This window comes from Gossypium hirsutum, chromosome D03 (genome assembly GCF_007990345.1).
Source record: "Gossypium hirsutum isolate 1008001.06 chromosome D03, Gossypium_hirsutum_v2.1, whole genome shotgun sequence".
Taxonomy (NCBI): Eukaryota; Viridiplantae; Streptophyta; class Magnoliopsida; order Malvales; family Malvaceae; genus Gossypium; species Gossypium hirsutum.
The window spans coordinates 5,337,692-5,409,780 of NC_053439.1; the positions used below are offsets into that span (position 1 = coordinate 5,337,692).

Sequence of the window (72,089 nt, forward strand, 5' to 3'; positions counted from 1 at the left end):
AAATCAAAATTTTATCATTTTTAGGGGAGGCCAAAGTGAAATTTTACCTTTACTAATTGAAAATTTTAAAAGGCCTAAATAAAAAATTTTCCATTTTTGGGGGTCGATGTCCCTATCTACCCCTAGTTACAACCCTGAGTACAAAGACTTAGAGCACTTTTTTAACCTAATAATTAATATGTCAAATTATAGGAGGAATTAAAAAATAATGCTAAAAGTACTTTTTAATTTAATTTTTAATAGAATAATTTTTAATTTATTATATAATAATATTATTGTTTTTATAAACAATAGTGTTGATGTAAGGTGGAAAGGACCGAGGGTAAAATGAGTAGATTGGAGAGAGGGAAATCAAGAGAGGTTCACACGAGGATGCTTGTGTAGAGAGCTTAGAAAGATAAAGGAGAGTTCCCTTTCTCCTAGTAAGTAGGGACATGTATAAATGTTCTCGGACAAGTGTCTTTATGCCAGTATTCGCGATATGAGTCATGTGGTTCTGTTGACCCATGTCCTAAGATTTGCTTACTAAGCCATGTGTGACCTCATAAAGCCTTCTGAGTTTGGAAGATGATGGGTCAGTATACTTTACAAGTGGTGGACAGTAGTACATTGCGGGGTTCCTATCATTAGTGAGATGATGAATCTTTGTAGGGTACACATCTAGCACGATTTCATTGAAGTGAGGTAGAGTGGATTTTAGGCATATAATAATCCCCCCCCCCAAAAGTTGAGAGGAAGGTCCCTAAGACTAAAAAATTCTTCTTCTTTTTCTTCTTCCTTTTTCTTTTTATGGGTGGGATTCAATTTGAGCCAAGTTTATAGGGTGTTTGTGTAAGTATTGACGAAGTTGGTGGAGAGTCACGTACATGAGATGTTTGTGTGGTTGGGAAATGCTAGGATATATGTAAAAGTTGCATGTGTAAGCCACAAAAGGAGAACCACGTTTAGTCTTTTTATGGCAACTTTAAATTTACGTTGTGAATGAATGTCGTATTTGGATTGGGCAAATGAAACAATAGATAGGATTGTGTCCTTCGAGAAACACTATGAAAAGGGTATAAATTTGTAGAGGGTGTGTGAGAAAATTTTAGTTGCTATTGTAATAGTGTTTTTGTGCTTATTCCTTCGAGCTTTTCTAGTGCATTTTCAAGTTGGCAAAGGATTTGTCCAAATAAGGAAGTTTAATCTTGGTAAGTTTTCTACTAAGTTTTCTAAGGTTTGTAGGTTTGGAAACTTTAATTGTAGTTTTGCGATTTTAAAATTGGATGTTTGTGAATAAATTGCAAAATTGTACATAAAATGGTTAGGGGCCGAAATATTGAGTGGAGGGTAAAGGTAGAAGGAATGTGAAAATATAAAGAGAAGGGTTTGATGTAGTAGACATGCAGGGTGAAACATAAAGATGTTGGTGTCCCCATTGAAGGAGATGTTTTTGAATGCTACACCAATTCTGATTTTCTGAGGCATATACTGGCCATAAGGGATTGGAGCGAAAGAACCCCAAAGTCAAATTTATTATCTCCGATGGACCCATGTGCTTAAGTTGTACTAATGAATCAAATTATGGTAAAAATGTAACACCCTATTACCGACCCAATCGTCAGATCCGAGCTACAAGATGTCACATTCATTACCTGAGTAAGTACAATCTATAACATTCAATTCAGCACTAATATAGATTCATTTACAAATAAATCATGTGTATTAAACAATATATAATCATTTCCAAGTCTTATACAAGCTTACGGAAGGTCGTTTGCTAACTCGAGGTCTTTATGGGCCAAAATGTAAAATTTCCAAAATGTCGGGTCAACATCGTGACTACGGATGCTCCTTGTCGAGATGCAACATGCTGTCTTGGCTCGTCGCGATGTTGAGATTACGTCGTCGCGGCGTGACTCTCTGTCTTGCCCTCATTGTGGTGTTGAGGAACCTATGTCGCAACATGACCCATGTTTTTCCACAAGTTAATTCTATACATTGTCCAACTAGCATATATAGCATACATGAATGCCTTTAAGGCTTCAATTGATCATTTTCAAAAATTTCAACATGCTAACAACCATTTACCAAAACCTCAACACCACTTTCATGCATAATTACTAACCATTTACAATACCAATTCTCAAAATGACCATTTGAAACAAGTAAAACCTAGGTACATTCCATTTTACCAATATGCGATAAGCTATACAAACTTAGTTGAGTCAAAACCGGCGGTCCAAATGTTAACTTCACTTTTCCGAGGCTTTGAGATTACTTGTACCCGTGCACGGGATAAAAAAACCGTACGCTGAACAATAAAGCTCAGTGGTACTTGCATGATTCAAGATAACATAAACATTTACAATGTTCATGCATAACACAATTACACAATTTAGCAAGTTAGAATCTACCAATCTAACAATATCACATTTTAGATACGAGGGAGTATATGAATATGGAAAATAACTAATGCACTCGTCAATATTTGCAAGGCAAATAATCTATACATACCATTTTACAATTACCAATTTTTCATACCTTATTAGCTAACACTATCAAACATATATCACACATCTTTATATGCTATTAACATTATACTATTCATGTTCCATGGCATTTATATTATTTATCTTGTTTTCATACCATCCAAACTCATTTCTGGAGTTTATTGACTCATTTATATTTATTTCGGTATCATATTCTATTGTCAATCTATTTCTTTACGTATTCAAGTTTTTTTTTCAATTCTAATTAGGTTGTTATGCCCGATGGAACCCTAGTAAAATGGACTCAGATACACGGGTAAACGACACCATACCAGATAGCTCGTAGGAGCTTAAACTACAACATACCAAGGCACCGAAGTGCAAAGCCCGAAGGCATCAAATGCATATCCATATACAAATACATCCCTCCACAACACCATATTATACTCGATGATTTGCAACAAATACTAGATCCCAGTATAACCAGTAATGATCTCTGTACAAACACATATCTCGTACAAGCACGCATACAACCTTATTGGCATACCAATCATATCCTAATATTTTACTAAGTTCACATGGGCATCAATTATATATATAAACATTTCCATACCAGTAATCATCTTACTCGTCGACGATTTTCACTTTTCCTTTCCCTTTTGACGGTTTAATGTTGTCGTTATCTACGAATAATCACATATCACATTGTCAATTTCCAGCTAAATCAGAATCAAACAATTTAGGAGGCATCAGTAGGATTGTTCCTTAATGATTAAGGGAACAGTATGCATAAGAAATGTCTTCCTTTAATATTTAGAGGGAAAAGCCCAAATGGTATAGATGTGAAAAAAGATGGTTACCCAAATAATGGGCAATGGCTAGATGATACAATGGCTTGGCCATATAATGCAACAAACAAGGTTGGAAAAATACTGTTCGAGGTATTGAATGAACTGAAGTATTTCTATAATATTTTTTATAAGTATCCCGAACGTTCTTGGAAGTATAGGACTTCAAAGTATAGATTTGTAGGTGGCGAGGTTTTAGAAGAAACTTTAATTGTATAATTTTAGAAGCTAATTTATATTCACTTTGTTTACATGGCATACATGTGATTATCACATAGATGACACATCAACATTTAATTAATTTTTTTAAATTTAAAAAATATTTTTTAATAATTTTAAATTTTTAAAAATAGTTTTCTTTTTGAATTTTTAAATTTTAAAAATTAATTAAATGTTGATGTGTCATCCATGTGGCAATCTAAATGTATATAACATCAGCAAAGTTAAAAAAAGTTAAGTTTTCCATTCATTTTGGGATAATTTGACAAAAAATATAAATTTAAGAGATAAAAAGGCAAAAAATTAAATGAAAGACAAAAATGACTTTTTTTTATAAAGTTGAAGGGTTAAATAAGTTATTATACCTTTATAATTCCTCTCTATGACTATGGCTTGTTTTTTTCTCATATTAATTAACCTTAAAAAATAACATCAAATTTTAGTTTTTCACTTATAACAATTTATTTTAATTGAAACTGTAATATTTTTAAAGGTAAACTATACCACTAGTCATTAAATAATGGGTAAGTTTTTGCTCTGGTTACTTAACTAAAAAAAGAGTTACAATTTGGTCATTGAATTACTCAAAATTTAAGTCACCGGGTTATTAAAATCGATACTATATGGCTTCTGTGTTTGCATTGTCTGCTCTAATAAAAAGTTCTCTTTCCCCTTCTCTTCTACAGTTCATTTTTTTTTCATGAAGCAACTTTGAACGTCATGAATCTGCGAACCAAAATTCAAATAGCTTTTTTCTTCGATCTCCAACTTTAATTATCAAATCGAATTGGATCTAAGGTATGTTCTACTCATTGATGGGTATTGATCCACCGTATTGATCGTTAAATTGTCACTTAAAACTCACTAGCAGAACTTTAAAAATAAAAAACTTAACAACCTAATAGTTTAAATAAAAATTTCAAATAGTTTAGTAACTAAATTATAATTTATTTTTAATTAAATGACTAAAATGAAAACTTATTCATAATATAGTGATTAATATGTAGTTTAATATTTTTAATTATATTGTTGATTTATAGGCATATTAATTAACCTTAAAAATATCATTAAAATAAAACCCCCAACATAAAACTGAAAAGCGGTATTGACTGTTGAAGCCTCCTTTTTTAGACTCTCCCCACAAAAAAAAAAGGTTTTTTCCACACATCATGCCATTATGACGACGTCATGGCATTTGTCATTTGCCATTCGCCTTTTGCCCCAAATGTTTCACTCGTTTTATTGTTTCTTGACTTTTGTGTCGAAGAAAAAAAAGCAAAAAGTGATTGAGTTTGAAGATCGAGAGAAGCAGTTGATTGATTCTCTTAGCTACTTTGATTAAATATAAGAACGTGGAGCCATGCATGCGTTATCTAATCTTTCACCCAAATTAAACAACCACCATTTCATTTCAACTTATAATGTGTGTATATTTGATGGAAGAAATGTCGGCAAAAAAATAAATTGTTCTGTTTCATTTGGTTAATAGTGTAATAACGTAAGGAAAAACTTATTTATTACATATATTACAATAGTTAGACATAAAATAAAGAATAATTAGTACAATTTTAAACTTGTAATTAGAAATTCTTGTATAAAATAAGACTTTTTTTAAATAAGTGAAGATTTTTCCTTCTCTTTAATAAAAATAAGTCACGAGAATGGTTAAATATTACCAATTAAATTAGTTTATTGCTACCTTATATACTAAGACATTTGCAAAAAATAATACTCCCACCAAATGTAGCATTAATATTTGGAAGGCACATTGGGCCTTATAGACTCAAGCTAGGTTGGACTCCTAAATAGGGGAAAAGCTCTTCCCGTATTACTTTTTTCCGATCACAAACTCAATATTGAAAATCTTAAGGGACATCGAACTCCTTACTACTTGACCCGACAATAGGGGTGAAATCAAGAATTTTGTATTAAAAGGTTGAAATAAAATAATAAAACTTTTGGGTGTCCAAAACTTAAAATTTAATGCTAAAAGAGTTTAAATTAAATTATTAATTTCTAGAAGGATAAAAATGCAATTATTTTATTTAACAATTTAATAACATAATTCATGGTTGATATCTAATAACATGATTTAATAAAGAGATTAACTTTATTTAATAATTTTTTTTAACAATTTTATTATAGGTTCTGATCATATTTCTTTTTGACACAATGCTTAGAATTATTTATAACTCCTCCCCAACTCATAAATAGAAGGATAATGCACTTCAACGCATTTGAACCCACGTCTTATTGCATTGGCAGAAATGTCCAAGCCAATTAATCATATAAGGTGAAAAAAAATTAGGGAATATTTTTCAAAAGAAAAACTAAGGGAATAAAATTTTTTAAGCAATCGACATCCAACCCCATTCAATATTATCTCTTGTATTGATAGTGAATCTCGCATTGGCTACGCTTTTACTTACAAATTTCTAACAACGTTGGACCTACCAACCCAACACAGAAGAGTTAAAAAATAGGGTCGGAGTTTTAAGTTCAAACTCGAAGGTAGGGGCCTCTTTTCGAAGCTAGCCTCTTATAGTGGTGAATTGCCCATCACTCATCCAATTGTGTAGGCTCTACAAGAAATTACTGCTGCTTTATCGATTAGGCGCAGTACATCTCCAGTATATGTGAAAATCAGAAAACGCCAGTTTGCGAGAACCTTGGTGGGGGCTGATATTTGCATGGATATGGCAACTAGCTCTACTTATTGCTTGGAATTGGATATATGTTATCAAATCAATGATGCTGTAGCTGGAGATTTGACCTGTAGGGTTCCTTTGTCTGCTTGGTTAAGACAAAGCATCTCCTACCACTTCTTCCTAGCCGCACATAATGTTGCGTATATGAAACCCACACCATGACATCAACCAAATCCATCTTTCATTATGGGTAACCATGGGTCATCAACAAAACAAGCAGCCTCCACCTAGCTGGATTTTAATGTTATGGAAGCCATTGACGTAGGTCCAATATATCTGCCAACAAAGTCACAGTTGCATTGATAAGATTGTTGTATATTGGTATCATACATCGTCCAGTGTAGTTTATTCCCTTTAAATATGTTTTCTTTTTCTATAAAATACATAATTTTACCCATAAATTTTCCTCAATTTGTAATATAGAAGAAAATGCGACTAAATGCGGTTAAACCTAGGGACGAAGCCAAAATAATTTTCTGGAGATTGAGATTAAGTTAAATATTTGTATGGGGGCTAAAATATAATTTTAAAATTTTAATGGTTTATATGACCTCAATCAAATTTTGGCAAAGTGTAATTTTATACTTTAGAAAATCGTATATGTAATCGTAATCCAATCTATAATTAATTGTGTTTGATTTCTTAAGAAGGTTTTTGTTATTGGCTGGAAGCAAAACTATGGGCGATAGAATGATTTAATTATTTTGATGTAAGAGTTGGAAGAATAGCATGGAGTTTTAAGCAGGATTGTCCCAAATGTTGGCATTAGTTAGATTCTTGGTTAGGACAGATAATGTGGAGTTGTCTGGTTATTGGTTAATTAATTAACATGATGTTGGGGTCTCCATTTATTTTATTACTTTTCCATCTCAGCCTAACGGTGGATACTTTGCATCTAAATAAAGCTCCAAGTTTGAAGAAAATAAATAAAGAAAATGAGGAACTTATATATTGCTAGTGGATGTCAATTTTCTTGGAAACCACTTACCCTTCTCACGCAACACCAATGATTGATTCAATTTTGAATTATGTTATGATATTTTTTTTTTGAGCATACGAAATTTTAAGCGATTTGATTAAATTTTTCTTTATAAAATTAGGGGTTTAATAAATATTTTTCAATATACATTTATTGTAGTTTAAGTCTTCCGGTGGGGAGATCTTATCTAAGGGTCAATTCTTCATTGCTTTTAAAAAGTGCTGTGGAAAAGTGCTTTTGAAAAGTTTAGTTTTAAATTTGAGTGTTTAGCATTGTTGTCAAAAAGTGTTTTTGAAAAATAAAATGTCCATTTTAGACATGATATTATCAAGTAACAAATATGCACTTAAATAATATTTAAATTAGTTAATATTATTATATTTTAGTAATAATATAAAAAAATTATTATAACTTGTTGTTAATATTTTAATATATAAAATATAAATTGTAAATATTTTTAAGCAATAAATATTAATTATTTATAAAATTTAATTAGAATATATAAACTATGTTTTAAATATTTAATATTTGTAATTAGTATTTTAAAAAATATTTTTTTTATTTTTAATTAATGATTTTAACACAATTGTAATTAAACACCAAGAAAAAAAAAGAAAAATACTATGTTATTGGAGGGGTGAAAAACTAATTAAGTATCAAAAGTGCTTTTGGGAGAGGAAAAGCTAAAATTTTTAACTTCTCCTTTTCAACTCCTTTTTAGAAGTATTATTCAAAAACACTTCTAAAAAGCTAAAAATTTCGGCCAAAAACAGTTTGTTCTTCACAGCTTTTCTTTCAAAAGTGCTTTTGGAGTCAGAAGTGCTTTTTTTAAGCAATGAAGAACTGGCCCTAAATCTAAATCTAATTATAACTTTAATTTTGTTTTACAATTGTTTTATATATTTAATTATGTGATATCTATAATTACAATTGTGATTATACTTGTAACTTCTAGAAACATCTGAATTATCGTTGTCAATTCATAATCACAAGATTGCATTATCATGATGTACACAAGAATTTAGGATGCATTTGGAAAATCCTATTATGATTAGATGTTAGTGTTATTACTTGTAATTACATATGTCTGTCATATTTAGGTACTCATTATAATTAGTGGCTCCTCTAAATTAATTGCAATTTTAGTATCTCAATTGCACTATCTAATTTTTAAGGGAGGATAAGAATTAGAGTATGTATGTGAGTAACAACAAACAACTAGATTTAAATCCAATTATCATATGGCATTCCAAACATAGGCATACATGATTTTAGTTTAAGATATTGCTTTCAAACATTAACAATAGTATATTAGTTTTAGGACTTATATATTTTATTTTACCTAAGTATTTAATATTAATTATTTATACCCGAGCATATGTTTGATGTTAAAGATGTTAAAGAGTGAACAATTAACCTAACAAATATGAAATGTTATAGTAATTAGCTAAAATTACATAAAATATTTTTTTTGTTAATTTTATTAGTAATCATAACGATAATTTGATTTTAAGTTTTGTTACGGAAATTTTTTTTAAGTATTATTGATATTTCTATAGTAATTAATATTCTTTATTCTTTGGAATTTAAATTTATGTAGTTGAGTAATTACAATTTATACTACCAAACATGACATAGTGAATTATGATGTAATTTCACTCTATCAGCCGACACGCTGTGGCGAATCTTGAGACTAAGTTTTGGGCGCTATTAAAATTTTCAAAAAAAATTAGAATTTTAATGAGAATTTTTTTTAAAAATTTTGGGGGTCTAATTAAATTTTTTGTGAGATTAACAAAAATTTTAAGAGAGCTTAATTAAATTTTTCTAAAAATTAAAAAAAATCAAGATTTCCCGAAATTTGGGGTAGACCCCAAAAGGATCCGCCTCAGCTAACATGTCTACTAAATTAAAATTTCTTCTTATTATAATATGGTATAATTACTACCTTAATAATTATACTTTCATTTAATTATTTTGTAAGGTTCAAAGTGCAAGCATACCCTTAATAATTTTTAATGTAATGCTTGGAAACTTAAATTAAAATTTAAAATCCTATTTAAGGGTTAGGGAGAGGTTATCGATAGTTCTCCATATTTTTCAGTACTAACAACAATGTAAATGCCAACTAAATTAATACTCAATCAACAAATAAGTGAACTGAAGAACTCAAATTCACAACTCCAAAAGAATCATAAAAATGTAAACAAATTGCAATAGCAGGATTATAATTTTATGTTATGAATAAGAAATTAGTGAAGAAACTTAATTATTATGTTAGTATCCAATTTGAAGTAATTTTTTAATTAATGAAACTAATGAATAAGAAATATAAGGTCATTTTTAAATGCCATATGTGGTGTGCAACATTAGTTTATTCAAATTAAAAAAAAGAATGGTTGCACACCTGAGACTAATCATTATGCATATCATCTTAGATTACAACTCTTTAATTTAATGCTCTTTCAATTTGATACATCTTTTAAGTCTTTGGTCCAACCAGTAAATATAGTCATCATATAATAAATTATTTAATTAAATTGTATGACTTATAATATTTAGGAACTAAATCTCATTATTTCAAGCTTTTCTTTAAAAGTATTAAATTAAATTTTACTTTGGATTATGTTTACGATGAGCTGTTATTCATTTTAGAAATAAATACCATCTTCACAATTTTATCTTGTAAAATAATATCTTATGAAAGGAAAAAGTTTTAATTAGAGGTGATCATGGGTTGAATTAGGTCATGTACGGATAAATTTAGGCATGATATTAATATATTTTATGTTTATTCAAATCCTATTCAACTTGAAATATGGATCTGACATTTGTTTAATTTGTAAATAGTTAACTAAAGTCCATTTTATTTTTTAATTAATAAATATATTTATATTATTTTTAATTTAATATTTAATAATTTTATTTATTAAAGTTTATATATAGTAATCTTCACATTTTTTTAATATTTACGTTATAATAGTATTATAGATTTAATGTTTATGTGTTAGAAATTTACATAATATATATAAATAACATGATATAAAATATTACAAATAAAAAAATGGGTTAGGCTTAGGTCTTAAATGTTCAAGCCTCGATCTCGAACCATATTTTAAATAGACCTATTTTTTTTGCTCAATTTCGTTTTTCGAGCCTAATATTTTTGTTTAAATCCTCTCAAATTTCAAACAAACCTTTAGGTTTGAACAGATAACCTGACTCATGAACATATCTGGTACTAATTAATGAATGTGAGATCATTTTCTCTCCTCTAGTGTGGGTTGTATTTTTATTGAAGTTTAAATGTATGGAAATGGGATTTCCATAGACAATGTCATTAGTAACAAATTGCCTTTGCAACCCAAAACCTTAGTAACAAATTGCTAGTTATAAACTAGGCCCTGCTACTCATTTGGGCCTATTGATCCCACCTACACAAATTGGCCTGACCAACGTTATTTTTTCTTTTATCCAATTAATATCATCCAAAGGAAAAGAGGGCATTTTTTTTTTGAATTACAATAACATGATAAAATTCGAATAATAAATATAATTAGTTTGATTTGAGCCAGGCGGTACCTAAAACGATGAACACCCTTTAGTTAATGAAAAAATAGTAATTTGGAAATTATTTGTAAAGTTATATCACACTTTTATGTTAATCTTGTCTAAGAAAAAAAAAGGAAATCAAACTACTGCATACAAGTATATAGGTGATGGATGAGAGTATTGATCCTTGTAGTTAGAGACTGACATCATCTTATCTATAATTTTTATGGTTATATTTATAATCAATTCATTTTGTTTCGCTATGCTATATTTTAATTTATTTAAATAAAAATATATTATGATTTAAGAAAGGGATTCATTTACACCCGTGTAAAATTTTAAGTGATTTTATATATTTTCATAACTTTTTATACGATTAATGTTTTAACAATTCATCCGTTGAATTTATCAATATATCTATACTTGTCATGCATGTAAGTTTTTGAATTGATTTGATATCTCTACCATATCGATCTAAAATATTATCTATATTAATATATATTTAATAGATGAATTTTTTTATATAAAAAAAACAGTTGGAAATTTTTAATTTATATCAAATTTAACATACATGATCTAAATGAATAGACCATGAAATATGACAGTTGGTTTGTTAAAATATTAATCGTATAAAAACTTACGGAAGGATATAAAATCACTTCAGTTTTACACCAATTTAAGTAAATCTCCCTAAGAATTATTTATAAACATAATTTTAATATAAATTTATTTATAATATTATAGATTGAATAAAATATATATATGTATTATTTTAGTATATATCTTATATTAAAAATATAAACGGAAAATAAAATGCTTTGAGGTAAGATGTTAATTTAAAAAAACGAAAAAGGATGGAAAGGAATAAAATAAATAGTTTGAATAAATACTGAAGAGAATTATAAGGTGAAAAGTAATTTAGTCTTAAAAAGAATGGTGAGGTATTGTAACATCTCGAAATAGGGCCTAAACGGAATAGTGGTTGCGAAACCACGAATCTGAGATAGAAAAGTTTATTGTGATTAATTTTTATGATTTATTGATCTATTAGATGCATGTGTTAGTGTCACGGGGCTAGAGTTTCATCCCGCAACCCGTGCGGCCTTAGGCGATCCGTAACTCAAATGAGGATTCCTTAAGAACTCCTCCAAGGCACCAATTGAAGAGCGGAAGCGATTTATGCCAAAAGAAGCTAAGCCAAAGAACAACAGAAAGCCACAGAAAGAATGCATACAAGGTGTTTGAGTAAATGCTCTCAGAACTCTATTACTCTTAAGAATTCAGAATACAATGGAATGAGTACAAATGAGGGGGAGGCTCTCTATTTATAGTTGAGCTCCCCCAAAACCGACGGTCAAGATACATTTACATCGACGGACGAGATTAACCATATCCCTTAATTTTAGGGATTTACAAGATATGCCATATCAAATCTAATCTAATCTTTACAAGATATGATTCCCTCTATCTTCTAAGATTAGTTACTATATTAGCCTAAGTTGCCATGTCTTCATCATTGGGCCAACTAGGCTTCAATCTGATAGGCTTCTCCAATAGTTCTCTGAATCGGGCCAGCTCTCGTGGGCTAAATGTTCCCCATCTTATCGATAGACCTCTATGGGGCGCATCTTGGGCCATGGTCACGGGCTTTGCACTTTGGCCCGTGACATTCTCCCCCACCCATTCTCGCAACACCCTTGTTGCAACTTCCGAATGGCACTGACTTGATTCACCTTTGAACCCTCTCGTTGCCTTGGCTTCTTCCTGACTTGTCTTACAATCAGGTTGTCCCTTCCTTTGGAACCTTTGCCTCGGCTTCCGTCGCATCTTTACTTGAACCGTTGCACTCGTTGGTACATCTCGTTGGCAAGAAGTCTCCGCACTAACTTGCTCAAATTTTGACTTGTTTCTTTTTGAATCATCTCGATTCTCACACCTTGGCTTCGTATTGCCCAGTCCCTTGGCCTCCTTGCTCATGAACTTTGAAAGGGCCCCTACGACCTTGCCAAGCCAACAAGTCAGAATTCAAAACACTATTAACGTGTTCGCAATGTACCTTACTCGTAGTATTTACTTGTCTCGACTGTTTTTGTATCACTCCCTTTTTCTTAATGCCCGATGCACAACCCATCTTTCCCAAAGGTGTCGGCTTCACAGTCGAATCTGCAGGCTTCATATCGAACTCTTGCGCCACTAACACTTCTGAAGGAGCTTTCGTAACTTTTCATTCTATCGAGTCAATGTTCCCCCATATGAAACATCCTTGACTAGTTGGATTGACGACAACACCTTTGCCCCCACCTTCATATCTCGATGCACCGGTATAACAATTTTTGTTAACAGACCAGTGCTAATATGAATTTGATCGGCGCATGGATACAAAACTGTTTTAATCCTGTCAAGGAAGTTTAAGCCAAGTACATAATCTTAATCATCTAATTCGATTACCTCAAAGTCTTCATTGCCCTTCCATTCACCGATTTGTAGTTTCACATTCTGAACTACTCCCAAAGTTGGGGCCTCCTCAAAATTTACTGTCTTGATCTTCCTATTCGATTTCCTAATCGACAGACCAAGCTTCTTTGCAGCCTTCTCCGCTATGAACAAATCCGATGCTCCCGTATCAATAAGAGCACTCCGCTTCTGACCCGCAATGTTGATGTTTACAAACATCAACCCTTCTTTTCCATTCTTTTTTTTAGGAATGAGCACTATCGAATTGACCCTCGATGGCTTTCCCTCAATAGGCTTCGCCTCTTCCGGCTCATCATTTCTCTTGATAGCCGAAATTGAAAATACCTTTGGGCAGTCCCTCTTCATGTGCGGTCCCTTGCAAAAGTAGCATCGTAACTTTCCCCTCTTTTCTTTCGGGCTATTAGGTCTCCACTTCCCATTTCGTGGTTCCCTATCATCACCATCGCTACTACTACCGTTGCCATCATAGCTTTGTTCCTCTTCATCCTCCTCATAGTACCCACCATTGCCCCTCCTGTTGGGCTTGGAAGATTCAAACCTGTCCCTTCTCGGAGCAAGTTCCACTATGAACTCCGCTACCATCATGGCATTGGTAAGTTCCTGAACTCTTCAACGTTGCAATTCTTGCTTCGCCTATGGTTTCAGCCCATCTGTAAAAGAGAAAAATGCTTCCTTCTCACTCAAATCAGAGATCTGGAGCATGAGTTTATTGAACTCCCGTACATACTCCCTAACCGTGCCTCGTTGCGTTAGCCGTCGCAACTTTGCTCGAGCTTTGTCCTCGGCATACTCGGGGTAAAACTGTGCTTTAAATTCACTTTGGAACTCCTTCCAAGTCCCAATCTCGGTCCCACTACGTCTCACATCAGTGGACCTACGTCGCCACTATAACAAAGCAACATCAGTGAAATACATAGCAACAATGTTTACCTTTGTGACATCATCTTCGATGTTCATCGCACGAAAGTATTGTTCCATGGCCCAAAGAAAGTTGTCCACTTCACTTGCGGACCTTGCCCCTTTAAACGCCTTCGGCTTGGGCATATCTATTGCTTGTGGCTTCAGCTTTGAAGCTAACATTCCTTTCCCTATGGCAGCCTTAAAAATCTTGAACTCCCTCTTAAGCTTATTGATCTCCTCCTTCAAGGCTGTCACCATAGCCTCGAGAGCATCGTTCTTTTCAGCCAGCTTATTCTTAGAGGAATCGATAGTATCCCACACAAATTCCCTGAGTTGTTCCTGCAATGTTCACAACCAATCATTGTGTCTATCATCGACATCGTCGATCCTCTCTTTGACGTCCCCCATGGACTCTTCGAGAGTGACAATTCGATCCTCCAAAGCTGACAATAAGTCCCTTGATCGACTCACTTTTCTAGCCCTTCCTCGGGTCTCCATTGGCTTATTCTGACCAACAACTTCTTTCGACATCCCAACAGTGACTTTAAACCAACAACTCAGATATTACTTGGTTCAAACCTTGCTCGGATACCACTTGTCACGGGGCTAGAGTTTTCATCTTGTAACCCGTGCGGCCTTAGGCAATCCGTTCATCCAAACTCGCCTAAGTCAGCCTTAACTCAAATAAGGATTCCTTAAGAACTCCTCCAAGGCACCAATTGAAGAGCGGAAGTGATTTATGCCAAAAGAAGCTAAGCCAAAGAACAACAGAAAGCCACAGAAAAGAATGCACACAAGGTGTTTGAGTAAATGCTCTCAGAACTCTATTACTCTTAAGAATTCAAAATACAATGGAATGAGTACAAATGAGGGGGAGGCTCTCTATTTATAGTTGAGCTCCCCCAAAACTGACGGTCAAGATACATTTACATCGACGGACGAGATTAACCATATCCCTTAATTTTAGGGATTTACAAGATATGCCATATCAAATCTAATCTAATCTTTACAAGATATGATTCCCTCTATCTTCTAAGATTAGTTACCATATTAGCCTAAGTTGCCATGTCTTCATCATTGGGTCAACCAGGCTTCAATCTGATAGGCCTCTCCAATAGTTCTCTGAATCGGGCCAGCTCTCGTGGGCTAAATGTTCCCCATCTTATCGATAGACCTCCATGGGGCGCATCTTGTGCCATGGTCACGGGCTTTGCACTTTGGCCCGTGACATTAAAATACTGATAAGAAATTTTAGCGATTGCATGTCTGAATTGCATATTAGGGTTTAATTGCAAAAGTGGGTAAATATGATCTTTAGATGATGAAGGATTTAATAGAAGTGCATAATTGAAGTAGAGGTCCTTAAATGGTAATTAGACCATTAGATTTTCATGGACAAAAATGGGCATGCATAGATAAAAATAACGAAAGTTTTAATGAAGGGCATTTTAGTCATTTGGTAATAAAAAGAATTAAAAGGGAAAAAGATGGCAAAATGTGCTCATCTTCTTCCACAAGGGCCGAAAATTCAACGGACTCCATAGCTAGGGTTTCTTCACTTTCTCAAGCACATTGTAAGTGCATCCAAGCCCCATTTTTAATTTTTTTAGGTTTCTTGAGTCCTCGTAGCTCAGTTTAGTTTATTCTACCATTAATTCTTGTTAGGGTTCATATTTGGAAAAATATTCATAGGTTAAATTTGTTTATTTTGATGTTTTATGATAGAATATGAAGTTTGAAATTATGTTAAACAACTTTTGATAGGCGATTTTAAGTGAAAATGAGTAAAACGACATAATCGGTAAAAATACCTAATGTTCATAAGTAAATGTTAGAGTGGGAATTTGATTTTTCCATAGAAGGGAAAGATGTTCAGCATATCATAAAACATAAGAATAAGGGATGTATTTTAATTTTCGAGCTTTGGGGCAAAAGTGTAAATATGTAAAAGTTTAAGGGCAAAATCGCAATTTGCCAAAGTTCGAGTCAAGGGCTGTTTTGATGAATGTGAGTATTAAATAAGCTAGATTTTCTATTATAGATCAAGAGGAACGAAATCCGGAATTAGACCGGGGAAAGAAAAAGGTTGAGGACTAAGTTGTTAGATTGATAGTATTTTATACCTTGGTAAGTTTACGGTAAATAAATGCAATATTTCAATAATTATTATTAATGCTGTTATTTTTTAGAAATTATGTACTTATTTCATGAAATTGTTTAATGTTGACTCAAGTATGAGATGATAGAGAATCAGTGTTAAAAAGTCTCGTTGAAACATTATGAATGTATCAGATACAAATGTCATGACATTAAGGAGATGAGACCCCATGTAAGACCATGTCTGGGACATGTCATTGGCATTATTAAGGTTATGAGAGGTCCCACGTAAGACCATGTCTAGGACATGGCGTTGGTGCCGAGATGAGATGTCCCCCGTAAGACCATGTTTGGGACATGGCATGGGCACCGATATGAGAACCCTCATGTAAGACCATATCTGGGATATGACATTTGCAGTACAGGAAACATCCCATGTAAGACCATGTCTGGGACATAGCTTTGGCATGTTATTATCAGATAGGAGACCCGAATATCCTTAGTATTCCAAGTGGTTCAACGAGCTAGTAAATAAACTATGTTACATGAAAGTTCAGGTAAAAGCATAATAAATAGATTCAGGTGAGTTATAAGGGTTAAGAATATCTCAGTTATCAGTTGAGAAAAAAAATTCAGCAAGGGATGAGTAAGTTATAATCATGAGTTATTTAAGTAAGCAAGTAAGTAAACAAGTAAGAGAGCAAGTAAAGAAGAAAGTAAAGATCATGATACTTGATGATAATTTATGAGTATAATTATTTATGATAAATGTTGTTATTTATTTGCTTGTAAACTTACTAAATTTTATGCTTACCCCATTTATTTTCCTTCTTTTTATAGTATCGCCAAGCCAATTCGGGGATCGTAAGGGCGTCGGAGATCGTTTCACACTATCAACAGACCATTTCATTATTTTGTGATTTAAAACGTTTTAAGTTATGGCATGTATAGGGACTTAGTCATTTTGTGTATGTGTCCTTATGATATGGCTAATGAATAGCATGTAAATACTCGATAATTATTAGCTATTGAAATGGTTATTTAAGAACATGTTTTGGTGTTATGTATACCTAAATGATAGTTAATACAAAGAAATTATAAAAGAGTAAAAATTTGCAATGGAACAGTTTTTGGACAGCAACATTGATGTGAATTTGAAAAATCACCAAGGATAGTAGAAATGGAATTAGAGAGTTAATGAGATATAGAATTAAAGCTTATTGAGTCTATTTTTACATGAAAGAAACAGTGTAGACAAATGAATTTTATATTTTGTAATATTTGAATTTTAGTGAGATAGGGTCAGAATAGTTTTTGAAGTCCTCGGTTCTGACCTTAGGAAATCATTAAAAAATGTACAGAAAGAATTATGAGTAATAATTTATATATCTAGATTCCTTAGTGAGTATATTTTCAATAGAAACAAGTAGAAGCACCATATGAAGCCCGTACAATGAGATAATTGATTTCTAGTGAATAGAGGTCAGAATCGTCGGACAGTGAAATAGGGGAGACTTTAACGAATTAACTGTACTATTTGGCTAACCCAAAAATTCTGAAAATTTTACGATAATAAGATATATGAGTCTAGTTTTAGGAAAAATTTACGGATCTAAATTTTGAGTTTTGTAACTTGAGTTGTAATTAAATTAGTGACTATCACGCAAGTGGACAGTTTTATTGTGAATAGTGAAATAAATTATTTTGATTTATTTAAGTATTTGGAAAATTTTTAATGTTCTAGGTTTGGAATCGAATCGTTTTTGTTGCATGTTTTAGGGTCTCAAAGGCCCTTTTTAGGGACATATTGATTGAACATGAGCAAATTAATTTTAAAAGAAAATTTTTATGTTCCGAATTACTAAGTTAAGTCAGATAACGCCTCGTGCTCGACTCCGGCAACGGTCTCGGGTAAGGGGTGTTACAGGTATAGTTCATACAAGATGAGAAAATAAAAATATTGATAAAGATGTTAACTATTTTTGTTAATAATTTATAGGGTAAAGACCAATTTAGTGATTGTAAAAATAAATAACGCAATTTAATTCCTTATAGTTTAAACATCCTAACCCCGGCCTAGACAGGAAGATTAAGTTTAGAATGTCACGTTGTCCCATTAAAACACAGTCATACTTAACCATTGTTAAATTATAACATCTAGTGCCCAAAACCTATTCAAATCCTAGTAGTTTAAAAGTACGAAGTTAAAAACATAGATTCACACACATAAATAATAGTCCGATTGATGACCGAGTTCCACGTCCGCTGGCCGCTTATTCCTGAGAGTTTCCTGAAATTTATTCAAGTATTTAGTGTTGCATTGTAAAACTTAACATAAGCAAATTAGCCTATCTATAAGAATTCAAACATTATTGATTATTCGGATAACAATTCGGTATTCTCAGACAGATCAATAATTTGATCGGATCCAGGCACAACAATCGTGATACGTAGCAGATTGATACATATGCACGAATAACACCAATATGGTTAGGTGCACATATCATACAGTACAGATACAGATGCAAATTCATATTCCATTCATTTTACACACCAATAGGTATATAATACCCATCTATCCTTACACACCACATAGTGTCAATATGACACGTTGCAATGTTAACAGTCTCATTGCCATATCAGATAATATCATAGGTGGTTTGACCACCAGATCGTTACAGAATACTTCCTTCAAACCATAACTCCTGCCCCATGTAAATGCAGAACAATAACATATATCAATATGTAGTTTAGATACATATACAATCACACATTTCAGTATAACAGAGTATAAATAGAATCAATGTATAGTCACAATAAGCAGATCATACAGCTTAATATAGTGTTACCTTTCTTACAGGTAGCCTACACTTGCCTCGTACTATAACTAGGCATTACCGAAATTGGCGATTTGGGCTCACACATCCAAACGGTGGTTTGTCACACTCCACACGGCCTAGTACACGACTGTGTGATTATCCGTGAGCCCTTTTTATCAAATCAATGAGTCACATGCCCCGGGCACACGCCCGTGTTCTAGCCTCTATACCTCACGCGACTCGGCACACGCCCGTGTCTCCTGCCCGTGTGACTCTAAAACTTAACTCAAGGAGTTACATGGCCTAGACACACGCCAGTGTGTCTTGCCCATGTGACTCCAAGTCTTAACTCAGGGAGTTACACAGCCTAGAAAAACGCCTGTGTGTCTTGCCCGTGTGACCCTTGCACCTTACTTCACATACATAGTCTAACACACGTCCATGTGACTTACCCGTGTGGCTCCAAATTTAAACTCAAAGAGTTACACGACCTACCACACGGGCTTTCGCACGGTCGTGTGACCCATATAGCCTACACACATGCCCATGTGGTAGCCCGTTAGTCGTCGACAGCCCCATTCTCGTCGGAGAAAAATACAGAAAACGCAAGGGTTTCGATACCCACCTGTTACTCGACGCTGTAAAAGTACCACAATGCAATTTCTAAGCCTAAAACAAGTTCCAATGTCCAATTCAAAACACATTCGTATTAACAACAACAACCAATTTCGTCGAAACCTTCGACTCACTTCGCAAAACGAATGAAACTAACTTTCCATGAATTCTTGGTACACGGTTGATTTCTAGGCAAAACGAGATGTGTTATGCATCTTCTGAGTTCTCCCTAATGTATCGATACACAACAATAAGTAAATTAACAACAACTCAAAAATTTAACAATTTTCCCAATTCGCACAATGATAAAATAACGACAATGAACCTGATTTACCTTAAGACACAGCGGAGCATACAATATCGCGAATCAACATAGCAATTATGCAGGATAAACGGAACTAAGCAAGGATTTTGGAGATGAACGCAAGCAAAAAAAAATGAGAAGAAAGAAAAATAACTTCTAACGCATTTAAAAGAAAATAGCATTTAAAGTTTAGAACAGTTTCGCGAAAGAATGCAAAAACATAAATTCTTAAAGTATTTGCAAAGACTTGAACATAGGATCAAAGAATAGGCAAATGCTTAACCTGTAAACCAACAGGCTCATTCTTGACACACAATGCACAGAATTAAACTTAAGTAAGGAACCTAAGCTAAAGGTTCAAATAAGGAATTTAACAAATTCCAAAATTCATGTGACTTGAACATAAGATCTCAAGTAAGCAAACAAAACACACAACCATAGAAGCAGACACATATTCACTAACATGACTTAGTAATTAAAACTCAAATTTTGAGGTGTTACAGAATAGTTGATAGTTAGCTTAGGTTTTTCTCTATACCTTTTTAAATTCAACCAATTATGAACTTACACATGTCTGTTTTTAACAATTGTATTTATCTTTTTTGTTATGTTACTTGTATTAACAAATATTTTAATATCATCTTCAATTTCTTAGCTAAATTTTGAATACTACATAGACTAAATTACCTCATTTATTTTGTGAAGGGCTAAATTGTTGACTACCCCTATAGTTATTAACATAAATAATTAACATCTTCAATTGTTTTTTTATTTAGAAACTAAATTGCTTCATTCATTTAGAAAGAAATTAAATTGAACTAAACTATGTGAAGTGTTGGGGCATCGAAAAATAATCGGCACAACATAATTTAAAATCCAACAATTTCACACCATAGACCCATGTACAAGATAACGAATCTAGGATGATAAAAATTCAAAGTATACCTCTAACTTCTTTTTGAGGAAAGAAATATACCTTTAACATAATTTAATTGGCCCTTTTAATTTTGCATCATGCACAAGTTTATTTTGTGTTCAAATTGAATCTTAAAAAATTAAATTAATTATATAAATATTTCTATATAATTTAACTTATCTGATAGGTTAAACATAATCTCAATATTTTTCGAATGCCAATTGTTTAATTATAGGGTATAACTCTATAAGATTTTGTAATGTCAGCAATGATATTAAAACACTAAATAGAAATTCATCATTATTACCTAAGTTGCAGGAAGTTATGGTTCAACATGACATTTCTGTGATAATATTACTATGCAATCTATCCCTTTGTTCATGATATTTTAGATTGAACACAAGTGATGGAACAGTTAAACTTGTATAGCCTAATCTTTTATTTCCTGAATCTTGAATAGACTTGGTTATACATATGAGCCTGGTATTTCATATCAACTTATTTGAGCACAGACATGCATATTTAGTCAAATTCTATTAGAGGGCTTAAGACACCACTTCTATTATGTAATGGAGACAAATTTTATATTGATCATTCACATTCCACTACAATTTGTGGTACATCCAACAATAGCCTTTATTATATCTATTACGGAATACAATTTGCGTCAAACATATGACTTTCAATGTTAAAAATGATGGTGACCTCAGGTTTAAGGATCACATACACCATTATCACTACGAGAATTGATGTAACTATTACACAATAATCCAAGAAGTATTCTTATAATGGATCAGTCTAGTACATTATTCTTCTAACATGTACCTATTTGTTGGCTCAATATCTTATACCCATGACAACATCTTGTCCTCAATCAACTGGATGTTAGTCTCAACGTATTATTATTGTTCCGTCCCACAATAAAACTCGACTAAATATAATTTAATAATAATCATATTATTCAAGCGACTTTATTATTATTAATTAGTTTATTTAATACATAGAAGTAAAGACTGAATGTAATAATGATAATGCTTTTATTAATAAATTAATATGTTATTATCATTTTCTTTTAATTAGTTTTTGGGCATACTCCAATACAAGAACCTCTTGAATCTTTACTTGAAATAAAAATTCCTATATTCGAAATAGGTTGATCAAAATTCCTTATAGCCTTATTTAATGGTCGAACTACAACTCAAGCTTGAAGTGTGGTCCAATATTTAAGAGGATTAAGACTAAAATATTAGGCTCACAAAATTGACTTGGGTAAAAAAATTAGACCCTCTAAAATATAAATCGGACTTGAACTTCAATATTCAAGGCCTAAATTCAACCCGATCAACTTGTTTTTAGTATTGCAATACACTATCTTATTTTTATAAATTATGTAGTTTATATCACATAAAAAATTAGATCTACAATAGTATATAAGATTATATTGTAAAGATTTAAAAATATATTAAGTTGTTTGTGTTCAGATTTATAATAAAAGTAAAAATATATAAAACTATTAAATATTAAATTAAACATTTTTTCAAATTTTTTTAAATATATGATTAGACCTAAAATGATTTCGGTTAGTCATTAAAGAAATGAACGAGTTTAAAATCCATATTTCAAATTGACCCGGATTTAAATAAACATAAATTGTGTTAATACCATACAATATCTAAACTTGAACTTGACCCGGTCCGACCATGAACACCTACTCAGAATGTGTTTAATATTAAGATTGAAAAATATTTTCCAAGTCAAACCAATTTTTTAAGCCAAAAAATAATTGGAAGTAGATCGCTTTTAAAGTTAAACTAATTTTTCAAATTGACTTTTCATTAGTTTTTTCAAAATCTAGTTTGGAGTGTTAGATTATAAATTTATCTCTCATTTGTATAAATAATAAAATATGATTTATATGTTAAATTAAATTTTATAAAAAATTTATATTAATTTTTTAAAAATATTTAAAATTTAAATTTCATATAATAAAATTAATAAGCAGTTACCATAAGTTCTCAATACCAAAATAATAATAACATAACATCATAGTAATAATAGTAATAAAGATATGGCAAAATATAAATACTGAGTAAATTATTCCAGCACTTATTGGATAAAGAAATATTCTATCGCTTATGAAAATTTTAATTAATTTACATTAATTATATTTATATGCTATTATAATATCTAAAATATTATTCACGTATTCAAATTAAAATTTATAAATAATTTATATTAATCGATTAAAATATTTAAAATTTAAAATTTTTATGTTATATTATTAATAAATTTACATTTAATTTAAATTATTTTATATTTTATATTTTTTTTTGTGGAAAGAAAATGAAACAATTTAATCACATAAAACTAAGCCAACCCTTTCAAAGGGAGTACTCAAACAACCGTAATCCTTCCTCTTATCGTGGATTATTTTATCTAGCTCGTCAGCATCATTATTATCCTCTCTAGAGATATGCTATAGATTCTAATACCTTACATTTATTAAAAGTTGATGAATTCTCTCGATCAAAACGGAATTAAAACCACTTCAGGACATAAAATCTTATATCAAATCTCTCAATAGCATTTTTAAAAAACATTTTCTCACAATTCATTTAAAATCTTTGAATAGTATCCAAATTGGTCATTTCTAAATAAAAGATGGGTCGAGACCCTTAAAAGGATGACAAGAGAGATAAGCAAATAGGATAGACGACATAATTTGGTGTCAAAAAAGGTCGGTTGCATAAGATTCCTTTTGCCTTTCACTCCATCAATTATTCAACCTTTTCTTTCCCCCCTTTAACAAAGTAAAGTAATAAGTATAATTATAGGTATACATAATTAACCTTCAAATAATTATACTTATAATTATAAAGGAATTAAAAATTAAAATACGATAAATTATTTCGTTAATCACTCTAAATAGGGGTCGTTCTTATTTTGGTCATTCCGTTTTTTTGTTAATTTGGTCGCTCAAAAAAAGAAATTGATCATATTGGTCACTCCACCAATCAATGGTAACGTAATGCTAATTGTACGTTTTCATGTTAGTCACTTTAAAATTACAGTAAACTACTCTTTAGTCACTCTAACTAGGAGTTGTTCCTATTTTGGTCAGCCCAAAACAATATGTAAAAATACACCGTTAGTTTTTCTGTTAAAGTGACCAGTTTGATCAATTTCTTTTTTTAGAGTGACCAAATAAACAAAAAAAATAGGATGACCAAAGTAGGAACACTTACCATTTAGAGTGAATAATGGAGTAGTTTACCTATTAAAATATAATAATATGAACATAACTATGACATAAGAAACATTAATGCCTTGTTAGGTTATTAGTGTAATTACATGAGGAAGAAACTTATTTATTACATATGTATGATAACAGTTAGGCATAAAATAAAGAATAGCTAGTACAATTTTAAACTTGAAATTAGAAAGATGAGTAAAAATTTGGGTAAAAAATAAGACCTCTTCAAACTAAAGAAAAAAAATTTCCTTCTCTTTGTTAAAAATAAGCCATGAGAGTGACGAAATATTACCAATTAAATTAATTTATTGCTAACTTATATACTAATACATGCATAAAAAATAATATTCTTACCAAATATAACTTAAAACTTAAACTAAAATGACAGCAAATTTAGGGACAGGTAGGGACTTTATCCTCTCAAAAATAGACCATTCGCCTTTTAATCTCTTAAAAAAATTTATAATTAGAAGTTAATATATTATAAAATTATACTTTAATCCCTTAAAAAAATATTTAATTTAATCCCTCAAAAAAAAAAAAAAAGTACATTTGTTTACTTTTCAAAATTTATAATTTAATATTAACCCTTAAAAACAATATTTCTAACTTAGCCAAACCTCCATTAAACCAAGGGCTATTTAAGCTCTCTTTTTTTCTCATAAAAAATAATGTGCGGATCTTACAAGTGTAACATTTAGAGTTAATAATAGATATGCTTTTTACTAATTTGAATTTCTTGTCTTCATATGTATTAAAAAATAAAAATAAATAGTCTAAAAGTATAATTTGATAATTCCAAAAATATATATTCAATTTGATAATATTGTTTTAACATTAAATTTATTATAGATTTTTCTTTATCATATCCATAGCCCTTCCAATGCGTTGAAGTGCACCTACTAATAATAATGATACATTTGAAATGAAATGAGAAGAATATAACTTGAAAATAGTTAAGACTGGGTTTTGAAGACGGGGTTTAAAGACTCTGGGCATCAACATAAATATAGAAAATAGGAACTCTTCTTTTCTATGTGAATGTATAACGGGAAGTGGTGGGAACCAACTTCCTTATCTTTTTGCTCTTTTAAAGGCGTTTTCAACTTCAAACTGTAATCTTTTGTGCTTAAAAGACCATACTTTTTTCTTAACTCCAAATCTAAGCAAAGGCTGCTTCCTTTCTAACCCCTTTTTCTTGGGTTTTGTACCTTTAAAAAATGTGATATCAAGAGAAGCTTTCAGGTTCCCCTTCTTCTTTTTCTTATTCATTGGCAACTGTAGAAAATTGTTCTTTTTTTTCTTCTTCTGTTAAATATTTTTAATGGGGTTCCTTTTTTTTTTTGTTGTCTTGATATGGGGAGAAGATTGAGTTTTTGATACCAATGCAATATATTTATGCAAAACCCATGTTAAATAATTAAATATTATGGTTTACACGGTTGAATTTTGTATAGATTGGTTGATAGGAAGGGATTATTATATATTCTCTCCAAGTGGATGGTTCTTTTTTTTCCAGGGAGAGGGAGGTTTTTGCTTTATCTCTCCCTCTCTCTTCCTTTTTTCCTTTTTTTTTCCTTTCTGTTGGATTTAATGGATTCCATGTTTTAGCTTTTGTTTGATGCAGTTAAGAGGCTGCATTCTTGATGGAACTTGTCTTTAGCAAATGGGTATTTGTATTTTCACTCTGTTGTTGGCTAATCTTCTCTGTAGCAGTTGCAGGTCAGAGCTTAAAGCTTGGTTTTCTTTTCCTTGGATTACTTGTATCTTGAAAAAAAAAAAAACGAAAATGCTTAATTGTGTAGAAGACCAAAATTGTTACAGAAATTCTCTTTTAATTTTGTAAGTGGAGGGAGTGCATGGAGGTTCTAAAGTGAGAGGGGTGAACTTAGGAGGGTGGTTGGTTATAGAAGGTTGGATCAAACCTTCTCTATTTGATGGCATTCCCAATGGAGACATGCTTGTGAGTATTAAACTTTGATTTTTTGATGATTTATGGGGTTTTCTTAGTTTTTTCCATGAAAATTCCAATCATATGTTAATGGATATTGAAATGTAGGATGGAACACAGGTTCAATTCAAGTCGGTGACGTTGCAGAAATATGTTTCTGCCGAGAATGGAGGTGGGATGGACATTTCAGTTGATAGAGATGATGCATCTTCATGGGAAACCTTTACCGATCAAATTTGCTGGTCTCTATCTCACAATTTGATCATGTTTTGTATGCTAAACTTGAGCTTGATTGACTGTTTGGACCTACTGGTGTTATGATTGCTTGCGGATATTATAGTAAGTGAAACCATTATCTATTCCTGTTTACTTAGCAATGTCTAATGCAGCCTATTACATTGTTTTATTCTGGTTTAATATGCAGAGTGAGGCTTTTCAATATTGTCATATACTAAAACTCATCTATGTCTTATCCTAACAAATTGGTTTCCTGGTTACCTCGATGAATGAAAGTCTATTACAAATTTACAACCGCATGCCTTCATTTTCCTCAATTCTCTATGAATGTAATGGAAAGTGATTTTTTGTGAAACAGATAGTTGTGCATCATTTTTGTTACTTCTCTTAATAAGTTAAGCATTGTAGAGTTTCATGTCATTCATCAGTCACGATTAATGATTGTGAAAATGGTCATTCTTGTTTTGTTGACTGGTATCATAAGAGTCTGCAATGAAATTTATCATCTAAACAATTTTCTTGTCATGCAGTTATGGAGAGTTTCTGAATTGGAATTTCAGTTCCGCACCACACAAGGTCAATTCCTTACATGTTATGGTAATGGATGCTCTGTATCTGCAACAGCAACATCAGCTTCTTCAACTGAAACATTTCAAATTGAAAGAAATAATAACGGTAAAGTTCATATCAAAATAAAGAGTGGAACCTATCTGCAGGTATGATACCAATGCTCTTCATGTTTGTCTTGATGAATCAACTATTACCCTTCAGTATGTTGGCTGCAAATAATGCTGGAAACAGTTTTTTTGCCACTGCCTCTTGAATAATATGGTTAAAATATTCTAACACCCAATATTTTAGCCTATATTGCTGGTTAATCACAGGATTAAGGTCTCAGTATTGCTTGTAGTGGGTGTGTATTGAGCCAGGTTTAATTGTCACATTTGAAAGATTAAGACAAACTTCTTTAATCACGGTTTTGCTATGGAGAATAAAGCTATCAAATTGTAGCATGACCAAAATGTGTGCATTGGCATATGACATATAAGATTACTCGGTGTGTCTTTCCCAGGTTCATGATGCCAAAATTTGAAGCAGCAAAACTTGATGAAAATGTTTTTATATTAAAGGCCACCATGGATAATCAGCTGACAGCAGATTATCCAGGAACCCCAGGATGGGATGATAATGCAGCCACATTTGAAATGACAATTGTAGCTAATAACTTGCATGGAGATTATCAGCTTGCAAATGGATATGGACATAATAAGGCAAAGCAGGTTCTTGAGGTAACATAAACACTTTTTCTATTCTTTTTTTCTCTTTTTTTCATGGGAGGGGGTGGAGACACAGCTAAAACGTATTACATTCGCCAATCACTCTGAATCATGTCCAATTGGTTTAGCACTCAAGTATGTCAGATACATATCATTTGGTATTATACTACCATCGTTTATTCATTTATTCTTAAGGGTTGTAGAGATTATATGCACTAGGCTCAAATTCAATCTTTTGTTTCCTTAACTATTGCTTGTTGGGTGAAACTGCAGAAGCACAGAAATACTTTTCTCAACGTAGGGGATTTTGAATTTCTATATAGACATGGAATAAATAATGTAAGGATCCCTGTTGGTTGGTGGATTGCTTACGACCCTGATCCTCCAGCCCCATTCATTGGAGGGACATTAGAAGCTCCTGATAATGCATTCTCATGGGCAGAGTAAGTCCTTTTTTTTTTCATTATTATTTGTTAAGAGTGCTATAATTTTAGCTCTTCATTTCATTTGATAAGTACGTAAATGTGTTGATGCAGAGACTATAGCATAAAGTGCATCATTGACCTTCATGCAGCACCTGGCTCCCAAAATGGAATGGAACATAGTGCTAGTCGAGATGGCACAACAGGCTGGCCTACATCCTCTGATTACATTTCACAGACATTGCATGTTATAGATTTTCTAGCTTCCAGGTAACTGCCACAAATTATAGGATTTGCGCCTGAAAGTGATATTAGCTATAATGAGGGTTGAAAAGAAATGTTCTAGGGATATAAGCTTCCATTGAAATGTTCTAGTAACTGAACAAGAAAATCCTTCCAATCCTAACAAGCTAATCGTTATCCTTTGACTCTTTTAAGATTAGTGGCAAGTTTATTCCATTGAATCATCTTGTTTATTGCAGGTATGCAAAACATCCTGCCTTCCTGGGAATCGAGCTATTAAACGAACCCTCTGCTGCAGAAGTTCCATTGGACATGTTAGTTTCATATTACAAACAAGGCTATGAAGTGGTGCGGAAATACTCTCCATCAGCGTATGTGATAATTTGCCAAAGAATTGGCAGTGCAGATCCACTGGAACTTTATCAAGCTGATATAGGCTCACACAACCTAGTTGTGGATTTGCATTACTACAATCTCTTTGATACTTTCTTTGTTAACTTGAGTGCTATAGATAATATCCAATTCATCTATAAGAGCAGGGAAGCTCAGCTACAAGCTTTGAATGGTGCCAATGGTCCCCTCGTTTTTATCGGTAACTAAGTTTCATTTCTTTTCCCAACTAAACAGTGTTCGACTTAAAACATTATGTTCTATGATTAGGGTTTTGTTTGTTTCAGGTGAGTGGGTGAATGAGTGGAATGTTACAAGTGGATCTCAATCAGAGTATCAAGACTTTGGAAGGGCACAGTTAGAGGTGTATAATGCAGCTTCCTTTGGGTGGGCTTATTGGACACTCAAAAATGATAGAAAGCACTGGGATTTTGAATGGAACATTAGGAACAATTATCTCCGATTAAGTAACATTCTAAACCCATCTCCATTTTGTTTCCAAACATGGATATTAAATCCCTTGGTTCTATCGCATTTCACGTTGACGTACATTCATGCAGGTAGTTCAGAGAAGAAAGTTTTCAATAGCCTAAGATGGCTCTTACTCGCATCGATTTGCTTCTATCAGTGTCAAATATTGGAGTTGGTTGAGAACTGGATACGAACCTGCTGAAGATGAAAGATCAAGTGCGGCTTTTTGTTTTCTGTCTTCCTTTTTCAGAAACCCTATCTTAAGCTCTTTGCTACTTCATTAGTCATGTCATTGCATTCATTCTGGGCAAATGTGCAAGTCCAATAATATTTTTAGAGTAGAAAATATCCAGAAGTCATTACCTCTTGTTCAATTCTTCCCGGAGAGCCATATAATTACGACTCGTATAATTACCATTTCACCTCTGATAATGAAACCTGATCCATAGTCAATCCCCACTCCGTCAGCTTCGCGTGACACTGTGATTTACTACCTATAACGTTCGTTGCCCTCCATGCCGACTACTAGTCACAACTCTTGATGCCCCAACCACTTGTTTTCAAATCGGAAACGTTTCCTTCCCCACTGCTCAAAGCTAACCTCCGTTTACAAAATAATTGGTGCATGGTCCGATGTCGTAGCCACCACAGATAACACTTCTGAGTTCGGGAAACAATTGAACCAACTCCTATTAGCCACTGCTCGATCCAACTTCTTTTGCACCCATGCTGCTGAGCCCCTACCTCTCTCCCATGTAAATCTATAACCCCTCCAACACACATCACGAAGATCACAGTCATCCAAGGCTCTCCTAAAACCATCAATTAAATAATGTGGGTGATCGGCTTCCCCCCTCCTTATCCTCCATGCTCGCTATATCATTAAAATCGCCAATCACAACCCACCGCTCCCCTCCCAACGACACCAAAGATTTCAGTAACTCCAATGACTCCCTCCTACTACTTCTTTCCGAAAACCCAAAAAAGCAAGTCAGCCTCCATTTCAAGCCATCCACCTCTTTACAAGCTTCGTTGATAAATTGAGGCATAATTAATCACCCGAATATGAACTCTGTTATCCTACCATTTTGTGAGCCCACCTCCTCTACCTAAACGATCCACCCCGAAACAATTAACCGCCCACCATAAACTAAAGTTTCTACTAAAAACATAAAATCCGGCCTATGATGACGGATCAACTCTTGAAGGGAACGAACTTCCCGGAGGTTGCCGAGACCTCGACAGTTTAAGCTTAAAATTTTCATGGCTGCCGGCAGGCCCGGCCATTGGATCCCACCGATAAAAATTTCCATTACCAATAATAGTCTCACCCACCATTAATTCATCTTGGTTATTGCCCAGCCCATTAGTCCCTTTCTCAACACCCATCCTAGGCCTCTTCTTACAGTCCATAATATTAATGGTCTTGTCCTCATTCAAACAGCCTCATATCCTCACATTCCTTTATATGGGCAAAAGAAATCCATGCTTTACCAATCTGATAATTGCCAGCCAAATTAATCCCTGGCGCTATACTGATTTATGAGATTGGATTTAGAATAATCATCTATAATCTTTCCCTTTCCATCCTTATCCCCCCGTAATTTGCTCTTCGTAGACATCACCTTCTTCACGTAACCACGGCTGGTAACCGGCGATGACCTCCTCCTCGGCGCTTTCAGAAATGTACCCTGCTCCAGCGGTAATTCCTTCTTACCATGTATATTGCACGTACATGACAAAAACTTTCTGCATGGTCTAATCTCCCGCACAAGAAACAAAGAAGCGTAAGTCTCTCATAGAGAAACCAAGCATATGCCTGAGACCCTGAGGCCAGCAAAATCTTCTTTTTCCTCTTCAACAGCACTTGGAGCATCTATAGCTACCCGGATACGTATAAACCCCTTACTACTAGCTTTAGCATTATAACTTACGAACCTCCCCACAAAATTACCGAATTGAGTTACCATTTGCTCGGACATTAATCCCTTTGGCAAGTCATGCACTTGTACCCAAAAATTCACAAAGAAGAGCAGGAGTTTTTGAGGATCATCACCTTCCTTCACTGGAAAACAAGGAGGTGATTTTTAAAGGTCCAAGGACCCCCATCAATCGCTCTATCAAACCTCGTAATAGAACTTAAAAGAGGAACCGCTTCTCCCCCAGATCCAATATTGTAACCCCTCCATTCGGATGCCATAAGTTAACAAAAGTATTCCTCATAGATTGGAAGTTTATAACACTCGCTGTCAGAAAACAACTAACCAAACTATATTCAACCGAGATCGGCGTACTCTCATCTCCAGTATTCATTTTCCATGGCTCCTCCTCACCCTCATCTATAGTCAACGCTGCTATCCCTTCCTCCATGAACCACCACTCTCAAAGCAAAGCCAACGAAGAACGAAACAACATAGACCAAAACAAAGAAAATAATCAACACATGCCACTAAGAGCAGCCATTTAATTGTTAAAATTAATAAAATTCGTATTTTATCTTATGAGATAATTTTAAAATTTTTCAGTTGAGTGTTTGGGAACCAAACAATTTTATTTTTGGTATGTTTCAATTTATCAGTTATATTAATTAGGCATATTTTAAGTATTTTATTAAATTAAATTTTTTTATTCTTATTTTTGGACCGATTTAACCTACAATTAGATTAATAAATTGTCGGACTACGAATCGATGGTCTGACCGGTTCGATCTTCCTTTAAACTTTACAATACATTATGTGTTGCTTCAATACAACAAAATCTCATTTCTGTTTTCCAGTTTTGTAAGGGTGACTTAACATCTATTGAATTTTTTCCATTTAACTTTCTAGAGAATGATCTAATTTCATGAACACAGTTCATTTGGCATAACTTTATCTCCCCCTTAGTCATACCTTGTTGCCAACAAGTGTTCCCTTTCCCTTTGGCATAAACTTTCGAAGTGAACCACATTCAACTTCCCAAATTAAATGTTGTTCCACAACCCCAAATTTGAGGGTTTCATTTAAATAGTTGGAATAATTGATGAAGTCTTCACTTAATTTTAGTCTATCACTTTTATTTGTTATTTATAATTTGAATTTATTTTATTTTGCTAATTTAAATAATTGTTGTTATTTCATTCCATTTTCTAGTTGTATAAATTCATAGAATTATCAATGAATTAAGTATGCTTTGTTCTCCATCTTTTTCAAAACATTGGCAATGAATGTACTTCTCCCAACAAACTAAATGGATAAAATTTGTTGCTACCTTGGCTTCTATTTCTCTAAGAATTCTTACAAAAGTTGCAATTTGGTAATACTAGAATTAATCGCAACTTACTATAATCAGGCTGCCTTTGAAATCAATCAATACAGAAAATGGAGAAAAATCCTCTTACCCTCGTAAATTTAATTTTACGGTAAAATGAAGAAAATAAAAAGATTTTAGTTGACAAGAAAACCCAGATTTCCAATTTAACCCACATTTTTTTAGTTAACATAAATTTTGATTTATTGTGTAATTGTATACATGAATTTTAATTTGGTGCAATTATACCAATAAAACTCTAATTATGAGTCAAATGTATACTTGAAACTTTAATTTTGATTTAATCATAAAATAAATACATCAATTTATTTTTATATTAGATAAATATAATTATTTATGTATGCAAAATATAAACATAAAATGATGTTATATCAATAACTGTGTTAATAATTTACAAGAATTGGATCAAATCAAAATTTCATGTATACACTTGTACATTAAATCATAGTTCATGTATAGTTTTGGTATTTATCCCAAATTTTAAAGAAAAAGGACCAAAGATCTTTAAAAATTCTAAAAATGAAAACTATATACAGAAAAAATTTCCCAAAAATACGAAGATAAATTTTTGTCCCAAATGGAATTGATGGAGAATAGAGAATTAGAGGGTTTTTTTTTTAAATGTTAAGATATTTGTACTTGTCAACAATTAAAGTAAAAGATTTCTCCAAATGGAATTGATTGGCGCCCAGATTTTTCATACGACTCTCTTTTTGATCCTTCATCAATTAAGGATTATTAGTATATTTGTGTTTTCGATTCCTACTGTAAATTGTTAGTTGAATAATTTAATTTTCTTGTTAAAAAAATTCCAACCAAAAAAAGTAAAAGATTAAATTACCATTTTTTTGTTAGAATTGTAAATAATATCTAATATAAAATTAGAACTGTAAGCCAGGATCTGTTGGAACGCCGGCACCCCTACGGCGCAGCGGAAAAATAAAACATCCGCTGATCCTAACCATGGATCCATGTGTGAGGAACGAATCGGGGTGAAAAATGTTTCGAAATTACCGAATGGTGATTCTGAGTAGATAGCGACGCCTCGGCAACGAGTAATCTGGTCCGCTATCGAATCTAGTAGCAATCTATCGTGACCCTGGCCTCTACGTAATCCACCCTGTTGAAAATAAACGAAAAAAATCCCAAAAACTGTTTTTGAGAAGATTTTGCTTTGACGGCTACTAGACTCACCAAGCAAAGAAAAACGAGATTTTATATCCCTTTTTAGGGTTTCTTAAAATTAAATAAATATATCAACATTTTTTTTAAATCGAAAATTATAATTACATTAATTATAATAATGATTTCGGTAAACTATATATTTATTTGAATTTATATACTAACCAAATTCATGTTCTCATTATGCGTACAACAACCTTGTTCATATAATATGTTTGATATTTGATTACCCAATTAATTAATTCTATAATTAATTTAATTCAAGTGATAACCAAACACAATACCAACTATGTTTTATTCCGTTCATTTCAACTATAGGGTGTGACCTTGTAGGTTCTTGTAACGTTAGCAGTAATACTAAAACGATTCCAATGTTACAAACAATGAGTGGCACCTAGCAATGCATCATTGCTATCTAAGTCACAAGAAATCATGATTCGACATAACCTTTTATAATTAACCTTTCATGCAATAATCTTTAAGTCCTTTATCTCTGGATTGGACACAAGTCATGGAATAGTCACACTTGCATAGTCCATTCCATGTTCCTTGATATCTTAAGTAGACTATGATATACAAATAAGTATGACATCTCATATCAACTTATTTGAGCATGACCATGCATTTCTAGTCTCACTCAATCAAATGGCCTAAGATATTACTCCCATTATGTAGGAGGGACTTATCCTATATCGATCTACCATATCCCTCTACACAGATTGTGGTATATCCAACATCAACCTTTATAGAACAACCAGTTACGGTGTACGTTTGACTGTATCAAAATACACAACTCACGATGTTGGGATTATGATGATCTCAAGTCTGAGGTTCATATACATATTAATCACTATGAGTAATGTTGTGACAATTACATAATAATCCAAGAAACATACTCATAACGGGTCAGTCCAATATGTTGTTCTTTCACACACATATTCATGCATCGATCTTGACATTCCATATCAATGACAACACTTTATCATCGATCAACTACATGTTAGTCTTAATGCATTATTGTTGTCCTAGCCAACAATAATACTTGACTAAGGACCTTTTAAGAATAATCATATTATTCACAGGACATTATTATAAAACAGTTTATTTATGCACACAGAAAAGAAACTGAAATAATAATGGTAACGCCTTATATTAATAAACATGATAAATCAAGTATGTTATTATAACCATCTCATGATTGATCTTTGGGCATACTCTAATAGGATCTGTCATGTCAAATTATTAAGAATAAATCAAGAACAAAACTAGATTTGGAAGTGTACCTAGATTCATTGATTTCTTGAAATCTACGGATCTTGGGGTTTTAATATTCCAAATTAGCACACAAGTAATCTAGAGAAGGCGACTCTCTCTTTTCTAAAAAAAGGATATTAGAAAAGTTACCTTATTTATAATTTGGGGACCATAACCGTAATATATATAACTTTGACACATTAGCCTTAATTTCTAATCAGCCCATCCTCAATTAGAAATTATTTAATAGAGTATTTACACATATTTGACCCATACTTTATTTAATAATCAAAGCCCAATAAACCTTAACCAAATTAGATCACTTTTAATTTAGGCTAACCTATTTTGATAGTAAATAATAACATGTAATTAATTACCTTTATTATATATGTGATGTCCATATTTTCCAACAATCTCTCACTAAGACCATATATATATACTAATTACTCTATAATTACGTGTCATTATGTAACCTTATGAGCTCAAAATTTTACTATCATATCCAAAAGGTATTCCGAACAATCTCGTCCATTAATTATGTTAACATAGAACCAATGCGAATTTTGTTACATATATCATAATTAAATCCATCACTGATCACATATATTAACACAACCAAATGACATAGATTAAGTATGGATGTGTAGCATGAAAATTACATGCAATATGATCTAAACATGTCTATTTCCAGCTGGCCCTCCTTAAACCTTAGTGAGATCAAACCTTGCCAAAATTAGGGTGTGAATAAACCAAATAAACTTTATTTCTGCAAAAACTAAACTTAATATCCGTAAACTGAAAAAACTGAAAATGTGTCTATAACATAAAAATATTTAAAAGTACAAACTCCCACTAAAACCAAATATCATTAAATGACATTACACCCATAAGAGCAATGTGTTCATGAAAAACCTTGGGTGTAGTCCCTTAGTAAACGGATCCACAATTATGGAGTTTATCCCAATATGCTTTATAGACACCTAACCACTCTGAACTTTCACTTTAACAACTAGGAACTTAAAGTCTATATGTTTTGACTTTGATATGCTCCTGTTGCTATTGGAATAAAAGATTGCAATTTGTTTTCACAATTTGCACCTTAGTGACAAAATCTTGTATCCATATTCCATCAAAATTAGAGTCTGTATACGTGATGATCTTTAACTAATCAGACCTCCGATATGTGAGCATGTAATCTTTTGTTCTTTGAAAATATCTTATAACTCTCTTGGTTGCTATCCAATGGTCCAAACTAGGGTTGCTTAAATATCTGCCTGACATCCCAATAGTGTACACAATATTCCAATGTATACAGACCTAAACATACATTAGACTTCCCACTGCTAAAATGTAATAAATCTTATGCATTTTTGTAACTCAAAATCATTCTTAGGGCATTGATTAAGACTATACTTATTATTGATGTTGGGAATCGACCAAATTAAGCAACTAACAAGTAAAAATAGTGAAAGAAATTGAGAATTTAAACACACAAAGTTAACGTGGATAAAAAACCATGGGCAAAGATAATTTTACTATAATAGAAAAAGAACGAATAATACAAAAGATGGAGATAAAACTAAACCCCAAAACCCAAAAATAAAGAATCCTCAAAATATAAATACAAAATTCTCCAAAAGTGTTATGAGTTCTAATCTCTAATGGGTGTATTTTCTACGGTTGTAAAAGAGCTTATTTATAGGCTAAATTCACAGGTCAAATAAATTATGTTAATAAATGCTAAATATATTTGGAACACCCCAAACCCAGCCTAGACATTATGGCCGAATCAAGCGATGTGACATGGTAATGTTTTTCAAAAAAAAATGAGTTGACGTCAAAAATCTCTTTTCTATACAACCTCTTTACAAAATCTTATGTTATTATTAGGACGTGTTGTTCATTTTCAAAACATAATTCATTATCACAAAGTTATTCTTTTTTTAAAACGTCATAAATTCAAAACGCCACTCATTACGTATGCTTTTTAAAACCATTGTCTATTTGAGTGATTTTGTTATAACGTTTGATTGATTTAAAAAACTCGATTATCCCTACTACTAGCAGTTGTAAGTCAAAACAAAGTAAAACCTCAATTTAAAAGTTAAAATCCAAAGAGGCCATTATTACAGTAAAAATACCACAAAATAATAGCAAAACTATAATTAGGTACTAAGTCGAATAAAATAGGTCGTGTGGCCAACGCTGAGTCATTCGTCGCACTGATTCGCCTATGTTTGGGGATTACCTGTACAGTCAAATCAAAAGGGTGAGTATAAGAAAACTCAGTGTGTAATCCCATATAAAGCAAACAGACAGAAGACAATCACAATCTGGGCCTAAGCCCATTTCAGTAATAGTTTCAATTAGGGCCTTAGCCCATTACAATACAAAAGCAGTCATACATTTGGGCCTTAGCCCATTACAGTATCAATATTAGTGTGGGCCATAGCCCATTACAGTGACAGTAACAGTTCAGACATGTAATCAGAAATCCTACCTAACCAGCCTCTACACTCCACTCTGTCCAGCTCAGCACTCCATGTGGGGATAATATTACCCTCTTATCACTACACTCCAAAATTAACACCAGTTGCGGCATTAAACAGTATTTGCAGCAGAGCTGCCAGTACAATACACTTCCTCCAATCATAATAATCTCATTCCCATGCAACATATCATACATGTATGTAACATATATATATCATGACATACTTATATATAGTCATACATAACATAAAGCATACAGTCATTTTACCACGTGAGGGCATAACAGTCATTTCATATCAGTTTGAGAGTTTAGGTCTACTTACCGACCCATCAGTAGGTCCACATTCATATCGGGTGACCCGTGCAACCTTAACAGTCAAATAGTGAAATTAGGCTCAAGACCCATAATGCGGGCCCATGTGGGCCCACACACTAATGTGACCCTCATAGCCTAGAATTGGTCTCGATTATGAAATTACACAGTTTGGCCCAATTTTTTCCACACGCTCGTGTGATTTACCCGTGTGGGTTCCACAAGCCTATTGGGCCCACACAGCCCATTTCAGCTTATCGTGGCCCAAAACGACCTAAGACCACGAAATCGCTCATGGTGACCGCAACAGTCTAATGCCCATGTTTTATGCATTCGATTTACCACACGAACGAGCGCACACTCGTGTAGGGTCAATTGCCATAATTTTTTGTTTTTATCAGTTTACGTTTTGGGCAGAGTTTATACACCTAATTTCTATTTGCTGAGAAAACTTCCCCAAGTCTTTGAAACCTACATTTGACCGATCAATTACTAATTATTCACTTAAACCTTTACTTAATCGAAAACATAGAAGTTGACCAAGTGTTAAACTCACAACAACAATACCTTCGCTAGAGTAAGGATGAAGGTTTCGCCCACTTAAGACGTCCATCATAGACATCCAGCCCTTTGGTCAACTCCTAAACAACCAATAGAAAATCCCCTTAAATCACTTAACCAAACAAAAGTTAATCAAGAAGTAGAAACAAAACTTACTGTACCACGAAAACATATGCTTATTCACGGAATGAATAAACACAATGAAGCAAATAGGAAAAAAAATAAGATGAGGGGGAAAGAACTTTCGGTAGTAATTTTGACAGCAATTCGACAACAAAGAGAACAAATTCAAATCGTTCAAAGATTGGGAGCAACCAAGATTTGGAAAAAAAAATAGTTATCATTCGGCTTGGGGAGAAAAAAAAAGAGAAGCACGAAAATCTCAAAATTTCAACAGTGGGTGGAGGTTGTGAAGAACCAAACGGCAGCAAAAGTAAAAGAAACAAGAAGAAAAATAAAAGATGAAAGTAAAGAGAAAAACCAAAAGCTATCAAAAAATTGGGGAGAAAGAGAGAGAGTAATCGAAATTACCAGTACTAGTTTCGGTTCTATCCAAATTCTTCTATCCAAATCTCCCCAAAACACTTCCCTCAATCCCCCAAATCCCTCAACAACTGAAATTCCCTCAACAATCTCCTAAAAATCAGCCACAACATCCCCACACTCCTAAAATACTCAAAATTTTACCATATATCAAAATCCTTCACGGCACATGTATAAAAAAATTGCCTTTACACGTATAGGGATTCGAACTCATGACCCCTAGCACTATAACACACCATTTAACCACCAGACCAGTAGGCCCATTCTAACACTCTTTTTAATATTTATTTTTAAGCTTACTGACTAAAGATAGGAGTTTATTCAATTAAAACAAAAATTTTGCCCAAGCCAAGGCCTGAACCCAAGACTTCTCAGACACTTCCATAACACATAACCACTGAAGCATATATATATTTGTGTCACAAACATATGAAAGCAAATATATAAGGGATTTTGGGGCGTTACAATATTATACTAATAAATACAACATCGTCTAGAAAGAAAATATATTTTGTTTAACTTGATTTGTAAGCATTCTCTTATTTGACTGAAATAAGAGGCACACATAACAACTCTCCAACTTGACTCGTATTTCCACAATGCTATCTTTGCCAAAACTCGCCATGGGCCTATCTTGAACTATGCAGAGAATTAACTGAGTCGAATCTGTGCTTAGAAGCTGGAAGACTTCTAGCCTTCGACTTGTGCACTACCAAATCAAAACTAACCTGGGTATAATTTTCACGAACACAGTGCCCTAACTTTTCAAAACTTGTATCCAAAAGAGAACCTCTCTTCAACAAAATGATCATACCTTTTTCCCTCCTATGACCAAGTTGCATTCGCGCCAAACGAGTTGACTTCGACTCCGTAGCACACGAGGAACGTTAGATTTCACTGGTCACTATAGAACCTTTTAGAATATAAAGGCTGTCAGTCCTTTTACAAATGATATTCCTACAAGACACCTTAATACCGCTCGACTTGATGTTGATTCTACAACCTTTCAAGTCTAAAATACTCGAAGAGATGGGATTCTTTCGTAAATCAAGTACATACCTAACATTTGAGAGTGTCCTAATCATCCCATCGTGTATCCTAATTTTAACAGTACCAATACAATTACCTTACTGGATGAATAGTTTCCCATGCACATAACTCCATCTTCAACCAAACTGTATGTGGAGAAACATTCTCTATTGGGACACATATGAAAAGAACATCTCGAACCTAGGATCCACTCAGACGTAAGCTCAGAGCTTTTGCTGGTTGACACTAACAAGAAATCATCACCGCTTTCGTTGGCCAAATTAGCACCAGCTACATCTTCCTCGATACTCTCAGCAGCCTTTTTATTTCACAGTTTATAACAATCTGCTTTGACGTTACCTAACTTCTTAAAATAGTGACACCTTTTGTCTCACTTCTTTGATGCTACCAAAATGAAAGCTTGCCTATTTCCCGTGCTATCCAAACAAAACTCATTTCTGAGTTTGTCTTTACTCAACAAATGACCCTTTACATCCTCGAACGAGATTTTGTCTCTACCATAAACCAGTCTCCTTAAAAGACTTGTATGAAAGGGGTAAAGAATACGATAATAGCATAGCCTGATCTTCATCGTCAATCTGAACTTCAATGTTATTTAAGTAATTTAAAAGGGTAATGAATTGACTGATGTGATATCTAAGAAGCTCACATTCGTTCATGCAAAACGTAAATATACATTGTTTCAACACTAAATGGTTAGCCAAAGACTTAGTTGCATAAAGAGTTTCTAACCTTTTCCACAAGGTGAATGAGGTATTCTTCATCAATACCTCCTATAATACCCTATTAGTGAGACACAACTAGATTGCAGACAGAGCCTTTTCATCAAACTCTTCCTATTCTAACTGATCTAGATTCTTGGGTTTTTTTCCCGGTAACGACCTTTTTCAGGCCAGTCTAAACTAGAATTGTCATCATCCGAACTTGCCACAAATTGAAATTTGTGACACCATCGAATTTCTTAATGCCAAACCTTGTTGTTGCCATATTTGAACAAGCTGATCTGCAGAAATTGAACTAGTCCTGATACCACTTGTTGGGGATGGACCCGATTAAGCAACGAACAAGTAAAAATAGTAGAAGAAATTGAGAAATTGAACACACAAATTTAATGTGGAAAACCCCCTCCAAAGAAGATAAAAAATCACGGGTAAAAATAATTTTACTATAATGACAAAAGAACGAAAAGTACAAAATATGGAGATAAAATTAAATCCCGAAACTCAAAAATAAAGAACCTTTAAAACATAAACACAAAATTCTCCAAAACTGTTATGAGTTCTAATCTCTAATGAGTGTATTTTCTAAGGTTGTAAAAGAGTCTGTTTATAGGCTAAATTCGCAAGTTAAATAAATTATGCTAATAAATGCTAAATATATTATACTAATAAATACTAAATTTTTTAGAAAGAAAATATATTTTGTTTAACTTGACTTGCAAGCAATCTCTTATTTGACTGAAATATGAGGCATACTCAACAATTGGCAAGCAGTATGTCATTAACATATAAAACCAAATATAAAACCTTATTCCCACTAAACTTCAGTATATACAATTATCGACTAAATTCATCTCTAAACCAAATAAGATAATTATTTGGTAAAATTTGTAATACTATTGACGAGAAGTCTGTTTAAGCCCATAAATGAAGTTCTTTAATTTGCAAATCATTAACTTTGAATCATCAGACTCAAAGTGTTCTAGTTGCACCACATAAATGTATGATCAATGTTACTATTGAGAAAACATTAACTTAATATTCATCTGATGCAACTTAAGGTCAAAATATTCCACTAAAGCCATTATAATCTTTTCTCTAGTGTACCTTTTTAACGACATTTGTTCTTGAGGTTGTTGAGTTTGTTTTTCTGGAACAATTACCTCATCTTGAATATAGAGTTGTTCAACATTACCTTGTTGAGGTTCTAGATTCACTTCTTGATCAATGATAGGTATGAGAACTTGAAAATCATCAAAAGTGATAGTAAGAACTGAGTTAGAATCTAGTTCCTCCTCAAAAGCAATGTCTCTAATCTTATTTCTCCCTCCAAACTCAACATCCTCAAAAAATATTTCAGTTCTTGTCTCAAAAATATTCCTAATTGTGGGATCATAAAACTCATAGCCCCTAGATCGCTTAAAATTTCCTTGACCCTTATACTTCATAGATATCAAATAAGTTAGAAGCGATGTCATCTCAACCTTATTGTTTTTTAGTAAAATGTTTCTCAATTTTGTCAAGGAAACCCTTGACCTGAGTAATCTTTGTAGATTTTGTGCCCCTAAAAGCTTCTAGAATTTTGTGCTTCATGATCACTAGACTCATGCAATTTGAACAATGCCACCTCTCAAAATCCTTTTTAGCATCAAGGGTGCTTTCCACAGTGAGAGGTGCGGGTTGTTCTTCCCTTAGTGCAAGATCTATGTCCATACAACCAATAATATGAGTAAGTGTCTTTTCTATTAATTGAAATTAGTCCCATTAAGTATGGGTATAAAATTTATATTAGCATTTATTGTGGCAGCAGAAGATGAAATAACTGCATATAGGACAAAAAATAAATAAAAACAAGCTCACATCAATATTAATAAGTAAACAATAAATTCAGGATAATGGTTAATCCGATCTCAAGATACCAAACACAACATTAATATCAAGTCTTCGGACAATACTATTAACAATAAATGGTACTCTTGTTGTAGCAACCAAACATTGACAATAAATTATGTCAAATAATAAATTAATCTTTGGACTAACATATTACTTACATAAAATACCTTATAATTGTCACACATTTATCACCACAGATGTAGTTGAAACTCTGTCAAACATTAACTTATCTTTGGGTCAATTAATAAATGCATGAATCACAAAAATATATAATCATCTTGATATTTTAAATAAACTAATCTACGCAAAATAGGTCACTTTGGCGGCATTTTGTTTCAACTAATCTATTAAAAGTATTAGACATTCTTAATTAAATCCCACAGCCAAAATCTAAATTTATTTGTTTCAAAATATTTCTCTTAATTTCATCTTTCAATCAAATTGAAAGATAATTGTATATATATGTATATATATTTATCCCAGAACAACATACAATGATGTTGGCAAATATAATAATAGGGATTTTTACCTAAATATTACAAGAAAATAAAATATAACCAAAATATTATATATCTTTTTATTTACAAAAATATTACAAAAAAACAAAAAAGAAAAAGGAAAAAAGGCTGCGTGATGTGACAGGAGACTAATAGGCAGCACCAAAGGTGCCTTTCCCATGGGCGGCACCACTCGTGCTATAAACACGAGATCCATCCAGCTGAAGGAGAAAAATAAGAAGAAAAATAAGAGAAAGAGGGGGTGCTACGGAAAAAGAGAGAAAAAGAGAGAAAGAGAAGAGGAAAAAATGTATTTTTTTTAAATAATTGATTATATTGTTGTTATGTTTTTTTGTATGATTTTTATTATTTTTTGTTGTTAGTTTAGTTATTAAGATTAATAAAAACTGAAATTGATAGTTTTAGTTAGTATTATTATTATTAGTTTTTAGGGTTTAGGTGTTACTTAGTATTATTGTTAGTAAAAAATTAGTATTATTATTATGGTTAGTTATTATTTTTAGTAAAACCCTAATTATTATTGTTAGTTACTATTATTTTGAGTATAAAACTATTATTATTTTTATTGTGTTAGATATTAGGATTAGTGGTTAAACGATGTTTATTTACAAAATGATAACTGAAAAAGTATGAGCTTAAGGATGAAAAATTGCATATTGAAACATTAATTTTTGTTATTTAAGTAATTTATTTACCCGTTGGAGATTTTGTTTATTTTTTGACAGATTGAATATTGAAGATGGATGATAAGTTTTTTGTATGCGTTTATTTTGATGGAGTCATCTTGACAACAAGTGTTGGATGTGTATTTGAATGTCGGCAACAAATAGCAATGAGATTTAATAGAAATGTCTCGTTGGATGAAATGAAGGCAAGGATTAATGCAAAAATTCTTAGACGTTGTGGGAGAAGGATATCAAAAATTTTCCACAAGTTTCCAGTTTCGACAAATCCGGTCAAATTCACCGAAATGGAAGTTGTAAACGACGAAGATGTGGAGACAATGGTCGCTCTTTACTGTGGGAATGGGAGTGACAAGAATACACCGATCCACTTATTTGTTGAGTTAGCCGGTATGGAGCAAAATAAAGATGTCAATACATCCGATGAAGAACACGGAGCTCAAGAACCGTGGATGGTGGCTCCAATATCATACGTTGATAGTGAATCGACTATGGGTGGGATCGGTATCGATCTAAATATTACACCTGATATTGATGTGGTTGGTGGTGAAGAAGAAGGTGGTAGCGATCATTGGGATGAAGAGGTCGATAGTGACGGTGATCCTGATGTGGACGATGTACCTGATGATATTGACGATGAAGATGTCAACAACGATAGAAACATTAACGCTTCTTCAATCGGGGAGCAGATGCGACGTATTTTGATACACAATAATTCTGGGCCACACGTGTCGCTCATAAACCCCGACTCAGCGTATGTAGCTGAGTTCCCGGAGTACCCAAAAATAGTTCATCCTCACGGGCTAGCCGTAAATTCTGATCATGATGAGTTATTCATAGGCTAGAGATTCAGTTGTAAAGAAGATTGCGTATTTGCTATTAAACAGTACAGCATGAACATATCAGTGGATTATAAAGTCGCAGTTTCTACTCCGACAATATATATTAGGGAGTGTTGGAATGCAGAGAAAGGCTGCAATTAGAGGGTACGAGCTGCATTCATTAAAAGTTCTCAAATTTGAGAGATACAAAAATTTGTTGGTCCTCATTGTAATAAGCCCAATCTACCCGGGCCCACATGCAAAAAAATAAAGGCCCAATTTTTTACAAACCCAATACCCAAACAGCCCAATAGACCCAACAAACTAAACCTAGCCCACAAAAAAAATAACAGAACCCTAAGAGACTCTTTGCCGTCGCCGCAAGCCGCAACCACCCCCTACGTGCGCGCCGCTCCCACGCCCAGCAGTCCCCCTTGCACTCCGCAGATCGCACCGCCCGCCGCGAATCTCGCACACGCCTCCAAGCACGCACCTGCAAACAACCCAAAAAAGCAACAAACAGGAACAAATAGCAACGAAAAAGAAGGAAAATAACAGATTTTGAATAGAGAATAGTTTTTTTTCTTCTTCTTTCTATTATTTTTAGGCTATAAAAAGCCATATTCCATGTACTCAAAAAGGGGGGGTTGAAAGGAAAAAAAAGAATACTAAGAATACAGAACTTTTGAAGGTGAAATCGGGTTTCTAATCTTTTTTTCTCTTCGTTATTTTCTTTCTTCAGTTTTTTTAAAAAAAATAAGATAACACAAAAAGGAAAAGGGGAAATCTAACCTCTTTCGTCGAGGACGCCGAACGGTGGCCGTCTCCTTCGCAATCGGAGCGCCGGCACTGGCTAAACGGCGGCGCGAGGACGTTAGGGATTAAAACCTAGCAGAGCACCATAGAAGCTTTTTTTTGTTTTTTTTTCTTTTCAATCAGGTAAATGCTTTTTAGAGAAAAAAATTTGTTTTAAATAAAAGATCAAAACGGCGCCGTTTTAGCCAGGTGCGACCCGCGCGGTGACCCAACCCGGAGGGGAGGATCTGCGTGTTCTGACGTCAGAAGGGAAATTTGCTCAATCAGTCCTTTTTGTTTTGCGCTCTATTTTATTAAGCCAATTTTTGTTTTTTAAATTTAGCCCAAATGTTTCTGTTTCTGTTCATTTTGGCCAGTGTTAATGCGCAGCGTTTTGGAAGGAGGGGATAATTTCCCTTTTGGTCCTCCACTCTTGCGCGCGCATTCAATGTGGTCCTATTTTCAGATTTACTTCGAATTTAGTTTTTTTTCTCTTTTTTAATTCAATTCAACCTTTTTTTTATTTTATTTTTTTAAAATTATGTTGGGCTATGATTTTTATTATTATTATTACTATTATTATTATTATTATTATTATTATTATTATTACTACCACTATACATATACACGCATGTTTTAGATAATATACATATATACATTTTTAGAAGATTTTAAATATATATATTGTACATACAAACGTTCTTTATATATACATACTTTTATATTTTAATTTCAAATTATTTTTTTTCCTGTAAATACGTATTTTTATACTTTTATTTTATTTTCAACACATGTATTTCTGTTTGCTTTTATTTGATGTATTTCATTCCTTCTCTGTACATGTATTCTCGTATATGTGTGTTAGATATATATGCGCACACATATTTGAAAATTTATTTGTATATTATACCTACTTGTATATATATTTGTAAATATCTATTCATATATGTTTGAAATTTCCTTTTTAGCCTCCCTTTTAAAAATATATATTTTGCTTTTCCCAAAGTATTTAAATCATCCTATTTTATAAATTTCAAAATATTTGGCATTCATGATTCTCGTGAAAGATCGTGTCCTAACTTACTGGATCGCGATTATTTTTTTTGATGAATTTAGAAAGCCAAGTATTTGTTTTGCAATAAATTCGCAAATTTTAAATAAAAGCTTATTCTCGGGAATTCAAAATGTTGGGTCCTAAATTACTGGTCATGACATTTTCTTCTCGAAATAAGAATTTTCAAAAGCAAAAGGCAATATTCGGGTATTTTGAGGATTTAAAAACATTGTGCCCTAACTCACTGGGTGTGGTGTTTTATTTCTTTGAAATAAGAATATCTTATCATTTTAATTCATTCATGAAATAAAAAAAGTTTCCTTTTAAAATCTTTTCAAGTTTTCGACACCAAGGCATAAATAAAATCAATTTGGTACCAATTTTGGCGTTACGAGGGTGCTAATCCTTCCTCGTGTGTAACTGACTCCCGAACCTGTTTTCTCAAATTTCGCAGACCAAAAATTATTTTTAAGGTGCGCCGATCACACCTTCATAAAGGATCGGTAGCGACTCCAATTTTTGTTTTTTAAGTCGACAATTAAATTTTTGTTTTTCAAAAAAAAATGGTTTCGACAGCTTGGCGACTCCGCTGGGGACTTTAGAGAGTCAAGCCATAAACTGATTATGTTTTTCTTTGTGTCGGAAATCAAAAGTTTTTTAAAAAAAATTCATGAGTTCCCTTCATACTCATTGATTTTTTTCCCATCATGGTGTTAGCAGCTTTTTATTTGCATTTACATTTTGCATTAAATGGTCAATTTTACCCCTTAAGTGGGAGCAAGAAAGTAGTCCTTCGTGAGGTTTTCACCTCCGTGCAGGGTAGTGGACCGCTTCCGGGATACATCCGTACTTATGTCTTCGTGAGATTTTCATCTCCGTGCAGCCATAGGGAAATGTATCCCCCTGAACTGAGCTCGATCCACATGAGCCTATAATGGGTGAGGATCGAGGAATCTGCTAGTTCGGGTACCCTTACTCTAGAAACTAAGCCTCATATAGTGAGCTTTAGGAACTTGCCCTAGGTAGAGCTATACCAAACCCTAGAGGGGTCCTGAATAGGTTCTTTTATAATTTCCTGTGTACATTGAATTATGATTTTCTGCATGATACTAACTTGTGTGTTTTGTTTTGGCTGCTTGACATTTTTGACTGCATGGCATTTCATCATATAAAAGAGATGTTGATTCACGTTTGGTTGTTAATAGAGAACTTGCCAGGGAAAACGGGTTTCCTGATAAGGTGGAGGATAATATGGTTGTTCGAGTATAGTCTACGAAAACGTGACACGAAAGGTAATAGCCTAGCAAGAGGAGTATACGACTTTGCTGCATGACCTAAGGATTCAAATTGTCAAAGTTTATTCAAAAGTCATCAAAGGTCCCAATCTTTTAAAGAAGCTAATGAACGTGAGTGAGCAAGGAGTTACGACCTAGATCAAATAAAGAGGAGCTCAAATTTGCGAGATGCATCTTAATATCCGAATGGTCGATGTCTTCGTTTGGAGTACGAGGGGGAAGCCGTATATATATCCGCTTTATGTAAAGAGATTTGTTTTCTAGTGAAGATTTCTAGTAAAGAATTGAACATGAATCAACGTCTCTTTTCACATTCATTTCATGCATTTGCATTACATTGCATCATATGTATTAAACACCTCTAAATGATCCTAATTAATTAAAATCATTGCTCAGTTAACCTGGAAACCAACCAACCAACCCAACACCGATACAACACTCGAGCAAAGATAAAAGATATGGATCAGAGATTGGAAAAGCTCGAGAAGTACTAGAAAGAAATGCAAGACCGACTTCAGTTACAGGTGCAGGAGCGGTTAGATAAGATACAACAGGATATGTCTGAGAAGATGCGAGAATCCCAAGATGATATTATGGCGAAGCTAACCAAACTGTTGACTGGAGGAGGTGATAAGGAAAAGGGTCCCATGGCTGATGTCGAAGTGGGTAATGAACCACTCTATCCTCCAGGCTTTACTCCTCCACATATTCGAACTCAAGCTGAATATCTGCACAAACCCACTGTCACAATCAGGCCTCAGTAGTCCCAGGCCAGTGCTTCGAACTTTCAAGCTAGATTGGGCTCTAACCCCGAAAACTACCCTGTTAATTCTGCTATTCCTTACTTCGATGAAGTGGTTGAAAAGGAAAGAATAAAAGAGGAGTTACCAAAGCAGCTAGAGGAAAGGTACAAATGGCTCGAGGAGAAATTCAGGGCGATGGAAGTCACCGAGAGCTATCGCGGGATTGACGCTAAAGAGCTAAGCTTAGTTCCAGATTTGGTACTTCCTCACAAGTTTAAGATGCCAGAATTTGAGAAATACAATGGAACAACTTGCCCAGAAGCTCATATCACCATGCTCTGCAGGCGAATGGCTGGATACGTTAACAATGACCAACTATAGATACATTGTTTCCAGGATAGCCTTTCAGGGGCAACATCTAAATGGTACAACCAATTAAGTCGTACCACGATTGGTTCATGGGGATTTGGCACAGGCGTTCATGAAACAGTATAGTCATGTAACAGACACGGCTCATGATAGAATCACCCTTCAAAACATGGAGAAGAAGTCGAGTGAAAGCTTTAGGCAGTATGCACAGAGATGAAGGGAGGTCGCAATCCAAGTCCAACCACCGCTCTTAGAAAAAGAAATGACGATGCTTTTTATAAATACATTGAAAGCTCCGTTCATCACACATATGTTAGGAAGTGCCACAAAAAGCTTTTCTAACACAGTTATGAATGGTGAAATGATCGAAAATGCGATAAGAAACGGGAAAATTGATATAGAGGAGAGTAACAAGAGGTCAGTCTAAAAAAGAAGAGAAAATGAGGTGAACAACACGGGTTACTCTAAATCAGTTACTGTGAGTCAGCCAAGAAAGGTGGTTCGTAATCAACAAAATCCATCGAGGCAAGAGTCTGGCATAAAGACTGAAAAGTTCCAGTTTACACCAATCCCAGTACCGTATAAGGAACTGTATCAAAATTTGTTTGATGCACATGTTGTTTCCCCTTTTCATGTGAAGCCTCTTCAACCTCCGTATCCCGAATGGTATAATGCGAACACACAATGTGACTACCACGCGGGAATTACGGGACACTCGATTGAGAATTGCACTGCCTTCAAGAAGCAAGTTGAAAGACTTATCAACATGGGTATTGTCAAGTTTGGTGACTCGTCTAGCGCAGGAAATCCGCTACCCAATCATGATTGAGGATGGAATGACAGCAATGTATGAAGAAGTGGTGAGAAAATTTGCACATCGATGCCATATATGCAGACACAATTTAAAGGGTCCTTGTTAGATATTTGCCTTAGAGGTGTTCTAAATAATGGACTGCGGAGGAAACCCCTGAAGTATTTAGAGTCTGTTAGAGTAATGTTCAGAACACACTTGTTGCTTTCAGCCTAGAAGCAATAAAGATTTCTTTGTGAAATAGGCTCACGTCTGAACATTATTATTTTAATGAAATACATTATTGCAATCATCTTTGAGCAAATGTTCTTTCAGTCTTTACGTTTTCTTCATTCTTTTGGATTTTTTCTGCCAAACCATTCATTCGTTTATTCATATTATTCATACATTCTTTTGTATATTCTTTGGTACCCACTATGGGTCCCCAAATATCAATGATATGAGTGACACTGTTACAGACTCAAAATCGCCTTTTGAGTGAGACAGGTGTTTAGAGGGATATCATGACTTAGAAGATGTCATAGATTGTAGCTTATCTCCTGACTTGTTGAGGATGGTAAAGCAATAAGAGAAACAAATGAGACAGTAGAGACTGCGATCTTGAGAGAACATGCATGACCGAAAAAACAAAGCAAAATATTGTTGAGTTACTTCAAGCATTCAAAGATGCTTTCGCATGGTCATACCAAGATGTGCTCGGTTTAAGCATTGTCATTGCAATCTGAACAACAGCACGATACCAGAAATTTGCAGTATGTTCAAGATGAATATCATGAATGGTGCAGTGAAAACTTTACTGGGGCAATGCCACTCTTTTCAGTTTATCACGTTTTTTCATTGAAGTTGAAATTCTTTCTCTTCGAGTTTTGGCTTAGCTGAAGTAGGATGAAGATCTAATCCCGATACGATTAGTTGAACCTAATTGAAGAAAAGGCTAGAAGCTATTCATTACGGTCAGATGTACGAGAAATGAATGACGCAAGCCTCTAACAAAAGGTTCATCCTAGAGAATTCCACGAGGGTGACCAAATGTTGAATATCCTCCCTCTACAAAAAAATATTTTGGAGGGAAACGGATGCCAAATTGGGAGGAACCTTATGATTATAGAGAAGTTTTTTTTTCCAAAGAAGCTTTGATTTTGAGTGAGACGAATGATAAACCTGCAAAGTCCTGTAAACTCAGATTCAGTCAGGAAATACTCCGCTTAAAGAAGGAGAGGACTAAGGTAAAAACCCGCAAAGGGAAGTTTGAGTCCAAAAAAAAGTGATGTGAAAAATGAAAAGATGAAAATGAAAAATGAAAAAGTAAAAATCGAGAGGCTAAGGTGAAAACCCGCAAAGGGTGCCTTAGACCAAAGGAGATTTGAGTTGAAAACCCAAAAAGGGCGGCTCAAATGTTGATCAAAATGGCATTTGAAATTTTCAGAGCAGCTCAAATACTAATCAGAATGGGGCATGCAGTGGTCTTGCTATACCTGAGCCAATAGAAAAGGGTAGGCGACATTTTGGGGTATCGACAAAATACTGTAGATCTCCTAAACACATGTTAAACTCAGTACAGTCTTCAGAAAGTCTATAAAGAGGAGTTCAAGCTGCGATATCTGGGATACCTAATTCTTATACTATTTTTGTTATTCTTGGAACACTTCATTCATTTCTAATATACGCATTCCTAAATCAATTTCTTTATTATCCATCATTATTATCTTTGACAATTTATTCATTTCGAGCTGTGCTCAGAACCAACTCTATTCTTATCCATGATCTTTTTGCAAGCATGTCGCATTAGAATAATGGTTAATAGACTAATAAAACTTTCACAAGAGAAGTTTTGCATATTACTCTAGAAGTTTCTAAATAATACAGGAACCTGAAACAGGACTATTGTTTAGAACGCACCAGGTTGGAAATCTGATAAGGAAAAGTCTAAATTCAGACTATCCTTTTGAGTTTTTGCTGTTTAAAACATCGATTGAACAATACGGCAAGATGTCGTACTGGTGACAAAGCTTTAATAAACAAGCAAGCAATGATCACCAAATAATGACAAGAAGTTGTTCTTGGATAAGAAAATTCTTCATTTATGCATGAGTATTTGGTACGACACCTTGGGAATGGTGTAAGAGACCAGAAAGATTTAGATCCTGTATCCTTGAATTGCGATAGAAGAGGATTGAAGAAAAGCCGGTCAAGCAAGAAGGCATTGTAGCACGTCAGTGTTAAAGTCTTAATAAACTTCGAGTAATGACAACCTAAGCGGGATCATTCTCGGAAAAATAAAATTTTGCATTCATTCAAATGTCATTCACAACTGTCTAGTTAGGAGCATTTGATTCATTTTTTATCATGACATCCTAATCATTAGGCATAATTAGGCTCATAAAGTGAATCATACAGGTCATGTTCCACAGAGAATAGGTCGGTGGAGTCATAAAGCCTTATCTCCCTGAGCTGCGGTGGAGTAGGTTGAAAGATAACAGATCTTTCCTTCCCATACTGGTGGTGAGGTAGATCGAAGAAAGCGGATCTTGTCTTCATGTACTGGCGTGAACTAGATCAGAGATACCAGATCTTGCCTTCCCATACTGGTGGCGAAGCAGATCAAAAAAAGCAGATCTTGTCTTCATGTACTGGCGTGAAGTAGATCAAAGATAACAGATCTTGCCTTCCCATACTGGTGGTGAAGCAGATCGAAGAAAGCAGATCTTGTCTTCATGTACTGGCGTGAAGTAGATCAAAGATACCAGATCTTGTCTCCCCATACTAGTGGCGAAGCAGATCAAAGAAAGCAGATCTTGTCTTCATGTACTGGCGTGAAGTAGATCAAAGATAACAGATCTTGCCTTCCCATACTGGTGGTGAAGCAGATCGAAGAAAGCAGATCTTGTCTTCATGTACTGGCGTGAAGTAGATCAAAGATACCATATCTTGTCTCTCCATACTGGTGGTGGAGTAGATCGAAGAAAACAGATCTTGTCTTCATGTACTGGCGTGAAGTAGATCGAAGATTTCAGATCTTGTCTCCCTAAGCAGTAGTGGGGCAGATCAAAGATGGAGAATTTTACCTCCCTGTGGTTACAGTGGTGTATATTGAAGCCAATAATTCTACTTCCTTGGGCAGCAGTGGAATAGATTGAAGATTTCAGATCTTGTCTCCCTAAGCAGTAGTGGGGCAGATCAAAGATGGTGAATTTTACCTCCCTGTGGTTACAGTGGAGTACATTGAAGTCAGTAATTCTACTTCCCTGGGCAACAGTGGAATAGATTAAAGATTACAGATCTTATCTCCCTAAGCAGTAGTGGAGCAGATCAAAGATGGTGGATTTTACCTCCCTGAGGTTACAGTGGAGTACATTGAAGCCAGTATTCCTATCTCCTTGAAGCTGCAATGGAGTGGATTAAAACCGCAGATCTCATCTCTCTGAAGTTGCAGTAGAGCAGATCGCATCCGATTTATTTTTTAAGTTGTAGCAGAACAAATCGAAGCTATAAGTCTTATCTCCCTAAAGTGGCAGTGGAGCAGATTAAAGATAGCAAATTTTGTTCTTTTGAAAAGTTACAACGTACGAATCCTATCTCCCTGACGTTGCAGTGGAGTGGATCGAAGCACGGATTCCTATACCTCTGAAGATGCAGTAGGAAGGAATGATGCTACCTGAAGAAATGAAGCATTGAAGAAGTAGAAGCTTAGTAAGACCGGGCCCAATTGGGCTTTTCAGTCTTTGCTCTGTTCCCGTTACACGACAACAAGCAAAGAGGGGCAGCTGTAATAAGCCCAATCTACCCGGGCCCACATGCAAAAAAATAAAGGCCCAATTTTTTACAAACCCAATACCCAAACAGCCCAATAGACCCAACAAACTAAACCTAGCCCACAAAAAAAATACCAGAAACCCTACGTGCGCGCCGCTCCCACGCCCAGCAGTCCCCCTTGCACTCCGCAGATCACGCCGCCCGCCGCGAATCTCGCACATGCCTCCAAGCACGCACCTGCAAACAGCCCAAAAAAGCAACAAACAAGAACAAATAGCAACGAAAAAGAAGGAAAATAACAAATTTCGAATAGAGAATAGTTTTTTTTCTTCTTCTTTCTATTATTTTTAGGCTATAAAAAGCCTTATTCCATGTACTCAAAAAGGGGGGATTGAAAGGAAAAAAGAGAATACTAAGAATACAGAACTTTTGAAGGTGAAATCGGGTTTCTAATCTTTTTTTCTCTTCGTTATTTTCTTTCTTCAGTTTTTTTTAAAAAATAAGATAACACAAAAAGGAAAAGGGGAAATCTAACCTCTTTTGTCGAGGACGCCGAACGGTGGCCGTCTCCGTCGCAATCGGAGCGCCGGCACTGGCTAAACGGCGGCGCGAGGACGCTAGGGATTAAAACCTAGCAGAGCACCATAGAAGCTTTTTTTGTTTTTTTTTTCTTTTCAATCAGGTAAATGCTTTTTAGAGAAAAAAAAATATGTTTTAAATAACAGATCAAAATGGCGCCGTTTTAGCCAGGTGCGACCCGCGCGGTGACCTGACCCGGAGGGGAGGATCCGCGTGTTCTAACGTCAGAAGGGAAATTTGCTCAATCAGTCCTTTTTGTTTTGCGCTCAGTTTTATTAAGCCAATTTTTGTTTTTTAAATTTAGCCCAAATGTTTCTGTTTCTGTTCATTTTGGCCAGTGTCAATGCGCAGCGTTTTGGAAGTAGGGGATAATTTCCCTTTTGGTCCTCCACTCTTGCGCGCGCATTCAATGTGGTCCTATTTTCAGATTTACTTTGAATTTAGTTTTTTTTCTCTTTTTAATTCAATTCAACCTTTTTTTTTATTTTATTTATTTTTTAAATTATGTTGGGCTATGATTTTTATTATTATTATTAGTATTATTATTATTACTGCCACTATACTTATACACGCATGTTTTGGATAATATACATATATACATTTTTAGAAGATTTTAAATATATATATATTGTACATACAAACGTTCTTTATATATACATACTTTTATATTTTAATTTCAAATTATTTTTTTTCCTGTAAATACGTATTTTTATACTTTTATTTTATTTTCAACACATGTATTTCTGTTTGCTTTTATTTGATGTATTTCATTCCTTCTCTGTACATGTATTCTTGTATATGTGTGTTAGATATATATGCGTACACATATTTGAAAATATATTTGTATATTATACCTACTTGTATATAAATTTGTAAATATCTATTCATATATGTTTGAAATTAGGGTATCCGTTTCATGTTATACCTTAACCCTTTTTAGCCTCCCTTTTAAAAATATATATTTTGCTTTTCCCAAAATATTTAAATCATCCTATTTTATAAATTCCAAAATTTTTGGCATTCATGATTCTCGTGAAAGATCGTGTCCTAACTTACTGGATCGCGATTATTTTTTTTGATGAATTTAGAAAGCCAAGTATTTGTTTTGCAATAAATTCGCAAATTTTAAATAAAAGCTTATTCTCGGGAATTCAAAAATGTTGGGTCCTAACTTACTGGTCAGGACATTTTCTTCTCGAAATAAGAATTTTCAAAAGCAAAAGGCAATATTCGGGTATTTTGAGGATTTAAAAACATTGTGCCCTAACTCACTGGGTGTGGTGTTTTATTTCTTTGAAATAAGAATATCTTATCATTTTAATTCATTCATGAAATAAAAAAAGTTTCCTTTTAAAATCTTTTCAAGTTTTCGACACCAAGGCATAAATAAAATCAATTTGGTACCAATTTTGGGCATTACGAAGGTGCTAATCCTTCCTCGTGCGTAATTGACTCCCGAACCTGTTTTCTCAAATTTCGCAGACCAAAAATTATTTTTAAGGTGCGCCGATCACACCTTAATAAAGGATCGGTGGCGACTCCAATTTTTTTTTTTAAGTCGATAACAAAATTTTTTGTTTTCAAAAAAACGGTTTCGACACTCATACATGCACATCAACACGTATGACAGAAGATCATGGAAAACTTGATTTGAAAACTATCTGTACGTGTATCATGCCAATGGTGAAGGACGTGCCGACCATTAAAGTTTCAGTACTGATTGCCGAAATGCAAGCATGATTCCAGTATCGAGTATCATATCGAAAGGCATGGACAGCTAAACAGATGGAAATGGAGCAACTGTTTGGGGATTATGATTCGTCGTATAATGAGCTACAAGGATAGATAGCTGCTATGCGGGAGTACGTATCGGGGACTGTGATTGAGTTGCAGACAAGGCCTTATTACCTTATTACGGCCCGAACGACCAGTTACAGTCGGCAAAAAATATTTTCCATCGGATGTTCTAGACCTTTGATCCATGTGTGCGGGCATTTCCCCACTACAAGCCATTTGTGCAGGTGGATGAGACCTAGCTATATGGAAAATATACATAGATCCTACTTCTTGCGGTTGCTCAAGACGGCAATAGAAACGTGCTCCCGATAGCATTTTCCATCGTAGGTAAAGAGAACTTGGAGTCTTAGGAATTCTTCCTCACTAACCTATAGAGGTATGTTATTAGTAATGATAACATTTGCATCATCTCCGATAGAAGAAAAGGTTTAATCGCAGCAATTAGGCGTTCCGGGGTACCATGGAGATCCGTTTACTGCATCCGTCACATTGCGGCTAACTTCTACAAAGATTATAAGAATGCAGACTGGAAGAGAAAAGTCGTGGAAATGTGTAAATGATAACCTTATATTTTCAATATAAGTTGTAATGTTTTATGTTATCAAGTTACTAGAACTTAATTTTTTTCATCCGTCACATTGCAGCGTATGAGTTAGAGCCACATATTTTCCGTCAAAGAATGATCCGACTTGAGAGTGACATAGATGGGCAGACAAACACATCTTTCCGACAATGGTTTGGCACAATAGAGCCGTGGCAATGGGCTCAAAGTTTTGACGAGGGCTTTCGTTATGGCCAAATGACCACAAACTTAGTCGAGGGGATCAACGCTGTCTTTTTGAAAACACGTCATCTTCCGATTGCATCTGTCTTTTCTCCTACTTTCTACAGGCTGGCTACCTTGATGCCAAGAATAGGTCAGCAACAAGTCGACCAGATGGAGGCGGGATACGTGTTTGTTGAACATGTCAGGGATGCAATGGTTGCAAACCATCGGATGGCGAGGTCAATGAACGTAGAAATATATTCACGGCGACTGGAAACATTTCGAGTTACTGAAACCATCAGTCGCCGACCTTGTATACCAACTAGGTCTTATGGAGTTGACCTCTGAAACAGACGGTGCGAGTGTAAGAGGTTCGACACACTTCATTTTCCATGTGCGCATGTCGATGATGTGTACACGCTCGAGCGCACATTGCATGTCTGGGAAAATGAGTTCCTCATCCTGCCTGACCTATCTACGTGGGAGGTGCCTCCGATGACTTTCGAGCTTATCCTAGATAGAGGGCTACAGAGGAATCCAAGTGGTCGTCCGCAATCAAGCAGAATCCGTAATGAAATGGACATTAGGAAGAAATCCGACGGTAAGCGTCGTGGATTATGTAGGTTAAGTGGTCATAGTCGGAATAAATGCCCTCATCGGAACTTTCATGTTGGACAGTCGTCCTGATCGGGTCGGAATTGACCTAATGATGTAAAATTTGTATGTAAAGTGTTATAAAAAGTATAATTCATTTGAAATAATTTTTATTATTTAGCTTATGCTTATGCTTAAATTGTATCCAAATTAAGTTATAAAATACCATGTTCGCATTTAGAATTATTAAAATTATATGTCCGACCCGTAGGCATTTAACCTTAAATTCAGCTTTAATATAATGCAAAAATAGAATAATTAAATTTATACAAAAAAGTTCAGAAGTAAACAAAGATTAAATTTATACAAAATGAATTCAAACTTCGCAATGTACAAAAAGTGCATTAAACCCGCATCAGATATGTGTCTACCGGGTTTAATCAATGGATCTATTGCGATGCCTGCAAGTTGAAAAAAAAGTTAGTAAAATACTCTTTACTTCGGCCATTTGTTCGTATTTTTTTCTCGGCATTTTATTACTTTAAAAAATTCTCATAATTTCTAATTTTATAATTTTACATTATTTCAGTGCATTATGTTATTTCTTTATTAATTTAGTGTGTTTTTTAAATTAATTTAGTGTAAAAAAAATTTCAACCCTTATTCTTGCCCTTTGCTCGTATTATTTTCCCAAATTTTATTACTTCCAAAAAAATATATTATTTTCGTATTTTATTATTTTATATTATTTCATTACATTTTGTTTGAAATTTTTGTATTAATTTTTTTTCGAATTTTTAAAAAAGTTAGTAAAACACTCTTTACTTCGGCCATTTGTTCGTATTTTTTTTCGGCATTTTATTACTTTAAAAAAATATCATAATTTCTAGTTTTGTAATTTTACATTATTTCAGTGCATTATGTTATTTCTTTATTAATTTAGTGTGTTTTTTTAAATTAATTTAGTGTAAAAGAAATACAACCCTTATTTTTGCCCTTTGCTCGTATTATTTTTCCGAATTTTATTACTTCTAAAAAAATATATTATTTTCGTATTTTATTATTTTATATTATTTCATTACATTTTGTTTAAAATTTTTGTATTAATTTTTTCCGAATTTTTAAAAAAGTTAGTAAAACACTCTTTACTTCGGCCATTTGTTCGCATTTTTTTCTCGGCATTTTATTACTTTAAAAAAATATCATAATTTCTAATTTTATAATTTTACATTATTTCAGTGCATTATGTTATTTCTTTATTAATTTAGTGTGTTTTTAAAATTAATTTAGTGTAAAAAAAACCCAACCCTTATATTATTTTCCCGAATTTTATTACTTCCAAAAAAATATATTATTTTCATATTTTATTATTTTAAATTATTTCAGTACATTTTTTTTTGAAATTTTTGTATTAATTTTTTCCAAATTTTTAAAAAAGTTAGTAAAACACTTTTTACTTCGGCCATTTGTTCGTATTTTTTTCTCGGCATTTTATTACTTTAAAAAAATATCATAATTTCTAATTTTATAATTTTACATTATTTCAGTACATTACTTCGGCCTTTGCTCGTATTATTTTCCCAAATTTTATTACTTTCAATAAAAATATATTATTTTCGTATTTTATTATTTTATATTATTTTAGTACATTTTGTGAGAAATATTTGTATTAATTATTTCTGAATTTTTAAAAAAGTTAGTAAAACACTCTTACTTCGGCCATTTGTTCGTATTTTTTTCTCCTTATTTTATTACTTTAAAAAATATCCTAAATTCTAATTTTATAATTTTACGTTATTTCAGTGCATTATGTTTGAAATTTAATAAATATACCATTTTTTCGGATTTTATTACTTCCAGTGAATATATAATTTTCGTTTTTTTTCTTCTCGTATTTTATTTTTTCTTAAACATATTTTTTATTATTTTATTTTTAATGCTATTTTTCTAAAAAAATTAATTACAACATCCTAAATAAATTTCATAAAAAAATTTCCTAAAATTCCTAAAATTTCTTTTCATGCTAGATAAATTTCATAAAATATATATGCTAAATAATAAAACACGTACATTGTACATGACATAAATTTACCTTTATCCGCAATCAAGCAGAATCCGTAATGAAATGGACATTAGGAAGAAATCCGAAGGTAAGCGTTGTGGATTATGTAGGTTAAGTGGTCATAGTCGGAATAAATGCCCTCATTGGAACTTTCATGTTGGACAGTCGTCCTGATCGGGTCGGAATTGACCTAATGATGTAAAATTTGTATGTATAGTGTTATAAAAAGTATAACTCATTTGAAATAATTTTTATTATTTAGCTTATGCTTATGCTTAAATTGTTTCCAAATTAAGTTTGTATTACCAATTATTTGCCCGGCCCTACCAATAATAAAATCAACACAAATAAAATACAATAGCAGGCCCAATAAAATTAAAGCCCAAGACCCAACCTAAACCCTAGCCCAATACACCTAAAACAGCTAGCAGAAACCCTAAGCAGCCTCCCCTCTCCAGCCGCCACAAGATCCGGAGCAACACCCTCTCATTCGCGCCGCAACAAGAAACTAGAGTCCCCTCCATGAGAATTGCGCCTCCATGAGCGTGCGCACTCCCCAACAGCGTCCATACCTGCGAGAAAAAACTGGAAAATGGCAGTAAAGGCAGCAATAACAGAAAATATTTCTTTGATTTTGTATTATATTTATTTATTTATTATTTTCGTTTATATATAAACCGATTGTAAAGGGAAAAAGGGAGAGACACAGAAAAATCAAGAGAGAACCGAATAAATTTCAGTTTTTAAGGTGATTATTAGGAGTTGTTTTTTGTTTTTTTATTATTTTTGTGCATGCGAAAATATAAAGAAAAGGGGAAAAGAGAAACTGACCTTGCCTTGTCACGTTATGTTCCTTCCTCCGTCTCGATCGGAGGCTAGGACGGCGATTGAAGTCGCGGGGGGGGGGGGGGGGTCCTTGAACGACGGCGGCGCAAAGAAAAGGGTTGAAGAAACCCTAGCAGAGTGAATAAGGGGCAGCATTTAGTTTTTTTTTAAAAAAAATGGGCTATCAGAATTTTAAAGGAAAAAATTTGGCTTAAATAGCATTTGCAAAACGGCGTCGTTTTGGGGGAAGAGGCTCCGCGCGTTGACCCGATCCGACCCGAGGGATCCGCGCGTTTCGCTAAATTGGGCCATTTGCGCAATTGGTCCCTCTTTTTTTTGCAATGCGTTTCAATTAAAACCTGTTTTGTTTTATAAAATTTGGGCCACATATTTTATTTTTGTTCAAATTCGTCCTCATTGCTGCGCACCGCTTCGGGGAGTGGATTATTTCCATTTGGCCCCCCTCATATAATGCGCGCGTTGCAAATTGGTCCCCATTCAATTTTACTTTCATTTTTTTTTGATTATTTTGTTTTTGCAATTTGTTTTTTTAATTTAAATTTTTAAAATTATTACTATATAATTTATTATCATTTATTATTATTTCTATATGTATACACGCATTTTTAATATATAGTATATATACATATTTCTTTATATAATATATATGTTCTTAAAACTTAAATAAATACATGCATTTTACATACGTTTTATATTTTTTATTATTTTATCTCTTTTAACTTTTATATATTTTATATTATATATATATATTTATACATTTCTTTTATTCTGTAAATATATACATATCCTCATACTTTCATATTTGTTTTTTATATTATTTTATTCCTATAGTTTTTGCATTCATATATGTACATATATATATACATATACATATTTTAATACATGCATAATTTTTATATATATATTTTCCTTTTTTTTTTCATAGTTATTATAAATAAGTATATATGTATGTACACTTATATTTTACAATACATATGTATTTTCCTTATTTTTGTACATATACGTATTTTCATTGAAATCTACATACATATTTTTGGAGATTATTATAAGTTCTGTTGTACATGTTTTTTTACATACATATACTTGTATATGTGTGTTAAATATATGCATACACATATTTTCAAATTTACTTGTATATTGTGCTTGTGTTTACATATTTTGTAAATACATGTACATATATATTTTAAATTAAAATATTTGTATCATATTGTACATTAATTTTTTAACATACCCTTTTTGAAAATATAGTTTGGTTTTAACCGTACATCAAAGTTATTTTCTTGATTCAAAGGTTTTTTTTTGAATAAAAGCAATATTAGAAGTTTGGGATTTTCGAGGGAAATTGAGCCCTAACGTATTGGGTTCTGATTTTCTTTGTTAATCTTAAATAACCAAGGATATTCTTTATTCAAAATGCATGAGTATAAAAATCATTTTTGGGAACTTAACTTGTTGTGTCCTAACGCATTGGGTGTGGCATGTTACTTTCTCAAAATGAAGATTTTCACATAAAATAAAAGTGATATTCAAAGTTCGGGGATTATGAGGAATTGTACCCTAACGTATTGGGACTCGATTTCTTTACATGACTTGAACAATTGATTATCCTTTTTTCAAATTTCATCATTTGAGTTGATTTTAAAATCTTTTTAACCTTCGACACTAAGACATTAAATAATCAATTTGGTACCGATTTTGGGCGTTACGAGGGTGCTAACCCTTCCTCGTGCGTAACTGACTCTCGAACCTGTTTTCTCAAATTTCGTAGACCAAATTTTTTTTAAGGTGAGCCGATTACACCTAAATCACGGATCGGTGGCAACTCCAGTTTTATTTTTAAAAGTCGACAACTAAATTTTTGTTTTTCAAAAAATGGTTTCGACAGCTTGGCGACTCCACTGGGGACATTTGAGAGTCGAGCCATGAATTGATTATGTTTTGTCTTTTTGCTGAAAGTCAAAAGTTTTTAAAAAATCATGATTTCCTTTCGCATTTATTGATTTTCATCGTGACTCATTTGCATGATTGAATCATGATTGGTTAATCTGTATTTGCATTTTGCATTGCATGGTTAGTTTTACCCTTTTAAGTGGGAGCAAGAAACTAGTCCTTTATGAGGTTTTCACCTCCGTGCAGGGTAGTGGACTGCTTCCGGGATACATCCGCACCTATGTCTTCGTGAGATTTTCATCTCCGTGCAGCCATAGGGAAATGTATCCCCCTGAACTAAACTCGATCCACATGAGCCTATAATGGGTGAGGATTGAGGAATCTGCTGGTTTGGGTACCCTTACTCTAGAAACTAAACCTCATAAAGTGAGCTTTAGGAACTTGTCCTAGGTAGAGCTATACCAAACCCTAGAGGAGTCCTGAATAGGTGCTTTTATTATTTCCTGTGTACATTGAATTGTGATTTTATGCATGATACTAACTTGTGTGTTTTGTTTTGGCTGCATGACATTTTTAACTGCATGACATTTCATCATAGAAAAGAGGTGTTGATTCACGTTTGGTTGTTAATAGAGAACTTGCTACGGAAAATGAGTTTCTTGATAAGGTAGAAGATAATATGGTTGTCCGAGTATAGTTTAAGAAAACGTAACACGAAAGGTAATAGCCTAACAAGAAGAGTATACGACTTTCCTGTATGACCTGAGGATTCAAATTGTCAAAGTTTATTCAAAAGTCATCAAAGGTCCCAATCTTTTAAAGAAGTTAATGAACGTGAGTGAGCAAGAAGTTACGACCTAGATCAAGCAAAAATGAGCTCAAATTCGCGAGATGCATCTTAATATCCGAATGGTCGATGTCGTCGCTTGGAGTACGAGGGTGAAGCCATATATATATAGCCGCTTTATGTAAAGAGATTTGTTTTCTAGTGAAGTTTTCTAGTAAAGAATTGAACATGAATCAATGTCTCTTTTCGCATTCATTTCATGCATTTGCATTACATTACATCATATGCATCAAACACCTCTAAATGATCCTAATTAATTAAAATCACTGCTCAGTTAACCTGGAAACCAACCAACCAATCAAACACTGTTGCGACACTTGAGCAAAGATTAAATACATGGATCAGAGATTGGAAAAGCTCGAACAGCACCAGAAAGAAATGCAAGACCAACTCCAGTTACAAGTGCAGGAGTAGTTAGACAAGATGCAACAGGATATGTCAGAGAAGATGCAGGAATCCCAAAATAATATGATGGCAAAGTTAACCCAGCTGTTGAATGGAGGAGGTGATAAGGGAAAGGGTCCCATGGCTGATGTCGAAGAGGGAAACGAGGATGAATCACTCTATCCTCCAGGCTTTACTCCTTCACATGTGCGAACTCAAACTGAATATCCACACAAATCTACTGTCACAATCAGGCATCAGTAGTTTCGGGCTGGTGTTTCGAACTTCCAAGCTGGATCGGGTTCTAATCCCGAAAATAACCCTGTTAACTCCGCCATTCCTGACTTTGATGAAGTGGCTGAAAAAGAAAGAATAAAGGAAGAGTTACCAAAGTAGTTAAAAGAAAGGTGCAAATGGCTCGAGGGGAAATTCAAGGCGATGGAGGTCACTGAAAGTTATCGAGGAATTGATGCTAAAGAGCTGAGTTTAGTTCCGGATTTGGTACTCCCTCATAAGTTTAAGATGCCAGAATTCGAAAAGTACAATGGGACAAGTTGCCCAGAAGCACATATCACCATGTTCTGCTGGAGAATGGCTGGATATGTTAACAATGACCAGCTACTGATTCATTGTTTCCAGGATAGCCTCACAGGGACAGCATCTAAATGGTACAATAAATTGAGCCGTAGCATGATTGGTTCATGGAGAGATTTAGCACAAGCGTCCATGAAGCAGTACAGTCATGTAACAAACATGGTTCCTGATAGAATCACCCTTCAAAATATGGAAAAGAAGCCGAACGAGAGCTTTAGGCAATATGCACAAAGGTGGAGGGAAGTGGCCGTTCAAGTTCAACCACCACTATTAGAAAGAGAAACAACAATGCTCTTTGTCAATACGCTGAAAGCCCAATTCATTACGCATATGTTAGGAAGTTCTACAAAAAGCTTTTCTGACATAGTTATGAATGGTGAAATGATCGAAAATGCGATAAGAAGCGGGAAAATTGATACAGAGGAAAGTAACAAGAGGCCAGTCTTAAGAAGAAGAGAAAATGAGGTGAACAACACGGGTTACTCTAAATCAGTTACTGTGAGTCAGCCAAGAAAGGTGGTTGGTAATCAACAGAATTCATCGAGGTAAGATTCTGGCCTGAAGATTGAGAAGTTCCAGTTTACACCAATACCAGTACCGTATAAGGAACTGTATCAAAATTTGTTTGATGCACATGTTATTTCCCCTTTTCATGTGAAGCCTCTACAACCTCCGTATCCTGAATGGTATAATGCGAACGCACAATATGAATACCATGCGGGAATTACGGGACACTCGATTGAGAATTGCACTACCTTCAAGAAACAAGTTGAAAGACTTATCAATATGGGTATTGTCAAGTTTGGTGACTCGTCTAGCAAAGGAAATTCGCTACCCAATCATGATTGAGGATGAAGGACTGCAATGTATGAAGAAGTGGTAAGAAATTTGCACATCGATGCCATATATGCAGACACAATTAAAAGGGTCCTTGTTAGATATTCACCTTAGAGGTTTTCTAAATAATGGGACTGCAGAGGAAACCCCTGAAGTATTTAGAGTCTGTTAGAGTAATGTTCAGAACACACTTGTTACTTTCAGCCTAGAAGCAATAGGAATTTCTTTGTGAAATAGGCTCACGTCTGAATATTATTATTTTAATGAAATACATTATTGCAATCATCTTTGAGCAAATGTTCTTTCATTCTTTACGATTTTTTTTCATTCTTTCAGATTTTTTCTGCCAAACCATTCATTCATTCATATTATTCATACATTCTTTTGTATTTTCTTTGGTACCCACCATGGGTCCCCAAATATCAATGACATGAGTGACGCTGCTACAGACTCAAAATCGCCTTTTGAGTGAGACATGTGTTTAGAGGGATCTCATGACTTTGAAGATGTCATAAATTGTAGCTTATCTCCTGACTTGTTGAGGATGGTAAAGCAATAAGAGAAACAAATGAGACAATAGAGACTGTGACCATGAGAGAACATGCACGACCGAAAAAATAAAGCAAGAAGCATTCAAATATGCCTTCGCATGGTCATACCAAGATGTGCTCAGTTTAAGCGCTGTCATTGCAATCTGAACAACAGCACGATACCAGAAATTTACAGTATGTTCAAGGTGAATATCATGAATGGTGCAATGAAAACTCTACCGGAGCAGTGCCTCTCTCTTTAGTTCATCACGGTTTTTTCTATTGAAGTTGAAATTCTTTCTCTCCGGGTATTGGCTGAGCAAGTTGGATGAAGCAGAACAGATCTAATCACAATGTGATCAATTGAACTTGGTAGAAGGAAGAAGACTAAAAGCTATTCATTACGGTCAAATGTACTAGAAATGAATGATACGAGCCTATAACAAAAGGTTCATCCTAGAGAATTCCACGAGGGTGACCAAATGTTGAAGATCCTCCCTCTACAAAAAATAATTTAGAGAGAAACGGATGTCAAATTGAGAGGAACCTTATGATTATAGAGAAGGTTTTTTCCAAAGGAGCTTTGATTTTGAGCGAGATGGATGATAAACCTGCAAAGTCCTGTAAACTCAGATTCAGTCAGGAAATACTCCGTTTAAAGAATGAGAGGACCAAGGTAAAAACCCGCAAAGGGCAATTTGAGTCCAAAAAAAAAAAGAAAAAAGAAAAAGAAGTGATGTGAAAAAATGAAAAGATGAAAATGAAAAATGAAAAAGTAAAAATGGAGAGGCTAAGGTGAAAACCCGTAAAGGGCGCCTTAGACCAAAGGGGATTTGAGTTGAAAACCCAAAAAGGGCGGCTTAAATGCTAATCAAAATGGCGCTTGAAATTTTCAGGGTAGTTCAAATACTGATCAGAATGGGGGCATGCAATGGTCTTGCTATACCTGAATCAATAGGAAAGGGTAGGCGACATTTTGGGGCATCGACAAAGTACTGTAGATCTCCTAAACACATGTTAAACTCAGAATGGTCTTTAGAAAGTCTGTACATCAGAGTTCAAGCTACGATATCTGGGGCACTTAATCCTTATACTATTTTTGTTATTCTTGGAACATTTCATTCATTTTCAAGATACGCATTCCTAAATCAATTTCTTTGTTATCTATCTTTATTATCTTTGATAATTTATTCATTTCGAGCTATGCTCAAAACCAATTCTATTTTGTCCATCATTTTGTTCTCTTTGCAAGTGTGTTGCATTAGAGTAATGATTAATAGACTAATAAAATTTTCACAAGGGAAGTTTTGCATATTACTCTAGAAGCTTCTAAATAATACAGGAATCTAAAACAGGACTATTGTTTAGAACGCATCATGTTCAAAGGTTGAAATATCTAAGAAGGAAGAGTTTAAATTGAGACTATCCCTTCAGATTTTGTTGTCAAAGCATTGATTGAACAAAATGACAAGATGTCGTGTCGGTGATAAGGCTTCAATGAACAGGCAGGCAGTGATCACCAAGCAATAGGACGAGGTTTCCTTGGAGAAAAAAGTCTTCATTTGTGCATAAGCATTTAGTATGACACCTTGAGAATGGTGTAAAGGACCAAAGAGTTTCACATCCTGTATCCCTGAATTGTGATAGTAGAGGATTGAGAAAAGGCCAAATCTTTTTACCTTTGGGTTACAACGGGAGAAAGATGGTACAAATTTTGCAACCCAGTGGATCAAACTTGGAGGTGTACAGTAAGGGGCAATCTGGTCAAGTGCTTCTTTGGAGACGCCAGCCGAGCAAAAGGTGCTATAGCACATTAGTGATGAAACCTTAATAAACTTGGAGTAATAATAACTCAAGCGTTAAAATATCATTTTCATGACATTCTGCATTCATTCAAATGTCATTCATACATGTCTAGTTAGGAGCATTTGATTCATTCTAATCATGACTTCCTAATCACTAGGCATAATTAGGTTCATAAAGTGAATTATACAGGTCATGTTCCACAGAGAACAGATCGATGAAATTATAAAGCCTTATCTCCCTGAGCAACAGTGGAGCAAGTTGAAAAGCAGCAGATTTTATCTTCATGTATTGACATGAAGTAGATCAAAAATAATGGATCTTGTCTTCATGTATTGACATGAAGTAGATCAGAGATAGTAGATCTTATCTTCATGTATTGACATGAAGTAGATCGAAGATAATGGATCTTGTCTTCATGTATTGACATGAAATAGATCAAGGATAGCAAATCTTATCTTCCCATACTGGTGGTGAAGTAGATCGAAGATAATGGATCTTGTCTTCATGTATTGACATGAAATAGATCAGGGATAACAGATCTTGTCTTCCCATACTGGTGGTGAAGTAGATCGAAGATAATGGATCTTGTCTTCATGTATTGACATGAAGTAGATTAGAGATGGCAGATCTTGTCTTCCCATACTGGTGGTGAAGTAGATCGAAGATAATGGATCTTATCTTCATGTATTGACATGAAGTAGATCAGAGATAGCAGATCTTATCTTCATGTATTGACATGAAGTTGATCGAAGATAATGGATCTTGTCTTCATGTATTGACATGAAGTAGATTAAAAAAAGCAGATCTTGTCTTCATGTATTGGCGTGAAGTAGATCGAAGAAAGCAGATCTTGTCTTCATGTATTGGCGTGAAGTAGATCGAAGAAAGTAGATCCTGTCTTCATGTATTGGCGTGAAGTAGATCGAAGAAAGCAGATCATGTCTTCATGTATTGGCGTGAAGTAGATTGAAGAAAGCAGATCTTGTCTTTCTGTACTGGCAGTGAAGTAGATCAAAGATAACAGATCTTGTCTTCATGTATTGGCGTGAAGTAGATCAAAGATAGCAGATCTTGTCTTCCCATACTGGTGGCGAAGTAGATCGAAGATAACAAGTCTTAACCCCCTGAAGTTGCAGATTGAAGATAGTGAATCTTATCTCCCTGAAGTTGCAGTGGAGCGGATTAAAACCACAGATCTTATCCCTCTGAAATTGCAGGAGAAAGCAGATCATATCCAGTCTTATCTTCCTGAAGTTGTAGTGGAGCAAACAGAAGTAACTAATCCTATCTCTTTGAAGTTGCAATGGAGTGGATTAAAACCACATATCTCATCTATCTGAAGTTGCAGTAGAGTAGATCGGGTCAGATGTTATCTTTAAGTTGTAGCAAAATAAGTTGAAGCTATAAGTCTTATCTCCCTAAAGTTGCAGTGGAGCAGATTAAAGATAGCAAATTTTGTTCTTTTGAGAAACTACAACGTATGAATCTTATCTCCCCGACATTACAATGGAGTAGATTGAAGCACCTGTTCCTATACCTCTGAAGATGCAGTAGGAAGGAACGAGGCTACTAACGCCAAGGTTCATACGGCCAGGCAAAAATTGGTCTTTTTAAGTCTTTGCTCCATTATCGTCACACAATAACGAGCAAAGAGGGGCAGCTGTAATACCAATTATTTGGCCGGCCCTACCAATAATAAAATCAAACACAAATAAAATACAATAACAGACCCAATAAAATTAAAGCCCAAGACCCAACCTAAACCCTAGCCCAATACACCTAAAACAGCTAGCAGAAACCCTAAGCAGCCAAACCCTCTCCAGTCGCCGCAAGATCCGGAGCAACACCCTCTCATTCTCGTCGCAACAAGAAACTAGAGTCCCCTCCGCGAGAATTGCGCCTCCACGAGCATGCGCACTCCCTAACAGCGTCCATACCTGCGAGAAAAAACTGGAAAATGGCAGTAAAGGCAGCAATAATAGAAAATATTTCTTTGATTTTGTATTTTATTTTTTATATTTTCGGTTATATATAAACCGATTGTAAAGGGAAAAAGGGAGAGACACAGAAAAATCAAGAGAGAACCGAATAAATTTCAGTTTTTAAGGTGATTATTAGGAGTTGTTTTTTTTGTTTTTTTTATTATTTGTGTGCATGCGAAAATATAAAGAAAAGGGGAAAAGAGAAACTGACCTTGCCTTGTCGCGTTCTGTTACTTCCTCCGTCTCGATCGGAGGCTAGGACGGCGATTGAAGCTGCGAGGGGGTCCTTGAACGACGGCGGCGCAAAGAAAAGGGTTGAAGAAACACTAGCAGAGTGAATAAGGGGCAGCATTTAGTTTTTTTTTTTAAATGGGCTATCAGAATTTTAAAGGAAAAATTTTGGTTTAAATAGCATTTGCAAAACGGCGTCATTTTGGGGGAAAAGGATCCGCGCGTTGACCCGATCCGACCCGAGGGATCCGCGCGTTTCGCTAAATTGGGCCATTTGCGCAATTGGTCCCTCTTTTTTTGCAATGCGTTTCAATTAAAACCTATTTTGTTTTTTAAAATTTGGGCCACATATTTTATTTTTTTTCAAATTCGTCCTCATTGCTGCGCACCGCTTCGGGGAGTGGATTATTTCCATTTGGGCCCCCTCATATAATGCGCGCGTTGCAAATTGGTCCCCGTTCAATTTTACTTTCATTTTTTTGATTATTTTGTTTTTGCAATTTGTTTTTTTTAATTTAAATTTTTAAAATTATTACTATATAATTTATTATCATTTATTATTATTTCTATATGTATACACGCATTTTTAATATATAGTATATATACATATTTCTTTATATAATATATATGTTCTTAAAACTTATATAAATACATGCATTTTACATACGTTTTATATTTTTTATTATTTTATCTCTTTTAACTTTTATATATTTTATATTATATATATTTATACATTTCTTTTATTCTGTAAATATATACATATCCTCATACTTTCATATTTGTTTTTTATATTATTTTATTCCTATAGTTTTTGCATTCATATATGTACATATATATATACATATACATATTTTAATACATGCATAATTTTTATATATATATTTTCGTTTTTTTGTTTTCATAGTTATTATAAATAAGTATATATGTATGCACACTTATATTTTACAATACATATGTATTTTCCTTATTTTTGTACATATACGTATTTTCTTTGAAATCTACATACATATTTTTGGAGATTATTATAAGTTCTGTTGTACATGTTTTTTTACATACATATACTTGTATATGTGTGTTAAATATATGCATACACATATTTTCAAATTTACTTGTATATTGTGCTTGTGTTTACATATTTTGTAAATACATGTACATATATATTTTAAATTAAAATATTTGTATCATATTGTACATTAATTTTTTAACATACCCTTTTTGAAAATATAGTTTGGTTTTAACCATATATCAAAGTTATTTTCTTGATTCAAAGGTTTTTTTTTTGAATAAAAGCAATATTCGAAATTTGGGATTTTCGAGGAAAATTGAGCCCTAACGTATTGGGTTCTGATTTTCTTTGTTAATCTTAAATAACCGAGGATATTCTTTATTCAAAATGCATGAGTATAAAAATCATTTTTGGGAACTTAACTTGTTGTGTCCTAACGCATTAGGTATGGCATGTTACTTTCTCAAAATGAAGATTTTCACATAAAATAAAAGTGATATTCAAAGTTCGGGGATTATGAGGAATTGTACCCTAACGTATTGGGACTCGATTTCTTTACATGACTTGAACAATTGATTATCCTTTTTCAAATTTCATCATTTGAGTTGCTTTTAAAATCTTTTTAACCTTCGACACTAAGACATTAAATAATCAATTTGGTACCGATTTTGGGCGTTACGAGGGTGCTAACCCTTCTTCGTGCGTAACTGACTCCCGAACCTGTTTTCTCAAATTTCGTAGACCAAATTTGTTTTAAGGTGAGCCGATCACACCTAAATCACGGATCGGTGGCGACTCCAATTTTATTTTTAAAAGTCGACAACTAAATTTTTGTTTTTCAAAAAATGGTTTCGACAAAGTTATAAAATACCATGTGCGCATTTAGAATTATTAAAATTATATGCCCGACCCGTAGGCATTTAACCTTAAATTCAGCTTTAATATAATGCAAAAATAGAATAATTAAATTTATACAAAAAAGTTCAGAAGTAAGCAAAGATTAAATTAGAAAGATTAAATTTATACAAAAAGAATATAAACTTCGCAATGTACAAAAAGTGCATTAAACCCGCATCAGATATGTGTCTATCGGGTTTAATCAATGGATCTATTGCGATGCCTGCAAGTTGAAAAAAAAGTTAGTAAAACACTCTTTACTTCGGCCATTTGTTCGTATTTTTTTCTCGGCATTTTATTACTTTAAAAAAATATCATAATTTCTAATTTTATAATTTTACATTATTTCAGTGCATTATGTTATTTCTTTATTAATTCAGTGTGTTTTTTAAATTAATTTAGTGTAAAAAAAATCCAACCCTTATTCTTGCCCTTTGCTTGTATTATTTTCCCGAATTTTATTACTTCCAAAAAATATATTATTTTCATATTTTATTATTTTATATTATTTAATTACATTTTGTTTGAAATTTTTGTATTAATTTTTTTCTAATTTTTAAAAAAGTTAGTAAAACACTCTTTACTTCGGCCATTTGTTCATATTTTTTTCTCGTCATTTTATTACTTTAAAAAATATCATAATTTCTAATTTTGTAATTTTATATTATTTCAGTGAATTATGTTATTTCTTTATTAATTTAGTGTGTGTTTTAAATTAATTTAGTGTAAAAAAAATACAACCCTTATTCTTGCCCTTTGCTCGTATTATTTTCCAGAATTTTATTACTTCCAAAAAAATATATTATTTTCGTATTTTGTTATTTTATATTATTTCATTACATTTTGTTTAAAATTTTTGTATTAATTTTTTTCGAATTTTTAAAAAAGTTAGTAAAACACTCTTTACTTCGGCCATTTGTTCGTATTTTTTTCTCGGCATTTTATTACTTTAAAAAAATATCATAATTTCTAATTTTATAATTTTACATTATTTCAGTGCATTATGTTATTTCTTTATTAATTTAGTGCGTTTTTTAAATTAATTTAGTGTAAAAAAAAACCCAACCCTTATTCCCGCCCTTTGCTCGTATTATTTTCCCGAATTTTATTACTTCCAAAAAATATATTATTTTCGTAT

The 72,089-nt window shown here is 33.6% G+C and overlaps 1 protein-coding gene across 1 annotated transcript; it reads left to right on the forward strand.

Moving 5' to 3' along the window:
- Positions 1 to 25,121: 25,121 nt before the first annotated feature.
- On the forward strand, positions 25,122 to 29,521 carry LOC107950422 (probable glucan 1,3-beta-glucosidase A). Its single transcript, XM_041089666.1, has 10 exons — positions 25,122 to 25,878; positions 26,004 to 26,119; positions 26,216 to 26,333; positions 26,873 to 27,060; positions 27,475 to 27,633; positions 27,895 to 28,064; positions 28,158 to 28,313; positions 28,526 to 28,878; positions 28,964 to 29,143; positions 29,237 to 29,521. The coding sequence occupies exons 1-10, from the start codon at positions 25,803 to 25,805 to the stop codon at positions 29,347 to 29,349; spliced, it is 1,629 nt and encodes a 542-aa protein (XP_040945600.1). The 5' UTR covers positions 25,122 to 25,802; the 3' UTR covers positions 29,350 to 29,521.
- The last annotated feature ends 42,568 nt before the right edge of the window (positions 29,522 to 72,089 follow it).

Coding starts and splice junctions, on each gene's coding strand:
- LOC107950422 (XM_041089666.1), top strand. CDS start 25,803: ATGGAACTTGTCTTTAGCAAATGGGTATTTGTATTTTCACTCTGTTGT. Junction 27,061..27,474: donor AGAGTGGAACCTATCTGCAG/GTATGATACCAA, acceptor TTTATATTAAAG/GCCACCATGGATAATCAGCT. Junction 27,634..27,894: donor AGGCAAAGCAGGTTCTTGAG/GTAACATAAACA, acceptor GTGAAACTGCAG/AAGCACAGAAATACTTTTCT.